Raw genomic sequence first — 60,948 nt, 5'->3', positions numbered from 1 at the left:
AAGCAATGAATCATGGAACACAACATCAAAAACTAATGATGTACTGTATGGTGACTAACGTAACATAATAAAAAAATTTGTTAAAAGACTGATGAACAGGAAAAAAACGTTTAATTTTGTATGTACAGGAGCCCCCAAAACACAAGGCTCAAAAGTGACCAAAGCGGACTGTTTTTAATGCTTTTCATGAATAGAAACAGTCAATTGGTGAAGCGTTGACAAGATGAGGGGTTTGGGCTTGGGGTGGTAATCTAGTGAAGTAACAAGGTTGTATAGCCACCTCGGCCGTCACCTGCCCATGGCTGGTGAGGAGGCTGCCTCTCTTCCTCCTGGTGCAGCGAGGGAAGGTCCGAGTGTCCTCTGGCACTGGCTGTTTCTTAAGTAACTTTAATCCAACATAATGTTTGAAAATGGCATATTTGGGAGTGGCCTATGCTACTCTGCTTCACTGGCTGGAAATGAGAAGCTGAGAGTCACTTTGGCGTTGGGGTTGGGGTTGAAGCCTGGCTTAGGACTTGCTGACAGTTGAGGTGTTGAGTACGGAGGGAGGGCCTATAGGCTGTTTTGTTTTTTAAGATTTTGTTTATTTGAGAGAGAGAGAGCAGGAGCAGGGGGAGGCCTAGAGGAAGAGGGAGATGCAGACTCCCTGCTGAGCAGGGAGCCTGAGGTGGGGCTGGATCCCAGGACTCTGAGATCATGACCTGAGCCAAAGGCAGACATTTGACCAACTGAGCTACCCAGGGGCCCCTGATTTTTGGATTTTGAACCACGCTGTATCCGTGAAATAAATCTTACTTGATCGTACTTCTTCCTGTATTGTTGAATTTGGCTTGCTGATATTTTGTTGAGGGTTTTTATATCCATGTTTATCACATATACTGGTCTGTAATTTTCTGTTCTTGTGGCATCTTGGCAGCTTTTGTTAAGGGCAATGCTGGCCTCCTAAAATGATTTGGGAAGCGTTCCTTTTTTTTTTTTTTTTTGTGGAAAAGTTTGAGAAGGATTGGTATTCATTTTCCTTTGAACATTTGGTAGAATTTATAGTGAAGCCATTTGGTCCTGGACTTCTGATTATTGAGGGGCTTTCGGTTACTCATTTAATTTCTCCGCTGGTAACTGGTCTAGTCAGAATTTCTGTCAGTTTGTGATTCAGTCTTGGAAGGTTGCCTGTTTCTGGGAATTAATCCTGTTCTTCTAGGTCGTCCAGTGTGTTGGGGAGTAGTTGTCCGTAGTAGTCTCTTGTGAGCCTCTGTATATCTACGGAATCCGTGGGAACATCTCTTCCATTGCCGCTTAGGAGTTCTCATTCCTTTTTTCACCCTGAGTCCAGCTGAAAATTTGTCAGCTTTGTTCTTTTCGAAGAACCGGGTCTTTGGTTGATCTTTCTGTTGTCTTTTTAAAAATCTTTCCATTGTCTCTTTAGTCTGTAGTTCATCTCTTTCTGTTCTGATATGTTACTTCCTTCTACTAATTTTGGCCTTCCTTTGTTCTTTTTTCTGTTTCCTTGAGGTGTAAATTTAGGTTGCTTATCCAAGACATTTCTTGTTTCTTGAGTTAGGCCTGTATCACTCTAAACTTCCCTCTTAGAAATACCTTTCTTAAGGATTTTATTTATTTATTTCAGAGTGAGAGCACTCACAAGCAGGGAGAGGAGCAGAGAGAGAGAGGAACATACTCCTTCCTGAGTGTGGAACTGACACAGGGCTGGATCCCAGGACCCTGAGATCATGACCTGAGCTGAAACCAAGAATCCAACGCCCATCCGACTGAAGCACCCAGGTACCCAACTTATAAACATTTCTAATAGAATCGGTTACTATTCTTTTCTTTTTGGATGGATGTGGTCTTAATTCTTTTTGAATGAGACAAATTTAATAGCTGGGTCTGTGGTCTTGATTTTGGATATCAACTACAAGCAGTATCCAGCAAAAAGTAGACAACAAATAGTTATTACTGGATTGATGTAGAATTTAATTTTATAACTTGAAATCAATCTGATTTCCCTTATATTATCTCTTGATTTTCATGTTCCCTACACTTTCCTGCTTATCTAGGAGTAATGTAAAACAATATGGCATAATTGAAGGGAGAAAACTTGATTGGACATTATGCAAAGAATAAACCAAAGGCCATTTACCTAAGTTGTGGTACGATGTCAAGAAGGGAAATATGAAGATGTTATGAAAATTATTTGTAATTTCCCATCTCAGACGTAAAGTCTACAATTCTCATTATTCTTGGACATTTTCAAATGTATCCAAACTTGTGGCGAACAAAAGAAAGCAAATCCGAAACTCGTGAGTTGCAATATTTAGAGATGGTGGTTGGATTTGACTGTGAGGCACACAGCCTTCTAACAGGCTATACATGCTGTGGGGTCACACTTTGGTCAGCCACCCGCAGATTCAAAACTCATACACTTTATTAGCATTAACAAGGGGTGAAAAATGGTGTGAAATGGCTGATCAGTAATAATTGTTCTGTGAATATGAATTTTAGTTTGGATAAAAGACACGATATGATTTACTGCAACTTTAGATGTCTCGTTTCTATTATGCTGTCTTGCAAAATTTTCAAAAAGGAAAGGCTGTTGTCCAATTTCAGGTGGTCTGGGGCCAGTTCCAGTTTGTCTAACAATGCTTGAAAATACATATTTGCAATCATGGAGAAAAACAGTTGGGGAGAAATGACTGGGTCCAGAGAGTGAGCTTTGAGAGAACACTTCCCAAAACACTTCCGCTACTTTGAAAAAATTGAAATATAAGAATAGGTGTATTCCTTTTTACATCAGTGGGGTCTGTGACTAATTCCATAGAGATAGATATTGGCCGTTTAATATTGGGTTAAAAGAGATCAGGAGGAATCCCCATTTTTCATTCTTTTTTTTAAAGATGATTTATTTGTATATTTTAGAGAGAGAGAGAGAGAGACAGCATGAGTTGGAGGAGCAGAGGGAGAGGGAGAATCTCAAGCAGACTCCATGTTGAATGCAGAGCCCAATTCAGGGCTCCCCTAGGAACCCCCATTTTTCTTAAAGGGTGTTAGCAAACATGGTTTAAGACAGGGCTTCTCAACCTTGGCTCTGTTGACATTTGGGGCAAGGGAACTCTTGTGGGAGCTGCAGGGAGCCTGGTAGCATGTGGAGCAGCATCCCCGGCCTCTACCCACCAAATGCCAGTAGCACCCGCCCCACAGTTGGGAACCTTCAATGTACCCAGACATTGCCAAGTGTTCCCTGGGGGCCAAAGCACTCCCTGCTTGGGGACCACTGGAAGCCAACAGAATGTGTCCAGAGAACTGGGAAGGTACACCCTCTGGGTATAATATTCTATTATGTACCCCTTAATGGAGTAAAAATAATCTCAGACTGAAGAGACATTGACGGAATGTAAATACAGGGAGAGCGAGAACGCCAATGGAAGCCGCCTCACCGTGTAAACGCCTGGAAGCCAGGATTCAAGGCGAGTAGAGAGGAGCCCTACATTAATTTATTTTCATTCATTAAAATGATTGATAATCATTCATTCCATTCATGAGTTTCTCACATTCTCCAGAGGGTGGCTAAGGAGAGAGCAAGATGGAGAGTTTAGACGAGGTTGATTAAACCGTTACTGAGCCACTACCACCCATGCCTGGCAACATGTACGTAATTTTGTCCCACATTGACTCTGGGTTTGAGAATCCCTGGCACAGATGTGAGTCTCAGTACTCAGTCTGAAGAAGTGGATTATTTCAGGATGTTCATAAATCAAAGTGCAGTATAGCCTGAGGGAGCCTGAACAGCACTGGCCGATAGGATTCCATGATGTAAACGATCTCTGTCTGCCCTGTCCAATATGGTAGCACCAGCTCAGAGTGGCTCTTGAGCCCTTGAAATGTGGCCACCTTTCTTGTGTCACATGTGGAAATGTGAACATTTGGGGGATAGTGAATTAAAAATACACTGTTTAGTGTGCCTGGGTGGCTCAGTTGGTTAAAAGGCCATCTCTTGATCTCAGCTCAGGTCTTGATGGTTGTGTGTTCAATCTCTGCCTTGGGCTCCACACTGGGCAGGAGCCTCCTTAAAAAACAAAACCAAACCCAAAACATCATTTACATTTACTTCACCATTTTCATTGCTCTTGTTTCCAGTGTGCTTATTAGAAAACATGAAACCATGTCTGTGTCTTGCATTAGGTTTTTATCAGAGAGCCCTGATCTAGAAGGTGGAGAATTCTGCCCTGTCAGGACACCTTGAACTCAACCCTGCTCTGGGTTAGTGTCTGGGCCAGGCAGGACCTGCAGGCAGAGCTGCGGATCCTCCTAGGTTCGGATCCTTCTCCCGTCTCAGCTCAAAGCCCCGCGAGGATTCTAGACTTGGTTTCCAATCGGCATTTCAGATCTCCCTCGGTTTGGACCATGTGCCCTTGATTTTGTGTGTTCATTCGTCAGCACTAGAAAGGACATTTACTTAGGACCCATTAGGTATTTCCACTTTAAGGATGAAAGGATTTCAGGAAACAATAGCATTTAAATCACAGATGATCCTGCCATTCAGCTGTCCAGGTGATCTCCCTCTGGGAAGCCACCATGAAGTAGTTTGAAGAGGCAAGCCAATGTCCTGTCTGCCTAGCCTTTCTGGAGAAGTGCTTTGTGGAAAATTTATAAATAAATAAATAAATAAATAAATAAATAAATAAATAAATAAATAAATAAATTTCTGGTTCCTGGCACAGGACTCCTAAAATCCTTGCAGTTTCGTGAGGGATAGGAGAGCCTTTTGTTAGTCATAAAATCTCCAACAGACCTCTCCAGAGTTTAGGCTAAATAGCTGACATAGGGTGGGGCCCAGAAATGGCATCACAGTGGGGCTGGTCACCAGAAGGACCAAACTGGGAGTCAAGGATTGGAAATTTCAGCCCCAGCCACTGGCCATCTGTGAGGGGAGGGGGCTGAAGATTGGGTTATAAAAAGTCTTGAACAAGACGTTGGTGAACACATTAATATTCTGGAAAAGTGATTTTCCCCCAGAGAAGGCATGGAAGCTCTCTGCCACTCCCCACCCCCTTTAGACCTTCCTTGCTCCACGCATCTCTTCCATTGGGCGTTTCCTGAGTTGTATTCTTTATAATAAACTGGTCGATGTAAGTAAAGTGCTTTCCTGACTTCTGAGTCGATCTTTTTTTCCCCTTCATTCATATAACTTTTATTACAGTGTATTTATAATTGTTTTTTCCTTTTTTAAAATTTAAATTCAATTAGACAGCATATAGTACATCGTTAGTTTCAGATCTAGTGTTCAATAATATATCATTTGCGTATACCCCCAGTGCTCATCGCATCACGCGCCCCCCTTAATGCCCATCATACAATTACCTCATCCCCCCCACCTCACCTCCAGCAACCCTCAGTTTGTTTCATATACTTAAATGTCTCTCATGGTTTTTCTCCCTCTCCGATGACCTCCAGTTCAGTTTTCCCTCCATTCCCCTATGATCCTCTGCACTGTTTCTTAGAGTCTACCTATGAGTGAAACCATATACTTGTCTTTCTCTGACTGCTGTGTTTCACTCAGTATAATACACTCCAGTTCTGTCCAGGTCGATGTAAGTGGTAAGAATTCATCCTTTCGAATGGCTGAGTCATATTCCTTTGTATACATGGAGCCCATCTTCTTTATCCATCCACTTGTGGATGTAAGTCATTCTAGTGAAATTATCAACCCTAAGGAGGGGGTCTGAGGGAGTACCTGACCTTGTGGTTGGGCAGAAGTGTGGGTAGCTTGAACACCCCATTTGTGACTGGCCTCTGCAGTGGGGACAGACTTGTGGGACTGAGCCCTGAAATCTGTGGAGTATGAATTGAATTGTTGGAGAACGTGGCGAGTTGGTTGTGGTTGGTGTCAGGAAATAGAGCACACGGGTGTACTTGAAACGTGAACACATCTCCTTCCTCCACTGCACCAATTGACTGCATAAAGCCCCCCCTTAGGGGTCCTCTGTGCTCTGTGGTCTCTTGGAAGAATGGAGTCAGGTTCGACTGGCAGTAGGGGAAGTTGGTTTCCAAGATCAAAGATGTGGAGCCTAGCTGAGAGCTATTCCCTAGGTGAAGCCGTGGATGCCGAAACGACCCCACTGCCCCCTTCCTCACTAATGACTCAGAGATTGTGATATCACAGTTGGTTCCCCACAAAAGGTGGGAATTACCTGACTTTGGGCATTTTATGGGCCTGTGCCCCTCAGTCCCAAGTGCAGAGTAGAGTGACCTGGTAGGTCTCTGATAAAGACTGACGGTTGAGTCCTGCTCTGGACACAAGTGAGCCACCCGACAGAGTCCATTATCAGGACAGCTCGGTTTCTTGTGAGACATCTATTCTTTGGAGGAGCGATCGCCTCATACACTCTTCCTTTCCCGTTGCTTCCCCGCCTCCTTTGGGCTCTTGACTGGTGCCCTTGTGGAAGGTCTCCCTGCCATGCCAGACCTCAGGTGGAATCTATTTCCTATGGAAAGCACCTGTCTCGACTCTTGATTTCCCTCGTAAGACATGTAGCACAGTCTCATCCTTTTTCTTGGCTTTGTGGGGGAAAAATGATACTAATGTATGTCTTAACCTTTTGATATGGAAAAGGTTGTGGCTACCCCAGAGTCCAAAAAAAAAAAAAAAAAAACAAAAAAACAAAAAAACAAAGGCTTCAAAAATCATACTGCCCCCTATGTCTGGTCTTGCTTATTTCCCTCCTTACAACATTTTTACTGATTCACTGCTTAATGATTGTGAGACAAGGTCTCACTTATAGGCATCATTAATTGAGTCCTGAGTTCGATGTTCAGGACAGATTTCTGTGGGAAGGTTTATTGACTGTGGAAAGAGCAGAGAGAAGCCACTGAAATGCAAAAGGAATATGTGGGCCTCTTCTATGTCCAGGCTCTGCATTCTGACCAGTGGCTGAATTTGTTTTTTCTCTCCAATGGGTATGACCTCAGATGTAGATACACCCAATGACAACCTCATGATTTCTGCTACCCTGAGGAGTGTCCAAAGTGGGTATTCGGTTCAGATAGAATCTGAAAGAGGTGCTGAGAGGTTCAGCTACACAACTGGCATCATGGACTCCCCTTGGTTGCCCTCTGGCCACCCTACTGGGAAGTAGATCTGGGGAACATGCAAAGAATAGATGTGGGCATTTGCAAAGAATCTGTTCACTAACTCAGGAAGTTCCAACTGCCTGCAAAACTTGGATTCTGGATTGTGGATTTGAGAAATAGAAAGCCCTCGTTTATTTATTGGCACTGGGCCTAGGGCTGCTCTTTTCATGGACCCCAAGTTCTACCTAGTGGGGATCATCCTGGGTGTGGATATGTGAAACCTTTCATTTTCTAATGTCAGCATTGTGTCCTGGATGAATTCCTAACCTTGTGACCAGGTTTACCAAAATAGTACTTTACCAAAGTAAAGGGGTTGTTTTATGCCATTATTTTCTGGGGCTTGATCTCACGAATCTGAGATCATGACCCGAGCCAAAATTCAGAGTCCAAGGATTCACCAGGTTCCCCGACTACATACAGTTTTTTTTGTTGTTGTTGTTTGTTTGTTTTTTTAGCATGTATTGTAGTTCCTTGGTTAAGTCCACGGCACTTGGTTTTGTTCTAAAAGGTTTCCTTCTTTATGTATATTTGGAACTGGTTCCTTCCATTTCCATTGCTACTTTTCAAGAACAGATCAAAATCCTGTGTCTATTGAGTGCCCATCCATGAGCCAGAACACACACTGAACCCTGCATTTTGGGGAGTATTTAAAGTACTTCATTTAGAAAAGTACTAGTTGTATGTATTGCCCTCAACCCGTTCACTATTACAGAAATGCAGTGGTGAAAATACAGTGATATTTCCCCCCTCATTATTCAGGAAAGAGTCTGCTTTACATACACATACTAACCAAGAAATTCACAAAGGTTGAGAGGTAACTAAGTACGTCCTCTCAGCTATACACAGAGAAAAATCAGGTAGTATGCATAGACGGTGAGAGAATGACATAATTTCATTAGTATATACTTAGAGAAATAATGATTTGAAGAATGGAATTTCTGTGAACACTGCTCTTCATTTCACCTGGGACCCATTTTAAACTATATTCTAGACATGTCTGGTGACTGGAGGATAGAATGGGTGGGGATGGTGTTTTAAATCAAGAGTGGGACCTCTATTTATTCTCAATCTGTTTTTCTTTTCCCTCTTCACCCTGAAGTTTGGCTAGTGACTCTGTTTGGGGGGGGGTGGCAGGTCATCCCCCCTCATGTCTTTTATTTTCAAAAAAAAAAAAAAAGAGTGAGAAAGTGTGAGAGTGGGGTTCAACTTTCGAAACAAAGCATTTACTCTCCCATGCCCCCCTTGTCTGTGAAGACAGGCCCCTGTCGACACCAGAAGTTGGCCGCTGTGCAGCTGCATTGACTCTGAAAGGTCTATGATGACACCATCGCCATGGTGACTTGAGCCACACCTCTGCTGTCCTTTCCAGCTGGGACTCTTTGAGCTGACCCATTCCTAGGGATTGGTGTTTGCTCTGCTGCTCCAACTCAGAATGGGAAATTGCTGTGGTTCCTGCTGTGGTTTCTGCTGTGGTTCCTGCTGTGATGGTATGTTCCTAATGATCTTCTGAATGCTGTTTGCTAGGACTCAGTTCACTCTTTCTCAAACTATTTTTCTCATCGTTGAAAATTTCCTCTCTCCCAATTTCATCTACACATGTTTTATAGTTTTGTTTTATCCCTTGATTTCTACTGTTGGTGGTTCTACTGACCTAGCAGCCTTGGTTTTTGTCCTCCATGGAGAACAATGGACTACTTCCATGATATCCTGCACCCCTCACTTGTCACCCCTAGGTTCTCAAGGGGGGGAAATACGGCAGTGTCTATGTTCGTTTAAGTTTTTTTAAGCATCCTAAATTCTATATTCACATTATTCATTTCTGAAATTTAGAGTGAACCCAGAAAGGTTGATATGGAGGACATTTATCATTATTTTCTCAGTGTCTTACAATGTCTGCCCTCTACCGTTCATCCCCAAAGGGGTATGGATTTCAGGATTTTGGGGACATGTGGGTTCGTTCCTATCAATAGTTGCCCCAAAGAGATCCTCAGAATATGAGAGTCTACGTTTCAATTTATGACCCCCAGACACACATTTCCATTTCTAAGAACTTTGGGTGTTATCCAAAATGACATTTTCTAGAGATTTCAATGGTATGCTACCACCCGTCCCATTCAGTGCCCCAGACGTAAGTATGGTGACAATAGCATGACCTTTTTTCCTCGGTGCCGCAATGAATAGCCGGCCTTTAATGTATGGTGAAAGATGGGTAACTGGTTAATGGATCGAGTTAATGAGTGATCGATAAGCAAGTACACAGATTATTAGTGATGCACAAAGAAAAATAGGTGATGTAGACACAAGAGCAGAGACACGCATTATATATATAAGTATATATGTATATATAGATGATTGCATACGTTTGCACATAGGATTGTAGCTTGAAAACAGAACGTGTCTACATTAAAGTGGTTTTGATGTAATGTGTTTCTTAGTTCTCCTGAACTTTCATCCAGATCTCTTCCCAAAAGCTAAGCTATGTTTTTTTTTTCTTCTATGAGTTGACAAGGGTCTCAGGAACTCCTAGTTTGTTTGGAGGCACTTGTATTTGTGTGAGGAATAAATAATGCAAGATGACATTGTTTCACATGTTTGAAAACACAAGACTTTGTAACAGTGACCCTCCCTTCCTTTACACTGGGATTCATCTCATTTGATCTGCTGACCTTAAGACAGGCAACTGGAACATTCTAGAGAACAGTCATGGATATTTGTGGACAAGGGCTCCAGAGAGTGGATTCAGGGAGACAGCAATAGATTTGCTCGTTTGCTTTTTGTTGTTGTTGTTGTTGTTTGCCTCTGATTCTGTCCAGAGGAAATCATGTTGGGGTAAAATGCTTGTATTTAGGCAAAGCAGCTGTGTGTCACAGAGCAATGGTGTGGGAACTCAGACTCCCAGATTTGAATCCAGCTCTGGAACTTGTGAAATTGTGAGATGTCAGACAAGATCTAGACCCTCTAATTCACCTTTCTGACCACGTGACAGGTGTTCATTCATTCAATGCTCATCACACACTTATGCGATGATTTGTTTCCTCTCCCTGTTCCTCAGGTGGAGGAACGGAGGCACAGAGATGAATGTGACCAGGTTCATGAACTCCTCTAAGTAAAGGAGCCAGGAGGTGAACCCAGGCCTGCAGTCCAGTGCTCGTGCTCTAACTACTGAACCGAACTGCACTTATGACTCAGTCATGGGATCAGTAGTTACTGTGCAAAGAAGCTTTAGCATCTGCATGGATGTCAGGAATTCCCTGAGCCAAGGGGAATCCCAAACACTGTTTGTCATTATGAGGTCACCTCAGTGGTCACATAGCCCAGGGAAGCTCTTGAGCCATAGATGTCCAGATCTTGCCATAGTCATTCATCTGAAAAGGACGTAGAAAGCCTGGTCCGTTTGAAGCCATGATTGTGTTCAGTTCAAAGATTCTGAGGGTTTGGAGGCACCATTTAGGACAAGCCAGTCAAACTCTGTTTGAACACTGGGCTACTCCTCAGCACCTGACCTCAATCTGGTCAGAATGGAGGAGACCCTTTCATGGTGTTTGATGGCATTGTCAGTATGAGTAAGCCCTAGTCATGCCGACATCCTGTGACCTTAGGGACACTGCTGGGACAAGGAAAAATAAGACTCAAAGAACCAGTTCATGATTAACCTTCTGTCCAGAGCTGTTCAGTGCCTGGCCAATCAGTGTCATGGCATGGTCACTCTTCAGGGCATGGCACAAATAGAATAAGAATAGGGAGCATGCTGAGCGGTGCCTGGCTGGCTCCGCCAGTGGAGCATTTGACTCTTGATCTCAGGGTCGTGAGTTCAGTCCCCATGTTGGGCATGGAGCCTATTTTAAAAACAGAGAGAAAGGAATCAGGGACATAGTGTTGTAGATTTGATAACATTCTCCCCATGAGCCCTAAAAAAATGCTTGAATGCCATGAACTACACACTTTAGGGACAGTGACCAACAAGAACTCAAACACTCGTAACAGCCTGCTGTCCATCATCCTTGTTTGGACGCGCTTTTCCAGCTAGGCCAGGGAGTGTCCATGCTCCAGTGGGGGCCTTTGCTCCTTCCGGAGCTCTCCCATTGTTGGCTAGTAAGTGCAAGCATGGAGAGAGGCCATGCTTCATGACTATATACACATAGCCTTGCAAAGCAAGACTAGAAGTCAAACAGCATCAAATGAATAATGGTGCTTGGTTTTCAATGATAGAACTTCATTATTGACAAATCGTCAACAATTGATGAGCTTCCTCACAAAGGATGTGAGATGAAATGCAACAGAAAGTCGTGCTTAGATCTGAATCTAAGTCTCTCAATAAAAGGTTGCTTATTATCATGTGCAAAATAGTATACAGCAGATGATAGATTTAAATGCAAAAGCAGGTGTGGGTGATCCTTACGGAGAGTCATGATGGGGGAGCTTCTCCAGGGTGTGGGTATGGAAGGGTCCCTCTCTATGTGTCCTTTGTATATTCCCTGATTTTTTAAAAAAAGATTTTATTTGAGAGAGAATGAGAGAGCAGAAGCGGTGAGTACGGGGGATGTGGGGTGGGGGAGGAGAAGAGGGACAAGCAGGCACCAAGCTGAGTGCAGAAACAGAGGCCCGGCTCGATCCCAGGACCCTGAGATCATGACCTGAGCCAGGTCAGACGCGTGACCCACTGAGCCACACAGGCGTCCCTGAGGGGTCCCTCTCAAAGGAGGTGGGGCTTGGTCCCCTGCCACTGCAGGGTTTAGAGAAGGATGAGGAGTCTATAAAGACTGGATCTGGGGAAGGAAGGAAGGAAGGAACAGGGAAGGTGCCCATTCAGAGCCAGTGCAGTCCCGGTTCACTCTTAGCCAGGCCTTAGCCCAGGCAGTTTGGAGACTTACTTAGATCAATACCAGTGAGATACTAGAGGTCATAGGCTTAATTTATTAAACCAGCAAAGCACTAGCCCAGGTGGCCATTTTTCCAGTTAATTCACAGGAACTGCTCAGCCAGGGTTGGTCAGTTGAAGGGAAGCTAATTCTTGGTAGAGCTGTCATGTGACAATTAGTTTGGAAAGTCCTGGGTTCTGAATCAGCTTGGGAGCCCCGCAGACCACTGGTCCCTGAGGGTGCTCAACTGGTCCCAGGGAAGGCTCCACGTCAGACAGCTAGTAGGGTGAATGCTGTGGGAGGATGGCCACAGTTGGGCTTCCCCTGGCCCTTCAGAGGGGCTTGTCAAGGGGCATCTGCACTGCGTTCTGGGTCAGGGGTTGAAACCTAGATGTGCGAAGGTGAGCTAGGATTTGGACTTTGCTGTTGGCTCAGGCACCTCCCCCAGGGCATCCACTGTCTCCCACAGACAACTCGGGGCTGGAGGATATGAGAAAGAGATGAGGGAGCCCTGGTTCAGGGCTGCAGGGCTTGATCTCAGGTGTCTGGGCAGGTGTCAGGTGTTCTGGGACCTCTCTCCCCAAGGAACCAACTCCATTCCTGTCCCGGCTCCCCCACTCAACATTAAGTTGTCTCTATAGCTTGGCTTTGGTAAATAGTGCTGCCGAACATGGGCAGATATTTCTCTGAAATCTAGACTTGAATTCAAATGGATTTCTTATCCAAGAGTGGGATTGCTGGGTGTAATGGTAGTTCTTTTGTGAATTTTTTTGATGAAGTCCCATATTGTGTTTTCATAGTGACTGCATCAGTTTACATTCTCTGTGGGGTATTTGAAGGCTATATGAACCCTAAGACCTTCCGAAAGCCCTCTCTGACTCAGGTGGCTTTGCTAGGCAAATGATGAACCATGGGATCAAAAGTTTGAACTCTGATGAACTTATCACTCCTTTTCCTATGGCCTTCTGATAGCAAGATGTCAACAGCTCTTTCTGTTGTCATGCATTTCCCATGGTCTCTGAGAAAACAAAAAACAAAAGTGAAGAAAACATCCATATTTTCTCTAGGTCTCCGGAAGCTGGCCAGGAGAATAAAGCCGAAGGTTCACCCCACTTCTGACTCTGTCGAAGGTACCGTGGAAATTCATTCATTAAGTTGATTCAAGAATAATTATTCTAGGGGCACCTGGGTGGTGTCCAACTCTTGATTTTGGCCCAGGTCATGATGTCAGGGTCATGAGATTGAACCCCGTGTTGGGCTCCATGCTGGGTATGGAGCCTGCTTCAGATTCTCTCTCCCTTTCCCTATGCCCCTCCTCTGCTCACACTCTCTCTTTGTCTCTAAAAGAAAAAAGAAGAAGAAGAATCATTACACTAGTTTTCAGTGTCCCATACTTAAGACAAAAATGCCAAGCCATATTATTTTTGTTTCACGTGTGACAATTTTAATTTAGCTGGTCACTCATCAGTTTATAACCACAGTAGTCAAATGGCATTTGCAACTCAAGTCTGTTCACATTTCATGGTAGGTATAGTGAAGCTAAGGAATGGACATTAGTCTGTTATCAAATATTAGGAAAAATAGATCTTTTATTATTTTTAATGAATAGACGTTATTACTTCAAATAGGTTTAGATTAAGATAATAATTGAGCAGATAATATAAAAAGTTTCCCTATCATCCTTATCCCTTGGCGCACAATTTCCACAATCCTTAAAAGCTTCATCAGTGTGGAACACGTGTAACGAATCACAAACCAGCGTAGCGATATTAATACTCATTGAAGGCCAGCATCGCTAGGAAGGTCTGCTCTGTGTTGTGCAGGAGTATGGGTTTTGACAAATGTGTAAAGTCGTGTATCCACCATGTACAGAGTAACTTCACTGCCTTGAAAATCCTGTGTTTAACCTATTCATGCCTTTGCCCTTTCTCTAGAAATCTTAACAACCGTTGACCTTTTGTCATCTCTATAGCTTTCCTTTCTCCAGAATGTCATCTAGTTGGAACCGTAAAGCATGTTGCTTTTCCAAACTGACTTCTTTCACTTTTATCTATACAGTTCACATTCGTCGATGTCTTTTTGTGACTTGATTGCTCAATTATTTTTTTTAATCTTCTTTTTATTATTGTTTGAGGGAGAGAGTGAGTGAAAGTGTGTGGGGAGGGGCGGAGGAAGAGGGAGAGAGAATCTTCAGCAGCCTCCATGCTCAGCAGGGAACCCGTCTGACGTGGGGCTGGATATCATGCCCCTGAGATCATGACCTGAGCCCAAATCAAGAGGTGGATGCTTAACTGAGTGAGCCAGCTATGTGCTCCAGTAGCTCAGCTATGTTTATTACCAAATCGTATTGCATCGTAAGGGTGTATTGCCGGTTGTTTCTCCGTTCACCTAGTGTAGGACAGCTTAGTCGCCTCTAGATTTGGTGTTCGTAAATCAAGCCGATAGAAGCACTCCTGGGCCAGTTTTCATGCGGACACATTTTTCAACTCAACCGGGTAAATACCTAGGAGTGAGATGGCTGGATGACACAGCAAGACTGTGTTTTGCTTTGTAAGATTTGATAGGATTCACCAGTCAAACCATCTGGGGCCGGCTCTTCCTTTCTGGGAAATGTATTAACTATCGGTTAAATGTTTTTGATACCTGCCTGTTCAGATCATCTATTTCCTTTCAGTGGGTTTTGGTAGTTTTGTGACTTTGAAGGAATTGGCCTCTTTCCTTTCAGGAATCCTAGAATTTTTCCATGTATTCCTTTAGAATCCTTTCAACGTGACGTCTCCTCTTTCATCTGTTGTTAATGTGTGTCTTCCCTCTTTCTTCATGGTTAGTCAGGCTAGAGCTTTATCCATTTTACTGATATTTACAAAGAACCAGCTTTTGTCTTGGTTTGGTTGATTTTGTCTGAGAGTTTTTTGTGTTCCATTTCATTGGTATCTGCAATTATAGGATTTTTTTTCTCTTACTTGCTTTATATGACATGACTCTTTTTTGCCTTGTTTTCTAAGGAAGAAGCCTATTCACTTTGAATCTTTCTTACTTTCCAACACGATGACATTCAGTAGTATAAATTCTCCCAAGCACTGCCTTTGCATACATTTTTGTCAACGTATATTTTCATTTCGTTTAGTTCAAAATCTTTTCAAGCTTCTCTTGAAACTTCCTCTTTGACCATTTTTTAAAAATTTCCAGCTATTTGGGGATTTCCCAAGATTTCTTGCTGTGGCTGAGCTCTAGTTTAATTTCATAGAGGTCTGAGAGCAGCTGTTGTATTGCTTCTGCTCTTTGAGATGTGTTGGGGTGTGTTTTATGGCCCAGCATGTGGTCTCTTGCTGAATGTTCCAGGTGAGCTGGAGAAACAGTATATTCTGCTAGAGAGTCTGTGCTCCAGGAAACCTGGATTCCCTGTGTTCCCTTTCCTGTCTCCTCAGGGCCACGGTTTGTCCTGTGTCCTCCCCTCTCCATGGATCCGAGAGTGGTTGATTTTTCAGTGTCTTCAGGCTTTTTCTTGTTCGTAGGGTGGACAGTGATTGCCATGATCCTTGCATGTGGAGCCCTCTACTTTTGTCTTCATGTGCCTTCAACTCCCTTCTCCTGAAATGTGTCTTGACTTCAAGATATTTGGGCACACGCTGCTTCCATTCATATAACCAGGTCTCCAAAAACAGCCGAGAAGCCTGTGTCTAGATGTCAGCTTACGTAGCAAAACACACGTTTTCTTTGACGTTCCACCTTTTACATTGGCTGTTATCCTAAGTTAGAGGTTTACAGAAATATCAGCCATATGCTTTCACTCAACGTGTTACCCTCCCAGAGGTATGGACTAGTGAAAATAGAGAATATATGTGTTTTTACATATATCCATTGAGTATCCAGCCTTTCACACACAATGACAGACCAAGAAACCCATTGACAGAGATGGATAGATATGCATGTACATAGGGAGTTAGTAACATAGAAAAAAGAAAAGGTAACGTTTTGAGATGAAGAGACATATGAATTTCTGTATGTAGACAATTGCATCCTTGTGCACATAGAGCTCCAGCTTTAGAAAAGCACGAGCCTCTATTCATGTGGTTGTGAGGTAATGCACAGGTCAGGTCCCCTGAGTCTGCATCCAGCGTGCTGTGCAAAGGCGAAGCTCTGGTCTCTCGCATGGCTGGGCAACAGGTCTTAGCTTGAGGTGCTCACATGTAGGAGGAGGAAATCTCACAAGATGATAGAGTTTCACACGTTGTAGAACATGAGTATGTTAGGTACATAAGCTCTCTCCCACCAGTCAACTGGTGTTCGTCGTGTTGGACCAGATAGCTGTCAGGTCAGGCAACTAATTCATTCTGGAAGCATCATGCACATTATTTTGGGAAATGGCCACTTAGTGTGTCCTCAGGCAGTCAGAAAAAGCATTTCTGAGACCTTTATGTGACTCCTTAAACACCGGGTCTGGCTTAACATAAAGGAGTCCTTTTTAGACAAAGCAGGTGTGCGTCATGGGGAAAGCACTGGCCTGGGAGCTTGGACAGCAGAGTTTGACTGCAGCTCTGAGTTCTGTGGAGTTATGGCATCTCAGATGAGACATTTCACCTCCAAGGAACCTTCCTGAGCATTTCCATGGCATGCTTTACTTACACTAACCATTCAACCCTCACCACCAATGCAGTACTTTGCTTGCTAAGGGCAGTATTCAGATGGAGAAACTGAGGCACAGAGCTGAATGCGCCCAAGCACACAAGCTCTTAAGTGGAAATGCCAAAATGTGCACCCAGATGGCTGGACCCATGCTGCTACTCTGAGATACTGAACTGCACTTCCCACACTGACAAGCATAGCTCTGAGCCATGGGTTCAACAGAAACCATGCAGGATCTTTCCAAGGCCTGTGTATATATCTGAGCTGCATGAGTCTACAAAAGATCCCAAGTACTGTCTACCATTATGAGGTGGCCTCAGTGGTCACATGGAGGGCAGACTTGGGCATAGCCCTTAGTGTGAAAAGCACACAGAAGGTCCAAACTGTCTGTCCAGCTCACAGATTTTGAGACTGGGAGGCACAACATTGAAAAACGTGGTAAATCTCTCTCAGTGTTGGGTCACTTCTCAGCGGCTGGCCCCAAACGGGAATCAAGAGATAGTTTAGTGCTCTTTGATTGCATGATCCCCCTGAGCCCCAGAAAGCCTCCAGTGCTGGCAGTGACACACCCAAGCAACAAGGACAAATAAGAACTCCAAGTAACATTTGGTTACTAACCCAGGGTCCGCTCTTTTTCCTGCACCTCTCTTACAGAGCTGAGGTAGAGGACGTCGGGAGGAAGCCAGGCCTCCCACTGTAAAGGACCATCCCATTAGTGGATGACTACTGCTAGCACGGAGAGCCACCCGACTCAGTGAACACATACATGAGACACACACTGGATGGGGAAATACCATAAGATTAATGATGTTATTTTTATTTATTTCATATTTTTAAATTTTTGGACTATCTTCTGTCTTTAGGGTGTCTTTATTTTTCATCATTATTATTTTTTAATGGAAGTAGTTGAGCTGACACACCATATTCCGTTCGTTTCAGGTGTACCTTTGCCTTCAATGGCAAAGCCAGGACTCTGTTTCTCCCTTCTTTGCTGCTTCTCTTCTCTGCATCTCCTTCCATGAAGAAGGGGGCTCACCAATAGCCAACTGCAGGCTTTTCTTTTTTAATGTAAATTCAAATTAGGTAACATATACTGTATTAGTAGTTTCAGGGGTAGAACTTAGTGGTTCATCTGTTGCGGTAACAGCCAGTTGTCATTCCATCAAGTGCCCTCCTTAAGGCCCATCACCCAATTACCCCATCCCCCCACTTCAGCAGCCTCAGTGTGTTCTCTAGATATATGGGAATATTACTCAACCGTTAAAGGACTCAAATCTTGTCATTGGCAAGTGCATGCTGTTAAACCAACCACATCCCTCACCAACCCCCCCTTCAGCAGCCCTCAGTTTGTAATATAGATACACTGTAAATTACTCAACCACCAGAAGGAATCAAATCTTGCCGTTGGCAACTGCATGCTGTTTAACCAACCACATCTATCTCCACTGTTCTGTCGTTCAAGTCAAGCAGAGCTCTCTGAGTCATTCATGAGATAGAGCACCGTGGAGGGAAGGTACTCTGTGTCCTGTAGTCTGTCTCCTGTTCAGATAGCCAGTTGGAGGAGCTTCGTCCTGGCCGAACAATTAGAGAGACTTTGCTACGGGCAGAGGGAGGGGTGGGGCTCCCTCACGACACCACAGTGTGCAACCAGGCGACCTCTTTGTAGACTAACTGACTCACATTGACCAGGTTGCCTTAAGCTAGAAAGTCAAAGGTCTGTTTCTCCTTCGTTTTCTCATCCTCTTGTTTGCTTTTCCTCACCCACCAAGGAGAATGGCCTAGCAGCAGCTCAGCCCATGCTTCTTAGCCAGTCACTCCCATAGAGTCTTGTCCCGTGTCCATATCAACAGTGATCATAGAGTAATTCCCGAGTAGGACCAACAATGGACTGACACTTACTCTGTGTCCTTTCAGAGTCAACCAAGGAGGACCTTGGCAAGAAACCACCATGGCCCAACACATCGAGGGTAAGCTTGGCTGTCTTTGCCTGAGAAAGAAATGTTTCTTACTTGAGTTTCGTCTTTTTGAAGTGAGTTCAGCTATGACAACATGACAGTGTAGTTTTTAGACGTGAGGTACCATTTTCTTGGGGTGTTGGGAGGGGAGGTTGTAAACTGTGTGGTAGGGGACCTTTTACTCAGAAGCGGTTTTTCCTCCCTGAATTAAGAGTTTTGTAATTGTGCTTCAGGGAATTTGAAAGATCCATCCCCCAGGAAAAGCTCATGCCTTTTCCACGGGTGCACACTGTGCTTCCTTTCCGGGCCTTTGTCTTTCCTGCTGTTTCTCATTTGGTTTTCAATAGTCACCAAGAGAACCCTTGATGACACAGTATGCATATGACCTGACTCTCAGGGTGTGTTCTTTTCTGTAAATTCAGGTGGCCCCAGAACCATGTGGAGGTGGTACGTATTCTGGAATCAGTCCCTTGCTGAGGAAAAACTCTAGATGATAAGGCAGGTTGGGGGGATGTCCTCACTGTCCTCAGTCTGGAGAGCCATCTGATTCCAGGTTCCTGGTAGGACTGAGGCTTGGGAGTGTGGGGAAAAGCAGACTCCAGGTGAGAAACTATGTGCATGTGTCTCCAGTCCTAGGAAACCAAGGCATTCCCCCTGGGTGGTGTGGGTGTGTGTGCATGAGGCTTGGAGGTTAGGTGTCTTGTGTAGTGTGATTGTGAGTGTGTGTGTGTGTGTGTGTGAGAGAGAGAGCAAGAGAAAGAGAGAGACAGAGAGAGAGAAGACAGAAACATAGAGAGAGAGACACAGAGAGAGAGAGAAAGGTGTTTCTCCAGGAGATATGTCAGACAGATACTGCATGATGTCACCCTTCTCCAAAGCCATGTCATCACACTGCGCACTTTAGAGCCTTACTGCAGTGGGTGGCCCAGCAGGGGCACTTCAGTCCATGCTTGGAAACCAGCTGGCTCCATAAACGCCAGCCTCGTGTCCATATCAAGCAACATTCCATGAATATTCTTGGGCAACAAGAGGAATGTGCTGACGGGTACTCTGTGTCTTAGATGCCTTGGAGGAAGACATCGATCCCATCAAAGGAGACAGCGCCGGAGGCACACCTCTCGCCATGGTGAGCTAGAAGTTCTTTGTCCGAGGAACAGATGTTGCTTTCTTGGTTTCTTTCCAATCAAATTCAGATGAAAATCAGACAATGTACATTTGAGATTATACATATAGATCTCATATAATTTTCTTTTTTGGGAGAGCATTGAGTGATTGTCTCTGCCAACCGTTAGGGGATTTGAGAGGACATTTACCATTGGCGACACCAAACATGGTTCTAAACGCTGTGGTAGGATCCTGTCCCTCAGTAACACTTTCTCCTGCTTGGATGAAGCATTTTGTAGTCACCGTCCTGAATGCACTGGACAGACATGTCCCCCAGGAAAAACAACTTCCTAAGGCATCCAGTTCACTTACTTTGGGGTCATTGGACTCAACCACTGTGTTCCATCTGGGTTCCTAAAGTCATTGAGGGAAATAAAGCTCATGCAGACAGACAGTGTGTAGCATGACCTGAGCCTCACGGTGTCCTCTTTTCTGTACCTGCAGGTGACACCTTCAACCATCACCAGCGAGAGCGGTACGTATTCTGGAATCAGCCTCTTCCTGAGATAAAACTCTAGATGTTAATGCAGGTGGGGCATCCTTGCAATCCTCAGTCTGGCGAGCCGCCCTGATTGGGTTGTGGGGGTGTGGGGCACCAGAGATTTCCCAGGTGAAAAAATGTGTCCATGTGTCTACAGTCCTAGGAAGCCATTGTATTCCCTGTGTGTGGTGTGGGTGTGTGTTCATGAGGCTTGGGGTTGGGGTTTCTTTTGTGGCTCTATGTGGTGTGATTGTGAGTGTGTGATTTTGTGTGGGAGACAGGGAGAGACAGACACAGACAGAGAGATGCAGAGAGGGAGAGGGAGAGATGGAAAGAGTGAGAGAGAGATTGCATATGTCTCCAGGAGGTGTATCCCACTGCCAATGCACAATTCCCATTGTCCACATTCTCAAAAAGAAAGAAAGAAAGAAAGAAAGAAAGAAAGAAAGAAAGAAAGAAAGAAAGAAAGAAAGAAAAAAGAAAAGACAAGATGAGATAAAGAAATCTCATCACAGGGCACACATTTTAGCCCTATTAGCGCAGGAGGCCCAGTGGTGGCGTTCAGCCCATGCCTGGGAACCAAATGCCGCCATATGCTCTAACCCCATTCATAGTAAGCAATACTCCTCGAGGCATTCTTTTTTTTTTTTTAAGATTTTATTTATTTGAGAGAGAGAGAGTGAGAGCACAAACAGGTGAGAGGGGCAGAGGGAGAGAGAAAAGCAGACCCTTGCTGAGCAGAAGCCCCATCCGGGACTCGATCCCAGGACCCTGCGGTCCTGACTTGAGCTGAAGGCAGATGGTTCACCGACTGAGCCACCCAGGCTCCCCACCCCGCATCATTCTTGAGCAGCACCACCAATACGCTGACAGGTACTCTGTGTCCTTCTAGATGTGACTGATGATGGCGCTGTCTGGTCCTGGCTGTATCAGAGGATCCCAGAGGAGGAGGGCCTGCCTCCTGACAGGGTGAGCTCGCCTGTCTATCCCCGAGGAACAAATGTTGCTTTCTGGGTTTCTTTCCAATCAAATTCAGATGAAATTCAGACAGTATACTCTGTGTTGGCGAATTGAACATAATACTAAAACAAAAATCATTTTCCTAATGTCAACTGCTTGTATATGGAAATGAAATTATTTTTATATACAGATTTTATGTAAAAAGCTATATATACTTTTGAGATTCTACATATGGAATTTCCCTGGTCGGGAGAGCGTTGAGTGGTTGTCTCTGCCAACCGTTAGCTGATTCGAGAGGACATTTAGCATTGGCGACACCAAACGTGGTTCTGAACGCTGTGGTAGGATCCTGTCCCTCAGTAACACTTTCTCCTGCTTGGATGAAGCATTTTGTAGTCACCGTCCTGAATGGCCTGGACAGACATGTCCCCCAGGAAAAACAACTTCCTAAGGCATCCCCAGACACTCACTTTGGGGTCGTTGGACTCAACCACTGTGTTCCATCTGGGTTCCTAAAGTCATTGAGGGAAATAAAGCTCACACAGACAGTGTGTAGCATGACCTGGGCCTCACGGTGTCCTCTTTTCTGTACCTGCAGGGGACAGGAGCATCTGGTGAATGCGGTACGTATTCTGGAATCAGCCTCTTCCTGAGACAAAACACTAGATGTTAATGCAGGTGGGGCATCCTTGCAATCCTCAGTCTGGCGAGCCGCCCTGATTGGGTTGTGGGGGTGTGGTGGACAGGAGATTTCCCAGGTGAAAAAGTGTGTCCATGTGTCTACAGTCCTAGGAAGCCATTGTATTCCCTGTGTGTGGTGTGGGTGTGTGTGCATGAGGCATGGTGTTGGGGTGTCTTTTGTGGCCCTATGTGGTGTGATTGTGAGTGTGTGTGTGTGTGTGAGAGAGAGAGAGAGGAACAAAGACAGAAAGACAGAGAGACATAGAGAGACAAAGACAAAGAGAGAGATGACCGAGAAAGAGAGACAGAGAGGGGGAGAAAGAGAGAGAAAGGTGTTTCTCCAGGAGATATGTCAGACAGATACTGCATGATGTCACCCTTCTCCAAAGCCATGTCATCACACTGCGCACTTTAGAGCCTTACTGCAGTGGGTGGCCCAGCAGGGACACTTCAGTCCATGCTTGGAGACCAGCTGGCTCCATACACCCCAGCCTCGTGCCCATATCAAGCAACATTCCATGAATATTCTTGAGCAACAAGAGGAATGTGCTGACGGGTACTCTGTGTCCTAGATGCCTTGGAGGAAGCCCTGGATCCCATCAAAGGAGACAGCGCCGGAGGCACACCTCTCACCATGGTGAGCTAGAAGTTCTTTGTCCGAGGAACAGATGTTGCTTTCTTGGTTTCTTTCCAATCAAATTCAGATGAAATTCAGACAGTATACTCTGTGTTGGCGAATTGAACATAATACTAAAACAAAAATCATTTTCCTAATGTCAACTGCTTGTATATGGAAATGAAATTATTTTTATATACAGATTTTATGTAAAAAGCTATATGTACTTTTGAGATTCTACCTATGGAACTTCCCTGGTGGGGAGAGCGTTGAGTAGTTGTCTCTGCCAACCGTTAGCTGATTCGAGAGGACATTTAGCATTGGCGACACCAAACGTGGTTCTAAATGCTGTGGTAGGATCCTGTCCCTCAGTAACACTTTCTCCTGCTTGGATGAAGCATTTTGTAGTCACCGTCCTGAATGCACTGGACAGACATGTCCCCCAGGAAAAACAACTTCCTAAGGCATCCAGTTCACTTACTTTGGGGTCGTTGGACTCAACCACTGTGTTCCATCTGGGTTCCTAAAGTCATTGAGGGAAATAAAGCTCATGCAGACAGACAGTGTGTAGCATGACCTGAGCCTCACGGTGTCCTCTTTTCTGTACCTGCAGGGGACAGGAGCATCTGGTGAATGCGGTACGTATTCTGGAATCAGCCTCTTCCTGAGACAAAACACTAGATGTTAATGCAGGTGGGGCATCCTTGCAATCCTCAGTCTGGCGAGCCGCCCTGATTGGGTTGTGGGGGTGTGGTGGACAGGAGATTTCCCAGGTGAAAAAGTGTGTCCATGTGTCTACAGTCCTAGGAAGCCATTGTATTCCCTGTGTGTGGTGTGGGTGTGTGTGCGTGAGGCTTGGGGTTGGGGTTTCTTTTGCGGCTCTATGTGGTGTGATTGTGAGTGTGTGTGTGTGTGTGAGAGAGAGAGAGAGGAACAAAGACAGAAAGACAGACATAGAGACAATGACAAAGAGAGAGATGACCGAGAAAGAGAGACAGAGAGGGGGAGAAAGAGAGAGAATGGTGTTTCTCCAGGAGATATGTCAGACAGATACTGCATGATGTCACCCTTCTCCAAAGCCATGTCATCACACTGCGCACTTTAGAGCCTTACTGCAGTGGGTGGCCCAGCAGGGGCACTTCAGTCCATGCTTGGAAACCAGCTGGCTCCATACACCCCAGCCTCGTGCCCATATCAAGCAACATTCCATGAATATTCTTGAGCAACAAGAGGAATGTGCTGACGGGTACTCTGTGTCCTAGATGCCTTGGAGGAAGCCCTGGATCCTATCAAAGGAGACAGCGCCGGAGGCACACCTCTCGCCTTGGTGAGCTAGAAGTTCTTTGTCCGAGGAACAGATGTTGCTTTCTTGGTTTCTTTCCAATCAAATTCAGATGAAATTCAGACAGTATATTCTGTGTTGGCGAATTGAACATAATACTAAAACAAAAATCATTTTCCTAATGTCAACTGCTTGTATATGGCAATGAAATTATTTTTATATACAGATTTTATGTAAAAAGCTATATGTACTTTTGAGATTCTACCTATGGAACTTCCCTGGTGGGGAGAGCATTGAGTGGCTGTCTCTGCCAACCGTTAGCTGATTCGCGAGGACATTTAGCATTGGCGACACCAAACGTGGTTCTAAACGCTGTGGTAGGATCCTGTCCCTCAGTAACACTTTCTCCTGCTTGGATGAAGCATTTTGTAGTCACCGTCCTGAATGCACTGGACAGACATGTCCCCCAGGAAAAACAACTTCCTAAGGCATCCAGTTCACTTACTTTGGGGTCGTTGGACTCAACCACTGTGTTCCATCTGGGTTCCTAAAGTCATTGAGGGAAATAAAGCTCATGCAGACAGACAGTGTGTAGCATGACCTGAGCCTCACGGTGTCCTCTTTTCTGTACCTGCAGGTGACACCTTCAACCATCACCAGCGAGAGCAGTACGTATTCTGGAATCAGCCTCTTCCTGAGATAAAACTCTAGATGTTAATGCAGGTGGGGCATCCTTGCAATCCTCAGTCTGGCGAGCCGCCCTGATTGGATTGTGGGGGTGTGGGGCACCAGAGATTTCCCAGGTGAAAAAATGTGTCCATGTGTCTACAGTCCTAGGAAGCCATTGTATTCCCTGTGTGTGGTGTGGGTGTGTGTTCATGAGGCTTGGGGTTGGGGTTTCTTTTGTGGCTCTATGTGGTGTGATTGTGAGTGTGTGATTTTGTGTGGGAGACAGGGAGAGACAGACACAGACAGAGAGATGCAGAGAGGGAGAGGGAGAGATGGAAAGAGTGAGAGAGAGATTGCATATGTCTCCAGGAGGTGTATCCCACTGCCAATGCACAATTCCCATTGTCCACATTCTCAAAAAAAAAGAAAGAAAGAAAGAAAGAAAGAAAGAAAGAAAGAAAGAAAGAAAGAAAGAAAGAAAAAAGAGAAGAAAAGACAAGATGAGATAAAGAAATCTCATCACAGGGCACACATTTTAGCCCTATTAGCGCAGGAGGCCCAGTGGTGGCGTTCACCCGATGCCTGGGAACCAAATGCCGCCATATGCTCTAACCCCATTCATCGTGAGCAATACTCCTCGAGGCATTCTTTTTTTTTTTTTAAGATTTTCTTTATTTGAGAGAGAGAGAGTGAGAGCACAAACAGGTGAGAGGGGCAGAGGGAGAGAGAAAAGCAGACCCTTGCTGAGCAGAAGCCCCATCCGGGACTCGATCCCAGGACCCTGCGGTCCTGACTTGGGCTGAAGGCAGATGGTTCACCGACTGAGCCACCCAGGCTCCCCACCCCGCATCATTCTTGAGCAGCACCACCAATACGCTGACAGGTACTCTGTGTCCTTCTAGATGTGACTGATGATGGCGCTGTCTGGTCCTGGCTGTATCAGAGGATCCCAGAGGAGGAGGGCCTGCCTCCTGACAAGGTGAGCTCGCCTGTCTATCCCCGAGGAACAAATGTTGCTTTCTGGGTTTCTTTCCAATCAAATTCAGATGAAATTCAGACAGTATACTCTGTGTTGGCGAATTGAACATAATACTAAAACAAAAATCATTTTCCTAATGTCAACTGCTTGTATATGGAAATGAAATTATTTTTATATACAGATTTTATGTAAAAAGCTATATATACTTTTGAGATTCTACATATGGAATTTCCCTGGTCGGGAGAGCGTTGAGTGGTTGTCTCTGCCAACCGTTAGCTGATTCGAGAGGACATTTAGCATTGGCGACACCAAACGTGGTTCTGAACGCTGTGGTAGGATCCTGTCCCTCAGTAACACTTTCTCCTGCTTGGATGAAGCATTTTGTAGTCACCGTCCTGAATGGCCTGGACAGACATGTCCCCCAGGAAAAACAACTTCCTAAGGCATCCCCAGACACTCACTTTGGGGTCGTTGGACTCAACCACTGTGTTCCATCTGGGTTCCTAAAGTCATTGAGGGAAATAAAGCTCACACAGACAGTGTGTAGCATGACCTGGGCCTCACGGTGTCCTCTTTTCTGTACCTGCAGGGGACAGGAGCATCTGGTGAATGCGGTACGTATTCTGGAATCAGCCTCTTCCTGAGACAAAACACTAGATGTTAATGCAGGTGGGGCATCCTTGCAATCCTCAGTCTGGCGAGCCGCCCTGATTGGGTTGTGGGGGTGTGGTGGACAGGAGATTTCCCAGGTGAAAAAGTGTGTCCATGTGTCTACAGTCCTAGGAAGCCATTGTATTCCCTGTGTGTGGTGTGGGTGTGTGTGCGTGAGGCTTGGGCTTGGAGTGTCTTTTGTGGCTCTATGTGGTGTGCTTGTGAGTGTGTGTGTGTGTGTGTGAGAGAGAGAGAGAGAGGAACAAAGACAGAAAGACAGAGAGACATAGAGAGACAAAGACAAAGAGAGAGATGACCGAGAAAGAGAGACAGAGAGGGGGAGAAAGAGAGAGAAAGGTGTTTCTCCAGGAGATATGTCAGACAGATACTGCATGATGTCACCCTTCTCCAAAGCCATGTCATCACACTGCGCACTTTAGAGCCTTACTGCAGTGGGTGGCCCAGCAGGGACACTTCAGTCCATGCTTGGAGACCAGCTGGCTCCATACACCCCAGCCTCGTGCCCATATCAAGCAACATTCCATGAATATTCTTGAGCAACAAGAGGAATGTGCTGACGGGTACTCTGTGTCCTAGATGCCTTGGAGGAAGCCCTGGATCCCATCAAAGGAGACAGCGCCGGAGGCACACCTCTCACCATGGTGAGCTAGAAGTTCTTTGTCCGAGGAACAGATGTTGCTTTCTTGGTTTCTTTCCAATCAAATTCAGATGAAATTCAGACAGTATACTCTGTGTTGGCGAATTGAACATAATACTAAAACAAAAATCATTTTCCTAATGTCAACTGCTTGTATATGGAAATGAAATTATTTTTATATACAGATTTTATGTAAAAAGCTATATGTACTTTTGAGATTCTACCTATGGAACTTCCCTGGTGGGGAGAGCGTTGAGTAGTTGTCTCTGCCAACCGTTAGCTGATTCGAGAGGACATTTAGCATTGGCGACACCAAACGTGGTTCTAAATGCTGTGGTAGGATCCTGTCCCTCAGTAACACTTTCTCCTGCTTGGATGAAGCATTTTGTAGTCACCGTCCTGAATGCACTGGACAGACATGTCCCCCAGGAAAAACAACTTCCTAAGGCATCCAGTTCACTTACTTTGGGGTCGTTGGACTCAACCACTGTGTTCCATCTGGGTTCCTAAAGTCATTGAGGGAAATAAAGCTCATGCAGACAGACAGTGTGTAGCATGACCTGAGCCTCACGGTGTCCTCTTTTCTGTACCTGCAGGGGACAGGAGCATCTGGTGAATGCGGTACGTATTCTGGAATCAGCCTCTTCCTGAGACAAAACACTAGATGTTAATGCAGGTGGGGCATCCTTGCAATCCTCAGTCTGGCGAGCCGCCCTGATTGGGTTGTGGGGGTGTGGTGGACAGGAGATTTCCCAGGTGAAAAAGTGTGTCCATGTGTCTACAGTCCTAGGAAGCCATTGTATTCCCTGTGTGTGGTGTGGGTGTGTGTGCGTGAGGCTTGGGGTTGGGGTTTCTTTTGCGGCTCTATGTGGTGTGATTGTGAGTGTGTGTGTGTGTGTGAGAGAGAGAGAGAGGAACAAAGACAGAAAGACAGACATAGAGACAATGACAAAGAGAGAGATGACCGAGAAAGAGAGACAGAGAGGGGGAGAAAGAGAGAGAATGGTGTTTCTCCAGGAGATATGTCAGACAGATACTGCATGATGTCACCCTTCTCCAAAGCCATGTCATCACACTGCGCACTTTAGAGCCTTACTGCAGTGGGTGGCCCAGCAGGGGCACTTCAGTCCATGCTTGGAAACCAGCTGGCTCCATACACCCCAGCCTCGTGCCCATATCAAGCAACATTCCATGAATATTCTTGAGCAACAAGAGGAATGTGCTGACGGGTACTCTGTGTCCTAGATGCCTTGGAGGAAGCCCTGGATCCTATCAAAGGAGACAGCGCCGGAGGCACACCTCTCGCCTTGGTGAGCTAGAAGTTCTTTGTCCGAGGAACAGATGTTGCTTTCTTGGTTTCTTTCCAATCAAATTCAGATGAAATTCAGACAGTATATTCTGTGTTGGCGAATTGAACATAATACTAAAACAAAAATCATTTTCCTAATGTCAACTGCTTGTATATGGCAATGAAATTATTTTTATATACAGATTTTATGTAAAAAGCTATATGTACTTTTGAGATTCTACCTATGGAACTTCCCTGGTGGGGAGAGCATTGAGTGGCTGTCTCTGCCAACCGTTAGCTGATTCGCGAGGACATTTAGCATTGGCGACACCAAACGTGGTTCTAAACGCTGTGGTAGGATCCTGTCCCTCAGTAACACTTTCTCCTGCTTGGATGAAGCATTTTGTAGTCACCGTCCTGAATGCACTGGACAGACATGTCCCCCAGGAAAAACAACTTCCTAAGGCATCCAGTTCACTTACTTTGGGGTCGTTGGACTCAACCACTGTGTTCCATCTGGGTTCCTAAAGTCATTGAGGGAAATAAAGCTCATGCAGACAGACAGTGTGTAGCATGACCTGAGCCTCACGGTGTCCTCTTTTCTGTACCTGCAGGTGACACCTTCAACCATCACCAGCGAGAGCAGTACGTATTCTGGAATCAGCCTCTTCCTGAGATAAAACTCTAGATGTTAATGCAGGTGGGGCATCCTTGCAATCCTCAGTCTGGCGAGCCGCCCTGATTGGATTGTGGGGGTGTGGGGCACCAGAGATTTCCCAGGTGAAAAAATGTGTCCATGTGTCTACAGTCCTAGGAAGCCATTGTATTCCCTGTGTGTGGTGTGGGTGTGTGTTCATGAGGCTTGGGGTTGGGGTTTCTTTTGTGGCTCTATGTGGTGTGATTGTGAGTGTGTGATTTTGTGTGGGAGACAGGGAGAGACAGACACAGACAGAGAGATGCAGAGAGGGAGAGGGAGAGATGGAAAGAGTGAGAGAGAGATTGCATATGTCTCCAGGAGGTGTATCCCACTGCCAATGCACAATTCCCATTGTCCACATTCTCAAAAAAAAAGAAAGAAAGAAAGAAAGAAAGAAAGAAAGAAAGAAAGAAAGAAAGAAAGAAAAAAGAGAAGAAAAGACAAGATGAGATAAAGAAATCTCATCACAGGGCACACATTTTAGCCCTATTAGCGCAGGAGGCCCAGTGGTGGCGTTCACCCGATGCCTGGGAACCAAATGCCGCCATATGCTCTAACCCCATTCATCGTGAGCAATACTCCTCGAGGCATTCTTTTTTTTTTTTTTAAGATTTTCTTTATTTGAGAGAGAGAGAGTGAGAGCACAAACAGGTGAGAGGGGCAGAGGGAGAGAGAAAAGCAGACCCTTGCTGAGCAGAAGCCCCATCCGGGACTCGATCCCAGGACCCTGCGGTCCTGACTTGGGCTGAAGGCAGATGGTTCACCGACTGAGCCACCCAGGCTCCCCACCCCGCATCATTCTTGAGCAGCACCACCAATACGCTGACAGGTACTCTGTGTCCTTCTAGATGTGACTGATGATGGCGCTGTCTGGTCCTGGCTGTATCAGAGGATCCCAGAGGAGGAGGGCCTGCCTCCTGACAAGGTGAGCTCGCCTGTCTATCCCCGAGGAACAAATGTTGCTTTCTGGGTTTCTTTCCAATCAAATTCAGATGAAATTCAGACAGTATACTCTGTGTTGGCGAATTGAACATAATACTAAAACAAAAATCATTTTCCTAATGTCAACTGCTTGTATATGGAAATGAAATTATTTTTATATACAGATTTTATGTAAAAAGCTATATATACTTTTGAGATTCTACATATGGAATTTCCCTGGTCGGGAGAGCGTTGAGTGGTTGTCTCTGCCAACCGTTAGCTGATTCGAGAGGACATTTAGCATTGGCGACACCAAACGTGGTTCTGAACGCTGTGGTAGGATCCTGTCCCTCAGTAACACTTTCTCCTGCTTGGATGAAGCATTTTGTAGTCACCGTCCTGAATGGCCTGGACAGACATGTCCCCCAGGAAAAACAACTTCCTAAGGCATCCCCAGACACTTACTTTGGGGTCGTTGGACTCAACCACTGTGTTCCATCTGGGTTCCTAAAGTCATTGAGGGAAATAAAGCTCACACAGACAGTGTGTAGCATGACCTGGGCCTCACGGTGTCCTCTTTTCTGTACCTGCAGGGGACAGGAGCATCTGGTGAATGCGGTACGTATTCTGGAATCAGCCTCTTCCTGAGACAAAACACTAGATGTTAATGCAGGTGGGGCATCCTTGCAATCCTCAGTCTGGCGAGCCGCCCTGATTGGGTTGTGGGGGTGTGGTGGACAGGAGATTTCCCAGGTGAAAAAGTGTGTCCATGTGTCTACAGTCCTAGGAAGCCATTGTATTCCCTGTGTGTGGTGTGGGTGTGTGTGCGTGAGGCTTGGGCTTGGAGTGTCTTTTGTGGCTCTATGTGGTGTGATTGTGAGTGTGTGTGTGTGTGTGTGAGAGAGAGAGAGAGAGGAACAAAGACAGAAAGACAGAGAGACATAGAGAGACAAAGACAAAGAGAGAGATGACCGAGAAAGAGAGACAGAGAGGGGGAGAAAGAGAGAGAAAGGTGTTTCTCCAGGAGATATGTCAGACAGATACTGCATGATGTCACCCTTCTCCAAAGCCATGTCATCACACTGCGCACTTTAGAGCCTTACTGCAGTGGGTGGCCCAGCAGGGACACTTCAGTCCATGCTTGGAGACCAGCTGGCTCCATACACCCCAGCCTCGTGCCCATATCAAGCAACATTCCATGAATATTCTTGACCAACAAGAGGAATGTGCTGACGGGTACTCTGTGTCCTAGATGCCTTGGAGGAAGCCCTGGATCCCATCAAAGGAGACAGCGCCGGAGGCACACCTCTCACCATGGTGAGCTAGAAGTTCTTTGTCCGAGGAACAGATGTTGCTTTCTTGGTTTCTTTCCAATCAAATTCAGATGAAATTCAGACAGTATATTCTGTGTTGGCGAATTGAACATAATACTAAAACAAAAATCATTTTCCTAATGTCAACTGCTTGTATAAGGCAATGAAATTATTTTTATATACAGATTTTATGTAAAAAGCTATATGTACTTTTGAGATTCTACCTATGGAACTTCCCTGGTGGGGAGAGCGTTGAGTGGTTGTCTCTGCCAACCGTTAGCTGATTCGAGAGGACATTTAGCATTGGCGACACCAAACGTGGTTCTAAACGCTGTGGTAGGATCCTGTCCCTCAGTAACACTTTCTCCTGCTTGGATGAAGCATTTTGTAGTCACCGTCCTGAATGGACTGGACAGACATGTCCCCCTGGAAAAACAACTTCCTAAGGCATCCAGTTCACTTACTTTGGGGTCGTTGGCCTCAACCACTGTGTTCCATCTGGGTTCCTAAAGTCATTGAGGGAAATAAAGCTCATGCAGACAGACAGTGTGTAGCATGACCTGAGCCTCACGGTGTCCTCTTTTCTGTACCTGCAGGGGACAGGAGCATCTGGTGAATGCGGTACGTATTCTGGAATCAGCCTCTTCCTGAGACAAAACACTAGATGTTAATGCAGGTGGGGCATCCTTGCAATCCTCAGTCTGGCGAGCCGCCCTGATTGGGTTGTGGGGGTGTGGTGGACAGGAGATTTCCCAGGTGAAAAAGTGTGTCCATGTGTCTACAGTCCTAGGAAGCCATTGTATTCCCTGTGTGTGGTGTGGGTGTGTGTGCGTGAGGCTTGGGCTTGGGGTGTCTTTTGTGGCTCTATGTGGTGTGATTGTGAGTGTGTGTGTGTGTGTGAGAGAGAGAGAGAGGAACAAAGACAGAAAGACAGACATAGACAGAGACAAAGACAAAGAGAGAGATGACCGAGAAAGAGAGACAGAGAGGGGGAGAAAGAGAGAGAAAGGTGTTTCTCCAGGAGATATGTCAGACAGATACTGCATGATGTCACCCTTCTCCAAAGCCATGTCATCACACTGCGCACTTTAGAGCCTTACTGCAGTGGGTGGCCCAGCAGGGACACTTCAGTCCATGCTTGGAAACCAGCTGGCTCCATACACCCCAGCCTCGTGCCCATATCAAGCAACATTCCATGAATATTCTTGAGCAACAAGAGGAATGTGCTGACGGGTACTCTGTGTCCTAGATGCCTTGGAGGAAGCCCTGGATCCTATCAAAGGAGACAGCGCCGGAGGCACACCTCTCGCCTTGGTGAGCTAGAAGTTCTTTGTCCGAGGAACAGATGTTGCTTTCTTGGTTTCTTTCCAATCAAATTCAGATGAAATTCAGACAGTATATTCTGTGTTGGCGAATTGAACATAATACTAAAACAAAAATCATTTCCCTAATGTCAACTGCTTGTATATGGAAATGAAATTATTTTTATATACAGATTTTATGTAAAAAGCTATATGTACTTTTGAGATTCTACCTATGGAACTTCCCTGGTGGGGAGAGCATTGAGTGGTTGTCTCTGCCAACCATTAGCTGATTCGTGAGGACATTTAGCATTGGCGACACCAAACGTGGTTCTAAATGCTGTGGTAGGATCCTGTCCCTCAGTAACACTTTCTCCTGCTTGGATGAAGCATTTTGTAGTCACCGTCCTGAATGGACTGGACAGACATGTCCCCCAGGAAAAACAACTTCCTAAGGCATCCAATTCACTTACTTTGGGGTCGTTGGACTCAACCACTGTGTTCCATCTGGGTTCCTAAAGTCATTGAGGGAAATAAAGCTCATGCAGACAGACAGTGTGTAGCATGACCTGACCCTCATGGTGTCCTCTTTTCTGTACCTGCAGGTGACACCTTCAACCATCACCAGCGAGAGCGGTACGTATTCTGGAATCAGCCTCTTCCTGAGATAAAACTCTAGATGTTAATGCAGGTGGGGCATCCTTGCAATCCTCAGTCTGGCGAGCCGCCCTGATTGGGTTGTGGGGGTGTGGGGCACCAGAGATTTCCCAGGTGAAAAAATGTGTCCATGTGTCTACAGTCCTAGGAAGCCATTGTATTCCCTGTGTGTGGTGTGGGTGTGTGTTCATGAGGCTTGGGGTTGGGGTTTCTTTTGTGGCTCTATGTGGTGTGATTGTGAGTGTGTGATTTTGTGTGGGAGACAGGGAGAGACAGACACAGACAGAGAGATGCAGAGAGGGAGAGGGAGAGATGGAAAGAGTGAGAGAGAGATTGCATATGTCTCCAGGAGGTGTATCCCACTGCCACTGCACAACTCCCATTGTCCACATTCTCAAAAAAAAAAAAAGAAAAGAAAAGAAAAGAGAAGAAAAGACAAGATGAGATAAAGAAATCTCATCACAGGGCACACATTTTAGCCCTATTAGCGCAGGAGGCCCAGTGGTGGCGGTCAGCCCATGCCTGGGAACCAAATGCCTCCATATGCTCTAACCCCATTCATAGTGAGCAATACTCTTCGAGGCATTCTTTTTTTTTTTAAGATGTTATTTATTTGAGAGAGAGTGAGTGAGAGCACAAACAGGTGAGAGGGGCAGAGGGAGAGAGAAAGCAGACCCTTGCTGAGCAGAAGCCCCATCCGGGACTCGATCCCAGGACCCTGCGGTCCTGACTTGAGCTGAAGGCAGTTGGTTCACCGACTGAGCCACCCAGGCTCCCCTCCCCGCATCATTCTTGAGCAGCACCACCAATACGCTGACAGGTACTCTGTGTCCTTCTAGATGTGACTGATGATGGCGCTGTCTGGTCCTGGCTGTATCAGAGGATCCCAGAGGAGGAGGGCCTGCCTCCTGACAAGGTGAGCTCGCCTGTCTATCCCCGAGGAACAAATGTTGCTTTCTGGGTTTCTTTCCAATCAAATTCAGATGAAATTCAGACAGTATACTCTGTGTTGGCGAATTGAACATAATACTAAAACAAAAATCATTTTCCTAATGTCAACTGCTTGTATATGGAAATGAAATTATTTTTATATACAGATTTTATGTAAAAAGCTATATATACTTTTGAGATTCTACATATGAAATTTCCCTGGTCGGGAGAGCGTTGAGTGGTTGTCTCTGCCAACCGTTAGCTGATTCGAGAGGACATTTAGCATTGGCGACACCAAACGTGGTTCTAAACGCTGTGGTAGGATCCTGTCCCTCAGTAACACTTTCTCCTGCTTGGATGAAGCATTTTGTAGTCACCGTCCTGAATGGCCTGGACAGACATGTCCCCCAGGAAAAACAACTTCCTAAGGCATCCCCAGACACTTACTTTGGGGTCGTTGGACTCAACCACTGTGTTCCATCTGGGTTCCTAAAGTCATTGAGGGAAATAAAGCTCACACAGACAGTGTGTAGCATGACCTGGGCCTCACGGTGTCCTCTTTTCTGTACCTGCAGGGGACAGGAGCATCTGGTGAATGCGGTACGTATTCTGGAATCAGCCTCTTCCTGAGACAAAACACTAGATGTTAATGCAGGTGGGGCATCCTTGCAATCCTCAGTCTGGCAAGCCGCCCTGATTGGGTTGTGGGGGTGTGGTGGACAGGAGATTTCCCAGGTGAAAAAGTGTGTCCATGTGTCTACAGTCCTAGGAAGCCATTGTATTCCCTGTGTGTGGTGTGGGTGTGTGTGCGTGAGGCTTGGGCTTGGGGTGTCTTTTGTGGCTCTATGTAGTGTGATTGTGAGTGTGTGTGTGTGTGTGTGAGAGAGAGAGAGGGACAAAGACAGATAGAAAGACAGAGAGACATAGACAGAGAGACAAAGACAAAGAGAGAGATGACCGAGAAAGAGAGACAGAGAGGGGGAGAAAGAGAGAGAAAGGTGTTTCTCCAGGAGATATGTCAGACAGATACTGCATGATGTCACCCTTCTCCAAAGCCATGTCATCACACTGCGCACTTTAGAGCCTTACTGCAGTGGGTGGCCCAGCAGGGGCACTTCAGTCCATGCTTGGAAACCAGCTGGCTCCATACACCCCAGCCTCGTGCCCATATCAAGCAACATTCCATGAATATTCTTGAGCAACAAGAGGAATGTGCTGATGGGTACTCTGTGTCCTAGATGCCTTGGAGGAAGCCCTGGATCCCATCAAAGGAGACAGCGCCGGAGGCACACCTCTCACCATGGTGAGATAGAAGTTCTTTTTCCGAGGAACAGATGTTGCTTTCTTGGTTTCTTTCCAATCAAATTCAGATGAAATTCAGACGTTGGCGAATTGAACATAATACTAAAACAAAAATCATTTTCCTAATGTCAACTGCTTGTATATGGAAATGAAATTATTTTTATATACAGATTTTATGTAAAACTATATGTACTTTTGAGATTCTACATATGGAACTTCCCTGGTGGGGAGAGCGTTGAGTGGTTGTCTCTGCCAACCGTTAGCTGATTCGAGAGGACATTTAGCATTGGCGACACCAAACGTGGTTGTGAACGCTGTGGTAGGATCCTGTCCCTCAGTAACACTTTCTCCTGCTTGGATGAAGCATTTTGTAGTCACCGTCCTGAATGGACTGGACAGACATGTCCCCCAGGAAAAACAACTTCCTAAGGCATCCCCAGTTCACTTCTTTGGGGTCGTTGGACTCAACCACTGTGTTCCATCTGGATTCCTAAAGTCATTGAGGGAAATAAAGCTCACACAGACAGTGTGTAGCATGACCTGGGCCTCACGGTGTCCTCTTTTCTGTACCTGCAGGGGACAGGAGCATCTGGTGAATGCGGTACGTATTCTGGAATCAGCCTCTTCCTGAGACAAAACACTAGATGTTAATGCAGGTGGGGCATCCTTGCAATCCTCAGTCTGGCGAGCCGCCCTGATTGGGTTGTGGGGGTGTGGTGGACAGGAGATTTCCCAGGTGAAAAAGTGTGTCCATGTGTCTACAGTCCTAGGAAGCCATTGTATTCCCTGTGTGTGGTGTGGGTGTGTGTGCGTGAGGCTTGGGCTTGGGGTGTCTTTTGTGGCTCTATGTGGTGTGATTGTGAGTGTGTGTGTGTGTGAGAGAGAGAGAGAGGAACAAAGACAGAAAGACAGAGAGACATAGAGAGACAAAGACAAAGAGAGAGATGACCGAGAAAGAGAGACAGAGAGGGGGAGAAAGAGAGAGAAAGGTGTTTCTCCAGGAGATATGTCAGACAGATACTGCATGATGTCACCCTTCTCCAAAGCCATGTCATCACACTGCGCACTTTAGAGCCTTACTGCAGTGGGTGGCCCAGCAGGGGCACTTCAGTCCATGCTTGGAAACCAGCTGGCTCCATACACCCCAGCCTCGTGCCCATATCAAGCAACATTCCATGAATATTCTTGGGCAACAAGAGGAATGTGCTGACGGGTACTCTGTGTCCTAGATGCCTTGGAGGAAGCCCTGGATCCTATCAAAGGAGACAGCGCCGGAGGCACACCTCTCGCCTTGGTGAGCTAGAAGTTCTTTGTCCGAGGAACAGATGTTGCTTTCTTGGTTTCTTTCCAATCAAATTCAGATGAAATTCAGACAGTATATTCTGTGTTGGCGAATTGAACATAATACTAAAACAAAAATCATTTTCCTAATGTCAACTGCTTGTATATGGAAATGAAATTATTTTTATATACAGATTTTATGTAAAAAGCTATATGTACTTTTGAGATTCTACCTATGGAACTTCCCTGGTGGGGAGAGCTTTGAGTGGTTGTCTCTGCCAACCGTTAGCTGATTCGAGAGGACATTTAGCATTGGCGACATCAAACGTGGTTCTAAACGCTGTGGTAGGATCCTGTCCCTCAGTAACACTTTCTCCTGCTTGGATGAAGCATTTTGTAGTCACCGTCCTGAATGGACTGGACAGACATGTCCCCCAGGAAAAACAACTTCCTAAGGCATCCCCAGTTCACTTACTTTGGGGTCGTTGGACTCAACCACTGTGTTCCATCTGGGTTCCTAAAGTCATTGAGGGAAATAAAGCTCATGCAGACAGACAGTGTGTAGCAGGACCTGAGCCTCACGGTGTCCTCTTTTCTGTACCTGCAGGTGACACCTTCAACCATCACCAGCGAGAGCGGTACGTATTGTGGAATCAGCCTCTTCCTGAGATAAAACTCTAGATGTTAATGCAGGTGGGGCATCCTTGCAATCCTCAGTCTGGCGAGCCGCCCTGATTGGGTTGTGGGGGTGTGGGGCACCAGAGATTTCCCAGGTGAAAAAATGTGTCCATGTGTCTACAGTCCTAGGAAGCCATTGTATTCCCTGTGTGTGGTGTGGGTGTGTGTTCATGAGGCTTGGGGTTGGGGTTTCTTTTGTGGCTCTATGTGGTGTGATTGTGAGTGTGTGATTTTGTGTGGGAGACAGGGAGAGACAGACACAGACAGAGAGATGCAGAGAGGGAGAGGGAGAGATGGAAAGAGTGAGAGAGAGATTGCATATGTCTCCAGGAGGTGTATCCCACTGCCACTGCACAATTCCCATTGTCCACATTCTCAAAAAAAAAAAAAAAAAAAGAAGAAAGAAAGAAAGAAAAGAAAAGAGAAGAAAAGAAAAGATTAGATGAGATAAAGAAATCTCATCACAGGGCACACATTTTAGCCCTATTACCGCGGGAAGCCCAGCGGGGCATACAGCCCATGCCTGGGAACCAAATGCCTCCATATGCTCTAACCCCATTCATAGTGAGCAATACACCTCGAGGCATTCTTTTCTTTTTTTTAAGATTTTATTTATTTGAGAGAGAGTGAGTGAGAGCACAAAGAGGTGAGAGGGGCAGAGGGAGAGAGAAAAGCAGACCCTTGCTGAGCAGAAGCCCCATCCGGGACTCGATCCCAGGACCCTGCGGTCCTGACTTGAGCTGAAGGCAGATGGTTCACCGACTGAGCCACCCAGGCTCCCCTCCCCGCATCATTCTTGAGCAGCACCACCAATACGCTGACATGTGCTCTGTGTCCTTCTAGATGTGACTGATGATGGCGCTGTCTGGTCCTGGCTGTATCAGAGGATCCCAAAGGAGGAGGGCCTGCCTCCTGACAAGGTGAGCTCGCCTGTCTATCCCCGAGGAACAAATGTTGCTTTCTGACTTTCTTTCCAATCAAATTCAGATGAAATTCAGACAGTATACACTGTGTTGGCGAATTGTACATAATACTAAAACAAAAATCATTTTCCTAATGTCAACTGCTTGTACATGGAAATGAAAATTTTTTTATATACAGATTTTATGTAAAAAGCTATATATACTTTTGAGATTCTACATATGGAATTTCCCTGGTTGGGAGAGCGTTGTGTGGTTGTCTCTGCCAACCGTTAGCTGATTTGAGAGGACACTTAGCATTGGCGACACCAAACGTGGTTCTAAACGCTGTGGTAGGATCCTGTCCTTCAGTAACACTTTCTCCTGCTTGGATGAAGCATTTTGTAGTCACTGTCCTGAATGGACTGGACAGACATGTCCCCCAGGAAAAACAACTTCCTAAGGCATCCCCAGTTCACTTACTTTGGGATCGTTGGACTCAACCACTGTGTTCCATCTGGGTTCCTAAAGTCATTGAGGGAAATAAAGCTCACACAGACAGTGTGTAGCATGACCTGGGCCTCACGGTGTCCTCTTTTCTGTACCTGCAGGGGACAGGAGCATCTGGTGAATGCGGTACGTATTCTGGAATCAGCCTCTTCCTGAGACAAAACTCTAGATGTTAATGCAGGTGGGGCATCCTTGCAATCCTCAGTCTGTCGAGCTGCTGTGATTGGGTTGTGGGGGTGTGGTGGACAGGAGATTTCCCAGGTGAAAAAGTGTGTCCGTGTGTCTACAGTCCTAGGAAGGCATTGTATTCCCTGTGTGTGGTGTGGGTGTGTGTGCGTGAGGCTTGGGTTTGGGGTGTCTTTTGTGGCTCTATGTGATAAGATTGTATTTTTGTGTGGGAGACAGGGAGAGTCAGACACAGAAAGAGAGATGCAGAGATGCAGAGAGGGAGAGATGGAAAGAGCGAGAGAGAGATTGCATATTGCTCCAGGAGGTGTATCCCACTGCCACTGCACAATGTCCATTGTCCACATTCTCAAAAAAAAAAGAAAGAAAGAAAGAAAGAAAAGAAATTAAAAGAAAAGAAACGAAATGAAAAGACGAGATAAAGGAATCTCGTCACAGCGCACACATTATAGCCCTATGACCGCGGGAGGCCAAGCGGTGGCCCTCAGCTCATGCCTGGGAACCAAATGCCTCCATATGCTCTTACCCCATTCATAGCGAGCAATACTCCCCGAGGCATTCTGCTGCAGAGGTGAGGTGAGAGGCACATCCTGGAGCACATTTCTCTCTTCTCCTCACCACATCCCTTATACTGGGAGCAGAGCAAGACCTTCACTTGGCTCCATGGGAGAGAGGCTCATATGCAGCTGCCCGGAGACCCTCCCTGGCTGACGGGAATTCTAGAGGCCTGTGTGAAGGCTGCTGGGCTGGCAGCACACACTGGCTCTCACGTCCCTCTGAGCTGGTCTCCTGGGACTGACTGGGCCCAGGACAGAGGCTCTGGGAAGCGGGGCCAGGGTCTTTGCTCCTGTCAGAGTCCACTGACAGCGACGGGCCTGGTCCCCACATCGTGGTCACGGCCCACCGTCAGACCTTCCATCCATCTGCTCGGGGCCTCCCCTAGTCCTTCCAGGTCTCAGGGTCTTTGGTGAACACTGCAGGTACTGGTGTTTATGTGGCCACACCAGCTGGAGAATGCCCGTCCCCCCACTGACAGACTAGGGGAATTCGGACAAATACCATTACCTCTACTGTCACACTCATCTCCTCTCTGGGCTAGGACACTTACGGGCTGTCATCAATTGGAAGTGTGTGTCAAGTGCCCAAGATGAGCCCAGGCACGGGGCAGTCTACTTGATTGCCCAGCTGATGCTCACTCTCATGGCCCAGCATCACCCCAGGCCCGTGGCAGCCACCTCCATGTTAGCTGCATTGGCTCATTGATCAACTGATTGACTAGGGAGCGTGTCAGTAAACCCATGATCATTCCTCCACTGTTCCCATTGCAGAGAACAGTCTGGTTGTTGGAGGTGACAGGAGAAGGGAAATAAGGAATTAATGATTCAGGGAGAAAGGAGGGAGGGTAGCAGGAGGGAGCAGAGGAAGGTAGGAAATCATGGGGACAGAAAGTCATGGGCACCACCGTGGCTGCCTCTTGAAAGAATGGGCTGACAGGCACTGCTTCCTGGTCCCAGTTATGAAATCTGAGGGCTGGGAAGGGCCCAGAGACCCTGGATGCCTTTCTCATCAGTGAGGTAAAGGGATCACGGCCCCATGGGTGGTGAGGTGGGGGGACTGCGGAGCTGAGGGCAGCATTGAGTTTTGGGGTCGGGGACATAATCCCTGGGGCAGTGGCCTGAATCCTCACTTCACCCTGATTGTCCCCTTTCCTTTCCCAAGACCAGGCCATGACGATGGCCACTGTCATCCGTAAGGAAGACGACTTCGCAGGATGCGAAGACTCGGACCCATAGATCCACCATCCGCATGTAATTTATTTCCTCTTTCATTTTTATACTCTTTTTTTTTTTGGTAAAGATTTATTTATTTTATTTTGGGAGAGACTGAGATGGCACGAGTGGGGGAGGGACAGAGGAAGAGAGAGGGAGACCCCAAAGCAGAATCCCCACTGAGGGCAGAGCCTGACATGGGACTTGACCCCAGGACCCAGAGACCATGACCTGAGCCGAAATCAGGAGTCACATGCTTACCCGCCTTTGCCACCCAGGCACCCGTCTCCTCTCTCTTACTGAGAAGGTCCTTTTTGTAGCTTTGGCCAAGTTCCTCTTTCCTGCTTTTTACGATCCTCCTCCTGCAGGACCTGGGCTCCTCCCGGCACTTGATGTTCTTGGATCTTCAAATCTATCATCTCTCTCTTCAGCCCTGTCATTTTTGGGGCCCAAGGCATGAGATGCACAAATGTTCTATTTCTACCAACTGTCACCAGCTCTCTTGGGAATCCTCTAAACCTAACCCCTCTCCTCTTCCAGAAAAAAATGTCTGATGCTCATGTGTACATTCATCACAATCCGAATTCTTGTTCCCCACGACTTCACCAACGATGACTTGGCTTTTCAGGGCCAACTCTAGACAACCTGATTGGAGCAAAATCATTCATTTGAGAAGCATCATTGGAAAGGAGGAAGCCCAATGGGCAGCACATTTTGGATGCTATGTTGAGGCCTCCAAAAGAAATTCTGAATCCAAAGTTGTTTCACTAAGAGACCAGAAGGGTATATCCTTTTTGTTCTCTCCTGGACAGAACAGTGGCATACCTGGACAGTCATGGCCCAGGAGTTCACTGAAGGCCCCTCTCCTTTTCCCGTGTGCTCGATCAAGACTGAAAAAGGAAATCTAAATTTCCCTTGTAATTCAGTTCTTATATAACGTGTGAATGATCTCCGACTTTGTCCAGAGTACAAAAAAGCCTCTAAAAAGGGTTCTCTTTACTTGGCCAAAAAGAAATATAGAGTTTCACAAGAAATTACAATTTTGCTGGAACACAGTTCATTATTTAAGACATAAACTGTTTCAAGTGGGCAAAACATTTTCATCCTTCCATTAAAAGTAGCAAAACTTTCAGAAACCTGTGAGCTCCCTGGGTGCAAATACACACTAGCGATGATGGCTCTCCAGTCTATACCCTTGGGAACACACGGGCTCTCCCACTAAATGAGTAGCTGGAAGTTCCTTATCTCTAGGAATTTCACTACCCAGACTAGATTGCACTACCCTACTACGTGCAGACATGGCAGCATATTGCAAAGAGCCCTTGTAATAGTGCCCAAGGTTTTCACCAACAGCTTCAGGCCTCCATTCCTGAAATCTTCCTGGAAGCCTCTTCATGATCTTCAACCTCAGGCAGAGACATCAGAGAAAAACTGCCCTTACACATCCCCTGAAGGGACCCCTTCAGGTACTGTTTAAAAACAAAGCAGTGTAACTCCTGGGAGTTCACCTTTGGCTTCACATGTCTCCACTAAAATAAATATAATAATTTAAAAAATCAGAATTTCACACAATTAGAGGGCTACTCAAACTGAGGTTTCTCAGAGATCCTCTGAAAATAGCCAGTCTTCAGAAGCAGGCAGCTGCCCCAAGATTTTCAGAACAGGCAAATTGTGATGGCTAGTGGGCAGTTTCCACACAAGATATTGGGTCAAGACTCCCATTTGATTCTTTTTCTGTTTTGTATCTGCTCAGTTAAAATAATTCTTCTCATTTTCCATAAACCCTTGTTGCCATTCACCCAGAATGACCCCTTTACTCCCGTTTTCTTATTCTAATCATTCTACTAATTATTACCCTTGATAGGTCAGAACATCCCTGACGTCACTCCTGGGTTTCTGACTGCTGGATGTGCCGTCCGTCCGTGGACCCCCCATGGTACGTCCCTCTGGGAACTTCCGATTTCATCAAATGAAATGAATCACCAAGGTTGGACATTCCAACTCCTGTGTCAGCTCCAAACCGAGGCCACTTGTGATGATTCAGGCACACGACTTGGAGGAATTGCTACGTCTGCCCCAAATGAGAACAGTGTTCCCTTTGGTGGGAAGTGCATAAATAGAAAAAGCCTGTAAGAAATCTATCTCTAGGGCGCCTGGGTAGCGCAGTCGTTAAAGCATCTGCCTTCGGCTCAGGGCATGATCCCGGCGTACCGGGATCGAGTCCCACATCGGGCTCCTCCGCTGTGAGCCTGCTTCTTCCTCTCCCACTCCCCCTGCTGTGTTCCCTCTCTCTCTGGCTGTCTCTCTGTCACATAAATAAATAAAATCTTTAAAAAAAAAAAAAAAACAAGAAATCTATCTCTAATGTTGGCAAAAGCGACTGGTAACTCTTGGCATGTCACTTAATCTCTCTACGTTTCAGTGCCTCCCACTAGAATATGGCTTACAGCCCCTGCTCTGCCCCCACCCACCTCAATAGGGCTGACCTGAGGATTACAGGAGATGGTAACAGGTATTGTCCACGAGCAGTAAAGCATCCTCCCCATGTAAAGCTAAGAGTGAGCGTCCATCCTATCTTGTCATGGAGCCATCCACGTCCCCTGTCTGGATTCCACCACCACCAAGTGTCTACCTTATTCTTGCAGTCGCTCAGTAATTGAACACTTAGGGTGATTATGAAACACCAGTCATTTATTTTATTTTTCTTAAGGCTTTCCTTGTGTTTATTTACTTTTAGCCTCATAACATAATTCTAATAAGTAGGCCACAGTCACATTTCAACATCTCAGAACAGGCAAATGAGACACAGAGGGGTGTCCGTAACTTTCTCAGGTGCTCGCGGCTCCTGCCTGAAGTCAAGAGTATCACCTGACCCCAAGCAGTGATTCTGAAAACTCCGCCTCTGGCCAAACAACAGGGGGCACCCTACCAATGACCCAGTTGAAGGTACTGTGGGGATGGACTCATTAGGTTCATTCAAGAAGAATGATGCTACTTTATTCAGTGACCCGTATGTAAGAGATAACCATCAAAATGTGAAGCCACCTTCTTCTCTTCTGTATGCAAAGGCAAATGATCAAGTCAGTCAGTATTGCTGTAACTCCAGCAGTCAACGTGCATTTCTAACTCAAGAATGGGCTCACCTTTACCAGTAAACAACATCTTTAGCTAACGTACAGACCTTTAGCTGATGTTCGAACCAATATTGGCTGACACAGATCGCTCCCTGAAAGAGTGTTCTCAGATTTTAAAAAGTTAATAGGCATTATTGACAACAGGAGGTTTACACAAATCTAAGAGTTGAACAGATAACATAGAAAGTTCCCATAACCCACACCCCCCGACCCCAATTCCTCCACTAATAACATCTTATATGGATGTGGTGCATTTGTTATAATTAGCAAAACAATATCGATACACTTTTATTAACTGGAGGTCTAGAAAGGAATTCAATTTTGAAATATGCCCCAACATGGACGGACCTTGAAAAGATATTATGCTCTGTGCGATAAAGCACGGAGAGAAAGACCAATATTGCATGATTCCACTTCAGGGCCCTGAAACCCTGCCACTCCAAGGACTTTGCGGGGAGGCCAAGACAGATGCCTTCCAGGTCTCCAGGGAGTCCAGGGTCTCATCAAGGCATGTGGCCTGTGAACAAGCAGGTGGTGAGCAGAACAGAGAGTGGAGGGCACTCCTCACAGTTTGAGGGGCTGAGGAATTTTTCCTAGGTCGGCTCTGGGATGGCAGGTCCACCAGGAGTTGGCTGGATGGACCCAAACAGGCTCCTGCCTGTTGCTGATGAACAGAAGGGAGGAGAGTGCAGAGCAGAGAGGCCCAGGGGAGGCAAGCTGCTGCGGGTCCGACTGTGGAGCCATGGTACTCAGGAGGGGCAGTGTGTCCCCCAGGGGACATTTGGGAGGGACTGACTACGATAGGTGGCTGCAGAAAGGGACCCGGGAGGCCTGGAGGCTGACTGAGCACAGTCCATGGGGACGGTAACCGTTGTCACCACTCTGCCCTTACTGGCACAGACCCAAGAAGCCCCTCTGCTGATCCAGAGCTTTCTGGGTTCGTGGGGCACACATCTATTGAGTAAACACAAGTTCTTTCTGGACCCCATGATTTCCTGACTTTGAGGCCCATGTCATCTGTCAATGAGCAGGTAGGCTGTCTTCTGTGTTTGTGGATGCCACCGCACCCCACCAGCTCTGGTTTTAATCAGGGCAGGAGCACAGCTGGGTCCCGGGCTGGGTCTGACAGTTGGCATTGCCTCTTCAGACATGCGTGGAGGTGGTCTGGCACAGCCTGGTTGGGAGGCTTGGTCATTCATAACATCTCATCAACTGCAATCCCTTGAAAACCAAGGAACTTCAGGAGCCATTCAGAGCTGCGGAAGCCCCCCAGAACTGAGAACATGCACCCCACTGCTTCCTTGGCAGGGGGTTATTATTTGCAGGGGAACCCCCAGGATGGGGGCCACGCTGGGGTTTCCTGGGGGTGGGCGCAGAGGAGGGGCCGACAGCAGGAGTCAATGCTGAGCTGCACCAGCTCCCATTCCCAAAGCTGGGATCTGTGGACAGACAGGGAGGATGACTGAGAGGAAAGACATGTAACCGTGGGAGAAGGGCACACTTGAAGGAACATTCTAGGAGGAGGCACTGCCCTGGGCCATGGGAGGATAAGGGGGGGTGGCAGGAGGGGTGAGGAGGAAGAGAAAAAGCAGGGAGCACTGGGCCTGCCCCTCAGGAGCACTGGTTGGTTCCTGCCATGTTCTCTCAGCTCCAACAGCCCTGGGGAAGATGAAACTGTCCACATCTTGGTGGTGGGAAGGATGAAGGGGAACGAGGGTCATGGGGGCCCAGCACTCAGAGTCTCCATCCATCAACATGGCTGTGCCCTCCCTCTCAGATGCTGGCAGAGGAGGAAGAATGTCAGGGAAACAAAGCAGAGCGGTGGTGGCTGGGTGGCGGGAATGCGGGGGTCCGAGGGGGGTGATGTGACCAATGGGCGGTCCTCCTGCCCTGTCCACAGGGTACCAGATTCCCTACCGCCTGGCCAGCAAAAGCCCCAGCACGTTCACATCGGTGGAAGTGGGGACCACGGTGAGGCAGTTCACAGCAGCCAAGCTAGCCCTGGAGTCGGCATACATCTTCAGGCTTTTGGTCAAGACGAAACACCACTATGGGCTGCTGCTGGTGGCCACTGTCATCACCACTGAGAAGAGACGTACGACCCCGGGACCCAAGTCCACTGTTGTGGTGCTGTGGGGAGGAGAGCTGGGCCTAAATGAGAACCATGAACTTGCTGGGTCCATGGCTTCCTGGGTCAGGCCCTGCACTGTCGCATGTCTGCACAGCCCATTTACCAGAAAGACAGGAATGTCCAAGGTTTAAAGCTGGAGATGCGGCTCAGCGAGGTTGTGTAACTGGCCCAGGGTGGCTCTGAGTCATCCTGTTGGAGTGCAGCTCCCTGAAGCCAGGCACTTGATGGCTGATGTTCAAAACCAGGTGCCCAGCTCAGCAGGTGCTCAATAAACAAGTTTTCTACCCAGCAGTCATAGGGAGATCTGTCTCCACGGACACTGCTTCCGTTCCAAGCACTGGTGAGATGTTTATTGTACATTGTCTTGGTTTATCCTCAAAAAGGCCTGGGGAACAAAGCGCTGTGAGCCCCAGTTCTACAGAAGTGGGGCCCAGACGGATTCAGTCATTTGCCGGGGACACAGCTGTGAGGCCGTGACATGGACACCCTCCACAGACACTCAGTCTCCTCCACCTACAGAAGTCTGCTGTGGGTTCCCATCTCAGCGAGTGCCTGACATGCCCTCCAGCCTCACTCTGGAATCTGCCTCAGAAGACTCCCTCCCCAAGGCCGCCCCAACTCCAGGTTGGGAGATCAGGGCCAGACCCAGAGGTCTCAGGGAAGAGGATGACAGGAAGGTGCTTGCGCACAGAGTAAATGGGTGGGCTCTGGGAGTCCCCAAGCATCAGGCTCTGGAGCTGTGTGACCTTAGGCAAGGCCCTTCCCCTCTCTGTTCCCTGCACTCACCTGGTGGCCTCTTGGGAAGCCTGAGGGCCAGAATGGCCCGCAGAACTCCGAGGACAGAGCTGGTGCCATGGCTGCACTCAGAATGTGAGCCAGTGTCCCCGTGGCCTGCGGGATCACTCTAGGAGAAGATCTAGACAGTCTTAGGGAGGCATGAATTGAGCCCAGAGTGCTTGGAAAACCATCCCAAGGGCCGATCCGAAACCTACAAAAGGTAGAAGGCAAAGGAGCCTAGCGTGCACTGAGCCCATGCCACGCTCTGGCCACCTTCCAGGCACTGCGGCTCACTGCTCTCTCAAATTCCCTCACAAGCAGGCTGAGCAGCTGGGGAAGCTGATGCCCCACAAGGTGGAAGGGCCCACTGAGCTCTGGCACCTGCTCGGAGGCCGCCCTGGCTGGAACACCCAGCTGCTCAGGACAGGGCTGCTCAGCCCAGGCACATGGCTGACCCTTGCGATGGCCAACGGGGGGACGCTGGTGTCCCCCATCTGTGGCTTCAGAGCTTCCAGGGCTCCACACCTTCCAGGGGAAGGCCGTAGCCTGCTGTGAGTCCCCCGACCTCAACCGCCGAGCCTCAGTCCCCCAAGGATGAAGACAAATGCACAGCCCCTCCTCTGACAAGGTTACCTCTACTGCTAACTGGAGGAAGGAAGCCTTGAAGTCACTGGAGACGCCAAAGCTTGAGGTGGGTGGAGAGACAGCCATGCATAGTTGGCCCCTGGCTTTTGGCGCATAGCGCTGTCTGACCTGCAGCTGCCAGCACAGGGGTGGGGTTGGCGAGACTGGGGACAGGCAACAGGAGAACCCCTCCTGCAGCTTTGGCCCAGATCCTCAGGCTCCCCCTTGTCCGGGGCATGCTCAGGGCCCTGAGTGCCTCTCCCAAAGGCTCTTGCCAGAGTTGATGCAGCCCCCTAGGGAAATTCAGCACTTTCTTCATGATAAACAATTAATCAATTATTCCTTCCTCTGTGGGGTTTCTCTGCTGCAATTGATGGGACAGGGAGATGCATGCTGGGAACGATCCACGCTCGGGAGCCAGGTCCCCGCTCCCTGCGCTCTGCACTCCCAGTCGCCAGCACTGTGGGGACAGAGTGGCGGTGACACGTCCCGGAGGAGCCGAGTGGGACACCGTCTGTGTTTCAGGCTCGGGTTGGCTTCCAGGAAGAAGGAGTCAGCATGACAGATGCACTGAGCCTGAGATCACAGGGAGAGTCCACAGGGGCCTGGATGTGCTCAGCAGAGCCCAGGTGTCAACTTCGAGATGTTGTAGGGATGTGTGTTTGCCACGGAGCACATGTGGGCTCATCCTCCTGTCTGTCCGACTGTCTCCGACAGGAGAGAGCAGCGCTTTGGGAGCAAGCCAGGGTCTCCCATGAGGTCTAGGCTGGGGCAGGTCCAGAATTGGCCGTGAGGGAGCCGCAGGTGCCTGCGGAACTGGGAATGACCTCCCTGTTCTCTGCCCTCATGGGCAGCCCGCGTCCTTATGCTTGAGCTGACATGGTGCCTTCCTGGAGAAGCAGCCGGTCACGTGTCCCTGGTCTGTTCTTTTTTGGTTGCAGAGCGTCCAGTGCCCCCCCCCCCGCCATCCGAGAACTCCTGGTGTCACAGTCAGAAGTGACTGCGCACAGCCTCCAGCTCCAGTGGGTCCTGGGCAGCGATGGCGCCCCCCCATCCACTACTTCACTGTGCAGGTGTGACAGCTGCCCCCGGGGAGAGCAGCAGACCTACTCCTCATCCATCCGCCACAAGGCCAAAGCCTGTGCTGTTGAAAGGTATCCAGAGCCAGGCACGCCCTCCCCAGGGAACAGAGCAGGGAATATGTGTGGGCCAGAGATGCACCCGGACAGCTGAGCTCTCTTCTCCTAGTGCACACTCCCTGTACCAGGGACCAGGACTCCCACCTCCTGGAGCTGCTCTGGCCTCTGCCCTGGGTCTGTCCTCTGGGCATGCCCTGTGCATGTCATGTGCATACTCCAGGTCCCAGAGATTGATGAGGCACAGATGATGGGGCCAGGGAGCCTGGAAGTATGGGCTCTAGTGCCCTATCCCCTGAGAGGCAGATGTGGAGGAGGGGGAGGTAGGGGGAAGGGGTGTCACAGGCTGAGAGAGTTGCACCTTCTCTTTGTGCTCTCTGTCCTAGTCAGCAAGGCAGACTTGTTCTGTTATCCATTAGTGATGGCTGAGAAGGGAAATGGCAGAGGCATCCCCACTGCACCTTGAGAACCCAGCATTTATCCAGCTGCTGAGAGAACCACCAAGCAAATGTGGAGGGGAGTGGTGCCAACCACCACAGCTAAGTTCTTGGCACCTACAGCCTCATTGGGGCCCCTCCTCATGTTCCCACCCCCTTCTACAGTGAGGGACCAGAGCACCCCTTCTGCAGTGAGGGACCAGGACACCCTCCCCTCTGCAGTAAAGGACCAGGGCACCCCCCTCTCTATGGTGGGAGAGCAGGGCACCCCCTCTACAGTGGGGGACCAAGGTAGCCCCCTCTGCAGTGGGGGATGAGGGCACCCCCCACCTCGCACTATGGTTGGAGACCAGGGCATTCTCCTTTATGATGGCTCATAGGGGACCAGGGCTATCGAACCATCTAGGTGAGGATTCTCAGAAGGGACCTCAGGCTTTGTGTCTCCACAAGCAGGCCTGGGCTGTGCAGGCTCACGCCACCCTGTAGAAGCCCCCTGGGTCTTTCTGGTGGGCAGGCCTGTCTGGGGAGCTGGCCTCGCATCTTTCCTGTCCTCCTCCTCTGGCCCTGACTGTGGTCACATTCCCTGAAGGTCACGTCAGGCTGTGAGGGGGCCACGAAGGAGCGTGTCCCACCTGCTGAGGGTTCCAGGACCCTGGCCAGCACCTCTCATTGGGATGATGGAGGAGGTCTATACCCCATTCCCAGGCTGGCCAATGTTCCTCTCACCTTTCAGATAGAACACCATGTACTGATCCCCCCCCCATTCTGAGCACTGTGCTGTAAAATCTCACATTTCTCATCGAGCCCACATGTTAGCCCAGCGGGGGAGGATCATGGTCCCCATTCTACAGAGGAGAGCTGAGGATCGCAAAGGTCATATTCGCCTGAAGCCCCAGCACCTCCCACGGGTGCACCTCCTTTGCGAGGCTCCCCAGCTCAGCTTCTGCATGCTGCTGAACCTCAGCCAAGGGAAAGGAGCAGCCGGGGTGGGGGAGCTCCTGCACCGGCCTTGATCCTCAGGCACCCTCTCCCCCAGCGCAGTTCAAGCTGTGGGGGAGGAGTGGGGGCTGGCATGTGGCTCTGTCTCTGCCTCTGACATGGGGCAACAGCAAAGTTTAGAGAGAAAAGGAGCTCCCTCTCCTGGGTTCAAGGTGTAAGCATGTGACTGGGGTGCCACGTGATGCCCACGTGGGTGTGGTCAGCACTGGGCATCACAGGGAGTCACCCCTTTGGGTAGCCATGTGAAAGACAGGAGAAAAAGGAACTCCAATGGCCTTTCTGTCCCGGAGCTTCCTGAGATCAAACAGACAATGGTGAGCAGGGGACGTCACGTTGGAAAGGAGGGGCCATGTTTCCCGGCAGACAGTTTGATTTGGTGTGGGAGACGCTGTGGTCCATCCCCTCCAGGGTCTCTTCCACTCGTCAGCAGACACACGCCGTGGGCCGAGTTTCTAGGAAAGCAGCGCTTTGCACGTGGCCATGGTGTGGCCTCCCTCCTGTTCAACAGCCTCAGAGCAACTTTAACCTCCTCTTTCTCAGCGTTCTTGTTACATTTGACGTTTGCCGATTGCTTGAAATCTGCCAATGACCAGAAAACATAAAAGTTTAAATCAAAGTTCAGAGCAAAAAGTTTCGCCATCTACATCAAGTGGCCGTCCCCACATTTAGAGGGTGTGGGTCTGGAGCAGGAAGGAGGTTCTGGGTTGAGGGACATATCGGGGCTGCATCCCGCAGACATGCAGTACCATAGAGGAGGAGAAGGCCCGTGGGCCCAGAGCCACACAGGCATTCTGGGTGTTACTAGGATGAGACAGCAGCAGTGTGAGCTCAGCTGACAGCTGTGTATCCACTGATAACAGGTCCTGCTGTTCCTCTGCGTGTCCCCAGGGCGATGCGATGGACCCAACCAGGAGGGCCAGAAGGGGATTACTGTGTGAAACTAGAGGGATTCAGTTCAAGTCAGGATGCTGGCCCCATCTCCACGGGGTTCTTTCTTTTCTTCTTCCATGCCATTTTAAAAAATAAAGCCACGTGAAAGGTCAGGTTAATTTAAATGGCCAGGGATATCCTGCATGGGTTCAATATTCTTCGATCTTTGTGGTGCTAATCACGAGTTCTGAATAGATGAGGCATAAAGGCAGCGGTAGGTAGCCTCTAAAATGATCAGGACTCAGGCTTTATTTTCATAACCAAACCGGGCAAATGAATGTAGGGAGCTCCTTCTGTGTATGAGACTCTGCCTCCAGCTCCGTGGCAGGGACAGGGACAGGAAGCCGCCTCCGTGCCACCCCCACCCGAGTACTTTGGCTGTGGAGCTGAACAGGCAGGTCAAGCACAAGCTTGGTTTCTAACTGTGCTTTCTTCCTGCGAGCTTGGACAGTGAGCGTCCTGAGCCACCGACCTGTTCCCTCCCCAGACAGCTGGAGTTTAGGAAAAGGTGTTACCTCAAACATTTACCTAAATCCAGCCAGTTTCGAGGGTGGATGGCAGAAAGCTGGTGGGTAGAGGGTGCTGAGTGGGAAAGGCCAAGGGAGTCTGTGTGTGGCGGATGCACCTGGGGACAACGAGGTCACTGTGGGCAGGGGTAGAGGAGGACTTTGGGGAGACAAGAAAGAGGAGGTCACATGTAGGATACGCCTATTCCATGAGGGGGTCATGTCCTGTGACTGTCATGGCAGCCCTGGGAGGGCCGGGTACCGGTACCGCCATTCTCACAGATGAATAAAGGGAGGCTCAGAGAAGTTTGAGGACTTCCCCAGGCTTAGATGCCAGGACCAGACTCTGGGCCGACCCTGATGTGGGCGTGGTGTGTGAACAGGGAACAGAACTGGGGGAAATGAGAGGGGTTGAGGAAGAGGGTCCAGGATGGTTTGTGCCTTTCTTCACAGGTCACCAGCCCTGAAGTCCTGCTCTGCCTCAGGGGGGAGCATGGCAAGAGCCCGGGGGCGGGTGGAGGCCAGTTCAGGACTGGGAGGTAGACCAGGGGTCTCAAGGACTGGCTATGCAGGAATGAGGAGGAAGGGCTGGGTGAACTTGCAGGAGTCGGGGACCAGGAGAGGGGACATTGGGACTGTGGTCACCTCCCATGGAGCTCCCTTCACTGCTGCTGGGTCCCTCTTGGTCTGTTTTTAGGGCACCTAGTGGGCTTCCTACCCCGAGGAGAGAGTGCTCCTGCAGCTCAGCCCCTGGGTGTGCCCTGTGGCCCCCGAGACAGCTAACAGTCCTGTAAATGACACGAGCCCGGGAAACAGGCCTAAAGCTGGGAACTCTGCTTCCTGCTCTCCGTGAACCCTCCACTTGACCTCAGACCCTGGTGGAAGCTTCCAGCTGTCTGAAGTGTGTGAACTGCACCCCTGCTGTGTGTGCTGGGGTGGGAATGGAGGAGGCGGCCCTGCCTCAGATTCCAAAACAAAGGGTTAGAGAACAGTAGGTGCTAAACATGGAGGGATCAATGACACGTCTGACACATGTCCTCAAGGTAACATGCTAGGTGAACACGAGCACTAAATACAAGGACGAGGGTCGTTTCTGGCATGCTGACATGTGCCAGACACCATGTTGATGGTGACGAGCGTCCTCTCATTCACCCCTCCCAAGTCCTACCCCATTCCTTCCTCCCTCCCTCCCTCCCCTTCCTTCCTCTCCTCCTCCCTTCCTCACCAAGCACCTCCTAGGTGCGGGGCCTTGTTCTTGGTGCTCAGGGCACAGCAGTAAAGGAGACCACCTTGGTCCCTGTCCCTGTGGGGGAAGGCAGACAGCCGTCCAGGAGGGGAATGGTTACTTACAAATCATGGTGGGGTTGCTGAGGGGATGGATGGGCCTAGACGACAGTGTGCAGGGCACGGGCTCTTCCTGGAGCCACTTGAGCTGCTGCCAGAGGGTCCTGATGATAAGGAGAACAGCCAGGATGCAGTGAGCGCGCCCTGGGTACTAGAGTCTCTTTCCTGTGCTGCTTCTGAACGGAAGCTGCATGACCGCCTCATGATCTCAGTGCTTCTGTCAGCCCAGGTGAGATGCTTCTGGCTCACTGACCTGCCCAAGGCTATGTGGGGGTTAGCATGTAGGCTGTTGGGCTTCAGAGTGCACGTTCCTGACAACCACCCTGGGCCACCGTCTAATCTAAGAAAGAGAAGCTAATGCAAATATGGGGCCTCAGGTGGTTGAGGCAGGAACCCAAGGAGAAAACCATGTAGTTGTCACCAGAATTAGATAAAATAGTTCCTAGGAAGCCAGAAACAGATAGGAAACAATTTGTTTTAACTTTATAAAGGATAGCTCTCCCAGAAACCAGGAACAAAGAGCATTCTTAAGGATGGAACTTTGGAAGCACCCCCAGGACAGCCAGGGCCAAAGCAAGGTCGCCTGGCATGCCTTCTCCAGCTGTGGAATGGGGGCACAGAGAGGTCAGGAGACAGACCTGCAGTCACGGACCAGCCGTAGTAGGGCAAGCTGGCACGAGAGCATCCTTTGAGGTGCCGGCCGACAGAGAACCACTGTACTCCCATCTTAGGCAGGAGGGCATATGAAACAGTTAGAGGACGATTCTTCTTTTTTTTTTTTTATTAAGATATTATTTTTATGTGACAGAGAGACAGCCAGCGTTAGAGGGAAGACAGCAGGGGGAGTGGGAGAGGAAGAAGCAGGCTCACAGCGGAGGAGCCCGATGTGGGACTCGATCCCGGTACGCCGGGATCACGCCCTGAGCCGAAGGCAGACGCTTTAACGACTGCGCTACCCAGGCACCCCAAAGAGGACTATTCTTCTGATCCAGTGTCCAAAGATAGTTATCAGTCTTTGAAAACACAGGAACCTTCCTGTAGGCAAAGGATTACCCAGACCCCATTTGCAAATCAGATGGAAATGGGGCTGCTGTTGTCTGACTCGGGGGGCATGGGAACCCTCTGGTCTCCTAGAGGATCCCTCAGAGCCTCCGGGGGTTCCACGGTGCTCGGTTTGAAACCCACGAGTTTACAGGTTGGCCTGGGAGGGAGGACAGAGGCCCAGCATAGAGGCGGTGAGGGTTTGCCCACTGGTAGCTGAGGAAGCAGGCAGAGTCCAGAGCCACTCCTGCTCTCCTGCTCTGGGAGATGGACACAGGGGCAGAGCCTTGCCTGAAACAGAGCTGTTGCCAGCGGGGCAGGGGTGGGGGGGGGTCTCCTCATCTGATCCTTCAGAAGTAATGGCAAGGAAAGCCACAGGAGCAGGCCAGCCAGTGACCCAAGGAAGACTGGAACGTCCTCTGCTTAGACGTCTGTCTGGAGTGTGTGTGGTACAGAGCTCAGCACAGGAGACCATCAACACGGACCTGCTCAACGGAGGGAAGGAGGGAGGCCTGAGCGGTGGCAACGAGCCATGCACCCAGAGTATTCGTGCCCCTTAAATCCCCATCAGCAGGCAGGCGGGGACATTTTCCCGCACGGACAACTGGCATTACCTGTGTCTCAGGTACGGCGGAGAGGTTGCCCCAACACAAGATCCTCTTCCAGCCCCGGCCAAGCCTCTGGCCAGTCCTCTGGTAGGGGGCAAGGGCCTTAATGGCACTGGGCCTCGATTTTCTCGTCCTTGCAATGGGAATCACAGCACGTCCAGCAGACAGAACTGCTGTGCAGTGAACCCGGGCACTGCCTGTCCAGGGCGTGGCACTCTTGCCGGCTGAACAAGTGTAGAAACGAGGGGCAGGCGGAGATGGTCTTTGGAGCCAGGTGGGCCTGGCCAGGGGAGACCCCCACGAAGGGGCACTTCTGGGCGAGCAAGGAAGTGGTTAGGCGGGCCCTCTTTTCTGGCTCTGAATCCTGGGAGGGCTGCGGTAATCAGCTCCTCCTGAGAAATTCTCGCATCCCTCAGAGAGCGGTGATTTGCTTTGCAGGAGAAGCTCTAATGACAGGAGGGGCCCCGAGTAGAACCGCCAGCCTGGGCCCGCCTGGACGTTCCCCACTCCCCTCCACCCAGAAAGCCCTCTGTTCCTGGGGGCAGGCTGTGAGGACAGCGCCGGCTGCCTGAGGGCCCCTCCCTGGGCAGGACAGATTCCGTGGTCACTGAGTGCCTCTTCCTCCTGGCTGCCCGCCCCCTGTGGCCAGAGCTGCGAGCAGGACAAAGGCGAGGGGTTCAGGCCCTCGTGGCTCTTCTGTGTTTCAGGCTGAGGCACTTTACTTCCTACAAGCTGAGCCTGAAAGCCACCAATGACATCGGGGACAGTGACTTCAGTGCGGAGATGGACGAGGTGACCATGCTGCAGGACGGTGAGCCAGCTGGGACCCAGGCAGGCATGCAGACACAGGCATCTTCCATAGCTGCCGCCTTTGGACCCGCAGACATGGGCCCCCACAGAGAGGCCCCGCTTCATCCCGAGCCAGGAAGGGGTCACCCCGGGGAGGGAGGGCAGTGGCTGCTGAGCAGTGGGGTTCCGTGAGCAGCAGACAGCTCGGAGCACTCCGAAGCCTCTCGCTGTGAATCTACTTCAAGGGCTCACAAGTGGAACAGAGGTTCCTTTGATTGGCTTCCAAACCCCTACGATTCATTAGCATCCTAGGACTTGAATAATTTATAAGGTCAAAGGGTAACCGGGTGTTTTTTTTTTTATAAGAATAGTTTTTTATTATATTACGTTAGTCACCATACAGTACATCCCTAGTTTTCGATGTAAAGTTCCATGATTCATTAGTTGCGTATAACACCCAGTGCACCATGCCATACATGCCCTCCTTACTACCCATGACCAGCCTACCCCATTCCCCCACCCCCCTCCCCTCTGAAGCCCTCAGTTTGTACTGGGTTTTGAGAGGTTTCCCCGTTTTTCTCATTCACGAACCACTCCTCAGTTTTGCCGTTTGACAGAAGCACAGGGAAGTGATTGAGTTGAAATCCCCTGAAAGCTCCAGGTGGTTCTTACCCATTGTCTCCCACCTCAGGAGCAGACCCCAAGATCACTTGTGCTTTTGGGTGCCGATCCTGCCAGGCCCGGTGGCAGGCCAACTTTTAGGAGAGGAGGGTCGCTCTTGCTTCAAGATGCTGGGGCTCAGATCCCGGGCTGCAAACCTGAGCCTTCAGCTCACCCAGCAGCACTGGGTACTCATTCCACACGTTTCCGTCTTTCTCTTTTATAACCTGGGAGCATGGGTCCTAACGTGAGTCCTTGGGTGCGCTGGGGACCAGCAGAGAGGTTCGGGGGACCCTTCCAGCTTCTCCGCCTCACACGGAGATTCCCCTTCTGCACACACAAGGTGCCTGTCGCCAGGACAAGCCCCTAGAGAAACTGTGGTTGTCTCTGTGGCTCATACTTTAATCTTACATTTAACACAACTGGGGTTCTGTTTGGGAGTAGCACTGATTTTTAGCACATGGAAGCAAACACAGCAAGCTGATTTTGTTGGCGAGTCTTTGAGGAAATTGCAAGCCAGTGAGCAGGACACCGCAGACTCCCTTTGCCCTTACAAGGCTCAGGCTCCAGCAGACCTGGCTTGTTTTGGAAAAAACAAAAACTAAAACATTCAAGGGCCTCTCCAGGTTCCTAAAGGCCTGTCCTAATCCTTTGATATTTAATCCTTTCTTTTGATGCACCTACCTGTTACCTTCCTCCTTTGAGATTTGCAGTTTCTCTTCACAGTTGACTGCCTTGTGTTTGCATGGTACCGCCCCCAGAACCACAGAGCCACTGAGCTGCACAGACTCCGGGGCTTGGGGGGCCCTGGGCTGGGGTGGGGCGGCGGGGGGGCTTTCCATGTGTGGGTGGTTTGCTGATAAACATTTTCTTGTTATGGTGGTTGGGATACTGAGAGGCCATCAATCCAGTGTGATCTGGAAAGCTGGGTAAGGGTCTACCATGGACTTCAGACAGACCAACAGGAGGCCAGAGAACATGCAGTAGAGGGCTCCCCAGAAGGCAGGATGGGGGGCTGCAGGTGTGCTGATACCGCCATGTCCCCGGTGCTGGGTGCCCTGGCAGGTGCAGAGGAGACTCACAGAGCAGGTGACCAAGAGGCCAAGTCTCAGACAGTCAGTGGGTATGGGGTGGGGAGAACAGCCTCAGTCATTCCACTCAGTGACTCTTGCCAAACATTGGATATACCGTCTCAGGATCTTACAGTGGGCAGCCATGCAAGGGCCAACTCAGTATGCCTTTTGGGTTCAGTGGGAGCAGGGGTAGGGAAGGGGTGTCTGAGGAGGCCCGCGGGACAAGACGGATGGTGCAGGACTGAGTTTCCAGCGTGTAGGGCATGGCCACGGCAGAGCCAAACTGACCTTGGCCCTCCAAAGAGCAGAGCTGAGCCCCACCATTGCCCAGAACATGCAGCTGTCCCTGCACCCCCAGAAGTCAGCCTCCCTCCCTCAGAGTCTGAAACCAAGACCACTCTGGCCGGGGTTGACCCTCTATCCTGTTCAGAGCCTCTTTGAATTAAGTCCCTCCAGTAAATGATGCCTCTCCTCCAGGGATGGGTGCGTGCCCCTGAGAAGATGTGGGAGAGCAGGAAGGCTCCCCAGGCAGGGTTCCCAGGGAAGACAGCCAAGCGCCTTTGTGTGTGTCCATGTGGGTCTGCTGGGGGGTGGGGGCGATAAAGGCGTGATGTTTTCTTGTCATCTGCATCAGAATCTGGTCCCTTCTATCCTGGCAGAAACAGGCTCCACAGGCAGAGAAGGGCATCCACAGGGAAGGGAGGCCAAGGCCAGAATGTTGGTTTGCCGGCTTGCTTCCCCAGCAACCCCCCGAGCCAGTCTCTGGTCCTGTGTCCTCACCAGAACCAGGAGGGAACTGGCATTCCTGAGGAGTGGTAATGCATCCTCCCGCGTAAAGGATGAGAAGTACACCTCTACCCTCCCTGCTCTGTGGCCGTCGAAGCCCCCTCTCTAGAGGCAGCAGCTGCTTGAACACTTACAGAACACTTATTTTTTTATAATATTTTTTTATTATGTTGGATGGATAATCCGTTTAATGTACTTTTGGATCCTATTAGCCAGGATCTTGTTGAGGATTTTGGCATCCATATTCATTAGGGAAATCGGTCTGTAATTCTCCTTTTTGATGGGGTCTTTGCCTGGTTTGGGGATCAAGGTAATATTGGCCTCATAGAATGAGTTTGGTAGCTGACCTTCTGTTTCTATTTTTTGTAATAGCTTTAGGAGAATAGGTATTATTTCTTCTTTGAATGTTTGGTAGAATTCCCCAGGAAAACCATCCGGGCCTGGAGTTTTGTTATTTGGAAGGTTGTTTATCACTGACTCAATCTCTTCATAATTAATTGGCCTGTTTAAGAAATCAAGTTTTTCCTGTTTCAGTCTTGGTAGTTTATAGGTTTCCAGGAAGGCCTCCATCTCTTCCAGATTGCTTAATTTATTGGCATATAGCTGTTGGTAAAAGTTTCTAATAATCCTTCCAATTTCCTTGGTGTTGGTTGTGACCTCTCCTTTTTCATTGATAATTTTATTAATTTGGGTCCTTTCTCTATTCTTCTGGAGAAGTTTGCCAGTGGTTTGTCAGTTTTATTGATTCTTTCAAAGAACCAGCTTCTAGTTCTGGTGATCTGCTCTACTGTACTCCTGGTTTCCTGCCTCTCATGGGGCCCAGCACCATTTGAAATCTAAGGATTGGAGTGTGTTTTCTAGACAGTGGCGGTATTGTGGTCATACTGAGTACAACTCATAACAGACACCAGTGTTTCTCAATTGGTCACAACATTTAATCCGGCTGTTCTGAAACTTGCAGTGGCTTATACAGTCTGTCACTCAAGTGCAGTTCCCTTTGTGTGGCTGTAGACTCTCCTAAGTGGATTTTGAGGCCATTTTCAAGCAGCAGCAGCAACAACAATAACAACAACAAAACCCCAAAAAACAAAACAAAACCACACAAAATCTTAGCAATAGATCACATCACGCACTTTGGCCTCAGCAGAGGGTGGACCCAGTGTTGTAAGAGGTACCTTCCTAAGAGGAGCGCGACTGCCACCTGGATGGGGGGAGCAGCAGCGGGGCCTCTCAGGATGTATTTGGGGTTTGTTTCTTCTCTCACGCGGGCTCCATCACGTGCAGAAGACCAGGTCCTGTGTAGGGTGCTGATCGACCAGAGGTGGACAAGACAGACGCCAGGCCTTAAAGAGCTCCTGTTTCCTGGGCTGAGCCCTAGGACACATCAATGGGAAGACAGTGGAGGAGGAGCTGGGAGGAGACCCTGAGCGGGTTTGTTCACCTCCCTGAGCGGGTTTGTTCACCTCCCTGAGCCTCGGATTTCTCACCTATACATGGCACTCACACCTCCAGAGCCACAGGGGACTGAATGGCAACGTGGCCGTGGGGCGCATATAAAGTGCCCTGCATGGTGTGCTCTCAGGGGACAGGTAAATGCAGGTGCTGCTGTGGCCCTGATGCTGCTGGTAATGGGCTGCTTTTCTCCACCTCTTTTTCCCCACAGGGCCATCCAGGAGATCCTGCTCACCAGCTCAGAAGGCCTGTGCCCTGGAGCCTCAAGTGAGAGGAGCCGTTTTGATAGTGACTCGCAGCTGGCCATGGAGCTGTCTGCCAAAGAGCTGGAGGAGTGGGAGCTCCGGCTCCAGGGGAGGAGGAGGAGCTCCAGTAAGTCTTACAGCTGTCTCTCATGGAGAAATAGACCTTTCTGCTCACGGGCTGCACAAAGCAGGGCTTCTGGGCTGCACGCGGGTGCTGCATCACTCGTGCCCTGGGGCTGAAACAAATCAACAAATCATAAAATGGGCAGAAGATATGAACAGACACTTCTCCAACGATGACATACAAATGGCTAACAGACACATGAAAAAATGTTCAAAATCATTAGCCATCAGGGAAATTCAAATCAAGACCACACTAAGATACCACCTTATTCCAGTTAGAATGGCAAAAATTGACAAGGCAAGAAACAACAATTGCTGGAGAGGATGTGGAGAAAGGGGATCCCCCTACATTGTTGGTGGGAATGCAAGTTGGTACAGCCACTCTGGAAAACAGTGTGGAGGTCCCTTAAAAAGTGAAAAAGTGAGCTACCCTATGACCCAGCCATTGCACTTCTGGGTATTTACCCCAAAGATACAGACGTAGTAAAGAGAAGGGCCATATGCACCCCAATGTTCATAGCAGCATTGTCCACAATAGCTAAATCATGGAAGGAACCGAGATGCCCTTCAACAGATGACTGGATTCAGAAGTTGTGGTCCATATATACAATGGACTATTACTAAGCTATCAGAAGGAACGAGTTCTCAACATTTGCTGCAACATGGACGGCACTGGAGGAGATAATGCTAAGTGAAATAAGTCAAGCAGAGAAAGACAATTATCGTACGATTTCTCTCATCTATGGAAGATAAGAACTAGGAAGATCGGTAGGGGTAGAAAGGGATAAAAAAGGGGGGTAATCAGAAGGGGGAATGAAGCATGAGAGACTATGGACTCTGAGAAACAAACTGAGGGCTTCAGAGGGGAGGGGGTGGGGGAATGGGACAGGCTGGTGATGGGTAGTAAGGAGGGCACGTATAGCATGGTGCACTGGGTGTTATACGCAACTAATGAATCATCGAACTTTACATCGGAAACCGGGGATGTACTGTATGGTGACTAACATAATAAAAAACCATTAAAAAATAGAATGACAATAAATAGAGGTCCATAAAACTATAAAACTCAGCCCTGGGGGTGCCTGGGTGGTTCATCGGCTAAGCGACTGCCTTCAGCTCAGGTCATGATCCTAGGGTCCTAGGATGGAACACCACATGGGGCTCCCTCCTCAGCGGGGAATCTACTTCTCCCTCTCCGTCTCTTCTCCCACTTGTGCTCTCTCTCTCAAATAAATAAAGTCTTTAAAAAATTTTTAAAAAACCACTTAGCCCTGGCCTTTACTGTTTGGGGGGAGCATCAGAATGACTCAATATGGGATGTGAACAATCTCAAAAGCAGACCAGAATTCCCCTTCCCTATAAGTGCTCACAATAGGAAAGGGAAAGCGATAGATGTGACCATGCCTTTGAGGAAGAATCCAATGAAGTTAGTTCTTGGCACTGTGCTAGGCACTTTGGAGGAACAGGAAGGTCAGAGGGGCTGCCCAGAGGGACCCTCGGCTCCGTCAGAGGGAAAGAAGATGACACAAAGGGAACAACTAAGTGCTAACCTGACTAGCACAATCTCAAGAAATGTTAGTAAAGCACAGGATGAGCTGGGCCCTGAAGGATGTGCCATATTAAAACATCAAGCACACAGGAAGGAAACTTGTGGCATCAGGGCAGAGAGGGACACACCTCTTGAGGGATGGGAGAAAGCAATCCTGACACCATCC

The 60,948-nt window shown here is 48.4% G+C and overlaps 1 protein-coding gene and 2 long non-coding RNA genes across 5 annotated transcripts in view; 2 read left to right on the top strand and 1 right to left on the bottom strand.

The window, feature by feature from the left end:
• Positions 1–1,738: 1,738 nt before the first annotated feature.
• LOC148107259 (uncharacterized) lies at positions 1,739–37,069 on the top strand. Its single transcript, XM_087858729.1, has 24 exons — positions 1,739–1,779; positions 13,052–13,114; positions 18,525–18,577; positions 18,988–19,012; positions 19,627–19,691; positions 20,174–20,204; positions 21,103–21,179; positions 21,769–21,793; positions 22,424–22,488; positions 23,081–23,105; positions 23,730–23,794; positions 25,987–26,011; positions 26,646–26,710; positions 27,303–27,327; positions 27,952–28,016; positions 30,206–30,230; positions 30,865–30,929; positions 31,522–31,546; positions 32,175–32,239; positions 34,389–34,413; positions 35,052–35,116; positions 35,692–35,716; positions 36,345–36,409; positions 37,004–37,069. The coding sequence occupies exons 5-24, from the start codon at positions 19,689–19,691 to the stop codon at positions 37,067–37,069; spliced, it is 897 nt and encodes a 298-aa protein (XP_087714855.1). The 5' UTR covers positions 1,739–1,779; positions 13,052–13,114; positions 18,525–18,577; positions 18,988–19,012; positions 19,627–19,688.
• Positions 37,070–37,885: 816 nt separating this feature from the next.
• On the top strand, positions 37,886–42,579 carry LOC123780114 (uncharacterized). Its single transcript, XR_015722819.1, has 4 exons — positions 37,886–37,994; positions 38,585–38,609; positions 40,389–40,477; positions 42,303–42,579. It is a non-coding gene; the product is annotated as an uncharacterized LOC123780114 (long non-coding RNA).
• A 14,359-nt stretch (positions 42,580–56,938) lies between these two features.
• Positions 56,939–60,948, bottom strand: part of LOC148107258 (uncharacterized) — a 9,656-nt gene continuing 5,646 nt past the window's right edge. For all 3 annotated transcript variants that reach the window (XR_015722673.1, XR_015722672.1, XR_015722674.1), the window contains exon 3: positions 56,939–59,346. This is a non-coding gene — a long non-coding RNA (uncharacterized LOC148107258). The remainder of the gene's footprint in view (positions 59,347–60,948) is intronic.

Source organism: Ursus americanus, chromosome 33, assembly GCF_024610735.1.
Source record: "Ursus americanus isolate L20-20 chromosome 33, mUrsAme1.1.p, whole genome shotgun sequence".
NCBI classification, from domain to species: Eukaryota; Metazoa; Chordata; class Mammalia; order Carnivora; family Ursidae; genus Ursus; species Ursus americanus.
This window is presented reverse-complemented; position numbering and strand designations above follow the sequence as displayed.

Excerpts from the sequence above, each read along its gene's own strand:
- LOC148107259 (XM_087858729.1), top strand. Across the intron at positions 20,205-21,102 it reads AACCATCACCAGCGAGAGCG|ATGTGACTGATGATGGCGCT; the intron begins GTACGTATTCTG and ends GTGTCCTTCTAG. Across the intron at positions 21,180-21,768 it reads AGGGCCTGCCTCCTGACAGG|GGGACAGGAGCATCTGGTGA; the intron begins GTGAGCTCGCCT and ends CTGTACCTGCAG.